Source organism: Lolium rigidum, chromosome 6, assembly GCF_022539505.1.
Source record: "Lolium rigidum isolate FL_2022 chromosome 6, APGP_CSIRO_Lrig_0.1, whole genome shotgun sequence".
In the NCBI taxonomy this organism is placed as follows: Eukaryota; Viridiplantae; Streptophyta; class Magnoliopsida; order Poales; family Poaceae; genus Lolium; species Lolium rigidum.
Window position 1 is genome coordinate 228,221,942 of NC_061513.1, and position 71,177 is coordinate 228,293,118.

General features: G+C 42.2%; 1 protein-coding gene across 1 annotated transcript; it reads right to left on the reverse strand.

Annotated features, from left to right (window-relative positions):
* Positions 1 to 46,485: 46,485 nt before the first annotated feature.
* Positions 46,486 to 49,778, reverse strand: LOC124663549 (protein FAR1-RELATED SEQUENCE 7-like). Its single transcript, XM_047201238.1, has 4 exons — positions 49,462 to 49,778; positions 48,957 to 49,041; positions 48,782 to 48,856; positions 46,486 to 48,709 (listed from the first exon to the last, which is right to left on the reverse strand). The coding sequence occupies exons 2-4, from the start codon at positions 48,996 to 48,998 to the stop codon at positions 46,730 to 46,732; spliced, it is 2,097 nt and encodes a 698-aa protein (XP_047057194.1). The 5' UTR covers positions 48,999 to 49,041; positions 49,462 to 49,778; the 3' UTR covers positions 46,486 to 46,729.
* Between the last annotated feature and the right edge of the window lie 21,399 nt (positions 49,779 to 71,177).

Here is a 71,177-nt window from a genome sequence, read left to right on the forward strand (position 1 = left end):
GTTATGCCTAATAGGGATATTGAAATAAAATTGTTACTACAACAAATGCCATCCAAGTTAGAATTAATGAGAATATAAGATTAATGGCTGAACTGCGTGCTAGGTGGGATAGAGAAGAAAATGAAAAACTAGCTAGAAAGAGTAATGTAGCTAAAGTTTGGAAAATTACCACCACTAGCAATGCTAAAGATTCCAATGTTGTTGCACCTCCTACTATCAATGGTAAAATAATTGGTGTTGGCAATGCTTCTACTCCTAGTGCAAAGCGCGCAAAATTACCTGAAACTGCCTGTGATAAAACTGCTGAAATTTTTTCCAACCTTGGGGATGATAATCCCATTGCTTTAGATTGTAATGATTTAGATTTTGATGATTGCCACATCTCTGAAGTTATAAAGTTCTTACAAAAACTTGCTAAAAGTCCCAATGCTAGTGCTATAAACTTGGCTTTCACAAAACATATTACAAATGCTCTCATAAAAGCTAGAGAAGAGAAACTAAAACTTGAAACTTCTATTCCTAGAAAGCTAGAGGATGGTTGGGAGCCCATCATTAAAATGAGAGTCAAAGATTTTGATTGTAATGCTTTATATTATCTTGGTGCAAGTATTTCTGTTATGCCTAAAAAAGTCTATGATATGCTTGACTTGCCACCATTGAAAAATTGTTATTTGGATGTTAATCTCGCTGATAATGCTAAAAATAAACCTTTGGGGAGAGTTGATAATGTTCATATTATGGTTAACAATAACCTTGTCCCCGTTGATTTTGTTGTCTTGGATATTGAATGCAATGCATCTTGCCCCATTATATTGGGAAGACCTTTTCTTCGAACCGTTGGTGCTACTATTGATATGAAGGAAGGTAATATTAAATATCAATTTTCTCTCAAGAAAGGTATGGAACACTTCCCTAGAAAGAGAATGAAGTTACCTTATGATTCTATTATTAGAACAAATTATGATGTTGATGCTTCGTCTCTTGATGTTACTTGAGATACACTTTCTGCGCCTAGCTGAAAGGCGTTAAAGAAAAGCGCTTATGGGAGACAACCCATGTTTTACTACAGTATTTTTGTTTTATATTTGTGTCTTGGAAGTTGTTTACTACTGTAGCAACCTCTCCTTATCTTAGTTTTATGTTTTGTTGTGCCAAGTAAAGTCTTTGATAGAAAAGTAAGTACTAGATTTGGATTACTGCGCGAGTTCTGATTTCTTTGCTTGTCACGAATCTGGGTCTATCTCCCTGTAGGTAGCTCAGAAAATTATGCCAATTTACGAGCATGATCCTCAGATATGTACGCAACTTTCATTCAATTTGGGCATTTTCGTTTGAGCAAGTCTGGTGGCCTAATAAAATCCATCTTTACGGACTGTTCTGTTTTGACAGATTCTGTCTTTTATTTCGCATTGCCTCTTTTGCTATGTTGGATGAATTTCTTTGATCCATTAATGTCCAGTAGCTTTATGCAATGTCCAGAAGTGTTAAGAATGATTGTGTCACCTCTGAACATGTGAATTTTTATTATGCACTAACCCTCTAATGAGTTGTTTCGAGTTTGGTGTGGAGGAAGTTTTCAAGGATCAAGAGAGGAGTGTGATGCAATATGATCAAGGAGAGTGAAAGCTCTAAGCTTGGGGATGCCCCGGTGGTTCACCCCTGCATATTCTAAGAAGACTCAAGCGTCTAAGCTTGGGGATGCCCAAGGCATCCCCTTCTTCATCGACAACATTATCGGGTTCCTCCCCTGAAACTATATTTTTATTCCGTCACATCTTATGTACTTTGCTTGGAGCGTCGGTTTGTTTTTGTTTTTGTTTTGTTTGAATAAAATGGATCCTAGCATTCACTTTATGGGAGAGAGACACGCTCCGCTGTAGCATATGGACAAATATGTCCTTAGGCTCTACTCATAGTATTCATGGCGAAGTTTCTTCTTCGTTAATTTGTTATATGGTTGGAATTGGAAAATGCTACATGTAGTAACTCTAAAATTTCTTGGATAATTTGATACTTGGCAATTGTTGTGCTCATGTTTAAGCTCTTGCATCATATACTTTGCACCCATTAATGAAGAAATACTTAGAGCTTGCTAATTTGGTTAGCATATTTGGTTTCTCTAGAGTCTAGATAACATCTAGTATTGAGTTTTGAACAACAAGGAAGACGGTATGGAGTCTTATAATGTTTACCATATGTCTTTTATGTGAGTTTTGCTGTACCGTTCATCCTTGTGTTTGTTTCAAATAACCTTGCTAGCCTAAAACCTTGTATCGAGAGGGAATACTTCTCATGCATCCAAAATACTTGAGCCAACCACTATGCCATTTGTGTCCACCATACCTACCTACTACATGGTATTTATCCGCCATTCCAAAGTAAATTGCTTGAGTGCTACCTTTAAAATTCCATCATTCACCTTTGCAATATATAGCTCATGGGACAAATAGCTTAAAAACTATTGTGGTATTGAATATGTACTTATGCACTTTATCTCTTATTAAGTTGCTTGTTGTGCGATAACCATGTTTACGGGGACGCCATCAACTATTCTTTGTTGAATATCATGTGAGTTGCTATGCATGTCCGTCTTGTCACGAAGTAAGAGAGATCTACCACCTTTATGGTTGGAGCATGCATATTGTTAGAGAAGAACATCTGGGCCGCTAACTAAAACCATGATTCATGGTGGAAGTTTCGGTTTTGGACATATATCCTCAATCTCATATGAGAATAATAATTGTTGCCACATGCTTATGCATTAAAGAGGAGTCCATTATCTGTTGTCCATGTTGTCCCGGTATGGATGTCTAAGTTGAGAATAATCAAAAGCGAGAAATCCAAAATGCGAGCTTTCTCCTTAGACCTTTGTACGAGGCGGCATGGAGGTACCCCATTGTGACACTTGGTTAAAACATGTGCATTGCAAAGATCCGGTAGTCCAAGTTAATTAGGACAAGGTGCGGGCACTATTAGTATACTATGCATGAGGCTTGCAACTTGTAAGATATAATTTTCATAACTCATATGCTTTATTACTACCGTTGACAAAATTGTTTCATGTTTTCAAAATAAAAGCTCTAGCACAAATATAGCATTCGATGCTTTCCTCTTTGAAGGACCATTCTCTTTACTTTTATGTTGAGTCAGTTCACCTATCTCTCTCCACCTCAAGAAACAAACACTTGTGTGAACTGTGCATTGATTCCTACATACTTGCATATTGTACTTGTTATATTACTCTATGTTGACTATTATCCATGAGATATACATGTTACAAGTTGAAAGCAACCGCTGAAACTTAATCTTCCTTTGTGTTGCTTCAATACCTTTACTTTGATTTATTGCTTTATGAGTTAACTCTTATGCAAGACTTATTCATACTTGTCTTGAAGTACTATTCATGAAAAGTCTTTGCTTTATGATTCACTTGTTTACTCATGTCATTACCATTGTTTTGATCGCTGCATTCACTACATATGTTTACAAATAGTATGATCAAGGTTATGATGGCATATCACTTCAGAAATTATCTTTGTTATCGTTTTACCTGCTCGGGACGAGCAGAACTAAGCTTGGGGATGCTTGATACGTCTCCGACGTATCGATAATTTCTTATGTTCTATGCCATATTATTGATGATACCTACATGTTTTATGCACACTTTATGTCATATTTGTGCATTTTCCGGAACTAACCTATTAACAAGATGCCGAAGTGCCGGTTCACGTTTTACTGCTGTTTTTGGTTTCGAAATCCTAGTAACGAAATATTCTCGGAATTGGACGAAACAAAGACCCAGGGGCCTATTTTGCCACGAACCTTCCGGAAGACCGAAGAGCATACGAAGTGGGGCCACGAGGTGGCCAAACCACATGGCGGCGCGGCCAAGGGGGCCCGCGCCGCCCTGTGGTGTGGGCCCCTCGTCGGCCCCGACTCGCCCTTCCGCCTACTTAAAGCCTCCGTCGCGAAACCCCCGAGGCGAAAAACCATGATACGGAAAACCTTACCGAGACGCCGCCGCCGCCGATCCCATCTCGGGGGATTCCGGAGATCTCCTCCGGCACCCTGCCGGAGAGGGATTCATCTCCCGGAGGACTCTACACCGCCATGGTCGCCTCCGGAGTGATGAGTGAGTAGTTCACCCCTGGACTATGGGTCCATAGCGGTAGCTAGATGGTTGTCTTCTCCTCATTGTGCTTCATTGTTGGATCTTGTGAGATGCCTAACATGATCAAGATCATCTATCTGTAATACTATATGTTGTGTTTGTCGGGATCCGATGGATAGAGAATACCATGTCATGTTAATTATCAAGTTATTACATATGTGTTGTTTATGATCTTGCATGCTCTCCGTTAATAGTAGAGGCTCTGGCCAAGTTTTTGCTTTTAACTCCAAGAGGGAGTATTTATGCTCGATAGTGGGTTCATGCCTGCATTGACACACGGGACAGTGATGTGAAAGTTCTAAGGTTGTGTTGTGCTGTTGCCACTAGGGATAAAACATTGGCGCTATGTCCGAGGATGTAGTTGTTGATTACATTACGCACCATACTTAATGCAATTGTATGTTGCTTTGCAACTTAATACTGGAGGGGGTTCGGATGATAACCTGAAGGTGGACTTTTTAGGCATAGATGCAGTTGGATGGCGGTCTATGTACTTTGTCGTAATGCCCAATTAAATCTCACTATACTTATCATGTCATGTATGTGCATTGTTATGCCCTCTCTATTTGTCAATTGCCCGACTGTAATTTGTTCACACAACATGCTTTTATCTTATGGGAGAGACACCTCTAGTGAACTGTGGACCCCGGTCCATTCTTTAATACTGAAATACAAATCTGCTGCAATACTTGTTTTTACTATTTTCTCTCGCAAACAATCATCTTCCACACAATACGGTTAATCCTTTGTTACAGCAAGCCGGTGAGATTGACAACCTCACTTGTTTCGTTGGGGCAAAGTACTTTGGTTGTGTTGTGCGGGTTCCACGTTGGCGCCGGAATCCCTGGTGTTGCGCCGCACTACATCCCGCCGCCATCAACCTTCAACGTGCTTCTTGGCTCCTCCTGGTTCGATAAACCTTGGTTTCTTTCGAGGGAAAACTTGCTGCTGTGCGCATCATACCTTCCTCTTGGGGTTGCCCAACGAACGTGTGAAATACACGCCATCAAGCTCTTTTCAAGGCGCCGTTGCCGGGGAGATCAAGACACGTCTGCAAGGGAGTTTCCACTTCTCAATCTCTTTACTTTGTTTTTGTCTTGCTTTATTTTATTTACTACTTTGTTTGCTGCATTATATCAAAACACAAAAAAATTAGTTGCTAGTTTTACTTTATTCTTGTCTTGCACTGCTATATCAAAAACACAAAAAATTAGTTTACTTGCATTTACTTTATCTAGTTTGCTTTATTTACTATTGCTAAAATGGCCAACCACTGAAAATACTAAGTTGTGTGACTTCACTAGCACAAATAATAATGATTTCATATGCACACCTATTGCTCCACTTGCTACTACAGCAGAATTCTTTGAAATTAAACCTGCTTTATTAAATCTTGTTATGCGAGAGCAATTTTACAGTGTTAGTTACGATGATCTTGCTGCCCATCTCAATAATTTTGTTGAACTATGTGAAATGCAAAAATATAAAGATGTAGATGGTGATATTATAAAATTAAAATTGTTCCCTTTCTCATTAAGAGGAAGAGCTAAAGATTGGTTGCTATCTCTCGCCTAAGAATAGTATTGATTCATGGACTAAATGCAAGGATGCTTTTATTGGTAGATATTATCCCCCTGCTAAAATTATATCTTTGAGGAGTAGCATAATGAATTTTAAACAATTGGATAATGAACATGTTGCTCAAGCTTGGGAAAGAATGAAATCTCTGGTTAAAAATTGCCCAACCCATGGATCGACTACTTGGATGATCATCCAAACCTTCTATGCGAGGACTAAATTTTTCTTCGCGGAATTTATTGGATTCAGCTGCTGGAGGTACCTTTATGTCCATCACTCTTGGTGAAGCAACAAAGCTTCTTGATAATATGATGGTTAATTACTCTGAATGGCACACGGAAAGAGCTCCACAAGGTAAGAAGGTAAATTCTGTTGAAGAATCCTCTTCCTTGAATGATAAGGTTGATGCTATTATGTCTATGCTTGCGAATGATAGGACTAATGTTGATCCTAATAATGTTCCATTAGCTTCATTGGTTGCCCAAGAAGAACATGTTGATGTAAACTTCATTAAAAATAATAATTTCAACAACAATGCTTATCGGAACAATTCTAGTAATAACTATAGGCCATATCCTTATAATAATGGTAACGGTTATGCTAATTCTTATGGGAATTCTTACAACAATAATAGGAATACACCCCTGGACTTGAAGCCATGCTTAAAGAATTTATTAGTACACAAGCTGCCTTTAACAAATGCTGTTGAGGAAAAGCTCAATAAAATTGATATTCTTGTTTCTAGAGTTGATAGTCTTGCCTCCGATGTTGATCTTTTGAAATCGAAAGTTATGCCTAATAGGGATATTGAAAATAAAATTGTTACTACAGCAAATGCCATCCAAGTTAGAATTAATGAGAATATAAGATTAATGGCTGAAGCTGCGTGCTAGGTGGGATAGAGAAGAAAATGAAAAACTAGCTAAAAAGGAAAATGTAGCTAAAGTTTGGACTATTACCACCACTAGCAATGCTAATGATTCATATGTTGCTGCACCTCCTACTATCAATGGTAAAATAATTGGTGTTAGCAATGCTTCTACTCCTAGTGCAAAGCGCGCAAAATTATCTAAAGCTGCTAAAGCTAGCTGAAGCTGCTTGTGATAAAGCTGCTGAAATTTTTTCCAACCTTGGGGATGATAATCCCATTGCTTTAGATTGTAATGATTTAGATTTTGATGATTGCCATATCTCTGAAGTTATAAAGTTCTTGCAAAAACTTGCTAAAAGTCCCAATGCTAGTGCTATAAATTTGGCTTTCACAAAACATATTACAAATGCTCTCATAAAAGCTAGAGAAGAGAAACTAAAACTTGAAACTTCTATTCCTAGAAAGCTAGAGGATGGTTGGGAGCCCATCATTAAAATGAGAGTCAAAGATTTTGATTGTAATGCCTTATGTGATCTTGGTGCAAGTATTTACTGTTATGCCTAAAAAAGTCTATGATATGCTTGACTTGCCACCATTGAAGAATTGTTATTTGGATGTTAATCTCGTTGATAATGCTAAAAAGAAACCTTTGGGGAAAGTTGATAATGTTCATATTATGGTTAACAATAACCTTGTCCCCGTTGATTTTGTTGTCTTGGATATTGAATGCAATGCATCTTGCCCCATTATATTGGGAAGACCTTTTCTTCGAACCGTTGGTGCTACTATTGATATGAAGGAAGGTAATATTAAATATCAATTTCCTCTCAAGAAAGGTATGGAACACTTCCCTAGAAAGAGAATGAAGTTACCTTATGATTCTATTATTAGAACAAATTATGATGTTGATGCTTCATCTCTCGATGTTACTTGAGTTACACTTTACGCGCCTAGGCGAAGGCGTTAAGAAAAGCGCTTATGGGAGACAACCCATGTTTTTACTCCAGTATTTTTGTTTTATATTTGTGTCTTGGAAGTTGTTTACTACTGTAGCAACCTCTCCTTATCTTAGTTTTATGTTTTGTTGTGCCAAGTAAAGTCTTTGATAGAAAAGTAAGTACTAGATTTGGATTACTGCGCAGTTCCAGATTTCTTTCTTTGTCACGAATCTGGGTCTATCTCCCTGTAGGTAGCTCAGAAAATTACGCCAATTTACGAGCATGATCCTCAGATATGTACGCAACTTTCATTCAATTTGAGCATTTTCGTTTGAGCAAGTCTGGTGGCCTAATAAAATCCATCTTTACGGACTGTTCTGTTTTGACAGATTCTGTCTTTTATTTCGCATTGCCTCTTTTGCTATGTTGGATGAATTTCTTTGATCCATTAATGTCCAGTAGCTTTATGCAATGTCCAGAAGTGTTAAGAATGATTGTGTCACCTCTGAACATGTGAATTTTTATTATGCACTAACCCTCTAATGAGTTGTTTCGAGTTTGGTGTGGAGGAAGTTTTCAAGGATCAAGAGAGGAGTATGATGCAATATGATCAAGGAGAGTGAAAGCTCTAAGCTTGGGGATGCCCGGTGGTTCACCCTGCATATTCTAAGAAGACTCAAGCGTCTAAGCTTGGGGATGCCCAAGGCATCCCCTTCTTCATCGACAACATTATCGGGTTCCTCCCCTGAAACTATATTTTTATTCCGTCACATCTTATGCACTTTGCTTGGAGCGTCGGTTTGTTTTTGTTTTTTGTTTTGTTTGAATAAAATGGATCCTAGCATTCACTTTATGGGAGAGAGACACGCTCCGCTGTAGCATATGGACAAATATGTCCTTAGGCTCTACTCATAGTATTCATGGCGAAGTTTCTTCTTCGTTAAATTGTTATATGGTTGGAATTGGAAAATGCTACATGTAGTAACTCTAAAATGTCTTGGATAATTTGATACTTGGCAATTGTTGTGCTCATGTTTAAGCTCTTGCATCATATACTTTGCACCCATTAATGAAGAAATACTTAGAGCTTGCTAATTTGGTTTGCATATTTGGTTTCTCTAGAGTCTAGATAACATCTAGTATTGAGTTTTGAACAACAAGGAAGACGGTATGGAGTCTTATAATGTTTACCATATGTCTTTTATGTGAGTTTTGCTGTACCGTTCATCCTTGTGTTTGTTTCAAATAACCTTGCTAGCCTAAACCTTGTATCGAGAGGGAATACTTCTCATGCATCCAAAATACTTGAGCCAACCACTATGCCATTTGTGTCCACCATACCTACCTACTACATGGTATTTATCCGCCATTCCAAAGTAAATTGCTTGAGTGCTACCTTTAAAATTCCATCATTCACCTTTGCAATATATAGCTCATGGGACAAATAGCTTAAAAACTATTGTGGTATTGAATATGTACTTATGCACTTTATCTCTTATTAAGTTGCTTGTTGTGCGATAACCATGTTTACGGGGACGCCATCAACTATTCTTTGTTGAATATCATGTGAGTTGCTATGCATGTCCGTCTTGTACGAAGCAAGAGAGATCTACCACCTTCATGGTTGGAGCATGCATATTGTTAGAGAAGAACTTTGGGCCGCTAACTAAAGCCATGATTCATGGTGGAAGTTTCGAGTTTGGACATATATCCTCAATCTCATATGAGAATAATAATTGTTGCCACATGCTTATGCATTAAAGAGGAGTCCATTATCTGTTGTCCATGTTGTCCCGGTATGGATGTCTAAGTTGAGAATAATCAAAGCGAGAAATCCAAAATGCGAGCTTTCTCCTTAGACCTTTGTACAGGCGGCATGGAGGTACCCCATTGTGACACTTGGTCAAAACATGTGCATTGCAAAGATCCGGTAGTCCAAGTTAATTAGGACAAGGTGCGGGCACTATTAGTATACTATGCATGAGACTTGCAACTTGTAAGATATAATGTACATAACTCATATGCTTTATTACTACCGTTGACAAAATTGTTTCATGTTTTCAAAATAAAAGCTCTAGCACAAATATAGCAATCGATGCTTTCCTCTTTGAAGGACCATTCTCTTTACTTTTATGTTGAGTCAGTTCACCTATCTCTCTCCACCTCAAGAAGCAAACACTTGTGTGAACTGTGCATTGATTCCTACATACTTGCATATTGTACTTGTTATATTACTCTATGATTGACAATTATCCATGAGATATACATGTTACAAGTTGAAAGCAACCGCTGAAACTTAATCTTCCTTTGTGTTGCTTCAATACCTTTACTTTGATTTATTGCTTTATGAGTTAACTCTTATGCAAGACTTATTAATGCTTGTCTTGAAGTACTATTCATGAAAAGTCTTTGCTTTATGATTCACTTGTTTACTCATGTCATTACCATTGTTTTGATCGCTGCATTCACTACATATGTTTACAAATAGTATGATCAAGGTTATGATGGCATATCACTTCGAAATTATCTTTGTTATCGTTTTACCGGCTCGGGACGAAGCGAGAACTAAGCTTAGGGATGCTTGATACGTCTCCGAGCGTATCGATAATTTCTTATGTTCTATGCCATATTATTGATGATACCTACATGTTTTATGCACACTTTATGTCATATTCGTGCATTTTACGGAACTAACCTATTAACGAGATGCCGAAGTGCCGAGTTCTCGTTTTACGCTGATTTTGGTTTCGAAATCCTAGTAACGAAATATTCTCGGAATTGGACGAAACAAAGACCCGGGGGCCTATTTTTCCACGGAGCTTCCGGAAGACCGAAGAACATACGAAGTGGGGCCACGAGGTGGCGACACCACGTGGCGGCGCGGCCCGGGGGGCCCGCGCCGCCTATGGTGTGGCCCCCTCGTCGGCCCCCGACTCGCCCTTCCGCCTACTTAAAGCCTCCGTCGCGAAACCCCCGAGGCGAAAAACCACGATACGGAAAACCTTCACGAGACGCCGCCGCCGCCGATCCCATCTCGGGGGATTCCGGAGATCTCCTCCGGCACCCTGCTGGGAGGGGATTCATCTCCCGGAGGACTCTACACCGCCATGGTCGCCTCCGGAGTGATGAGTGAGTAGTTCACCCCTGGACTATGGGTCCATAGCGGTAGCTAGATGGTTGTCTTCTCCTCATTGTGCTTCATTGTTGGATCTTGTGAGCTGCCTAACATGATCAAGATCATCTATCTGTAATTCTATATGTTGTGTTTGTCGGGATCCGATGGATAGAGAATACCATGTCATGTTAATTATCAAGTTATTACATATGTGTTGTTTATGATCTTGCATGCTCTCCGTTACTAGTAGAGGCTCTGGCCAAGTTTTTACTTTTAACTCCAAGAGGGAGTATTTATGCTCGATAGTGGGTTCATGCCTGCATTGACACTGGGACGATGTGAGAAAGTTCTAAGGTTGTGTTGTCTTGTTGCCACTAGGGATAAAACATTGGCGCTATGTCCGAGGATGTAGTTGTTGATTACATTACGCACCATACTTAATGCAATTGTCTGTTGTTAGCAACTTAATACTTGGAGGGGTTCGGATGATAACCTGAAGGTGGACTTTTTAGGCATAGATGCGATTGGATGGCGGTCTATGTACTTTGTCGTAATGCCCAATTAAATCTCACTATACTTATCATGTCATGTATGTGCATTGTTATGCCCTCTCTATTTGTCAATTGCCCGACTGTAATTTGTTCACCCAACATGCTTTTATCTTATGGGAGAGACACCTCTAGTGAGCTGTGGACCCCGGTCCATTCTTTAATACTTGAAATACAAATCTGTTGCAATACTTGTTTTTACTGTTTTCTGCTGCAAACAATCATCTTCCACACAATACGGTTAATCCTTTGTTCTGACAAGCCGGTGAGATTGACAACCTCACTTTGTTTCGTTGGGGCAAAGTATTTTGGTTGTGTTGTGCGGGTTCCACGTTGGCGCCGGAATCTCCGGTGTTGCGCCGCACTACATCCCGCCGCCATCAACCTTCAACGTGCTTCTTGGCTCCTCCTGGTTCGATAAACCTTGGTTTCTTTCTGAGGGAAAACTTGCTGCTGTGCGCATCATACCTTCCTCTTGGGGTTGCCCAACGAACGTGTGAAATACACGCCATCAACTGTGGCCTACATTTGATGAAAAGTATTGAACTCTTCAATCCAAGAACTAGTTTGATGGGCAAATTCTCGTACAAAGATATGCCAAACTTTCGAATTCAATTAGCAAATGACATGATGTTCCGTGAACACAACGAGATGCATGAAATCCAAGAAGCTGTCATGACCTTTAAACCACATGTAAGATATAATGTGCCTAATTATTTGTTTAAACTTCAATTTTCATATTTGTTACATTGTCTTACATATGTGATGTAGCTGATAATTCAATAAATCTTTTCGACAGTTCACTGAAATCTTTTGTACTGTTTTTTATTTTTCAAGTGCAATAACTTGATTCATGTGGCTTTCTTTTTCCGCAGGTTCATGGAAAATATGCAAGAATGGGGTGATCAAGAAGTCAAGTGGTCCTGTGTCTTGTAGATATGAAAGAAAAACGCATTAGTAGTTCCAAGTTTGTTTTCCTTTTGTGTAAACAGAGTTTTGCGTCAAAGTTAGATTTTGGGAGCCAAATGGAAGATAACAGTTAGGCTCAATGGAAAATCTGTTTGTGTTCTAGTATTTTTCTAGGTATATATGTTGGTATTTTGTGTCTGTCTACAGATTGTTATCTAGAGAATCGAACAATCGTTCGTTTTTCCAGTTGCATCTTGTTGCAGAGTTAAGTTGGACGGTTGTTGTGGTATATATGTTTGATATTATATATATAGAGTTTTCATTTATATGTAATTATATATGTTTGTATATATGCTTCTTTTTCATTGTTAAGCGACAAATCCAAGTATTCAAATTTTTGTCTTTTTGCAATTTGCCAATCTAGTTTTAACTGCACTTGTTCAAAAAAGAGAAGCACAAGATCAAGATTTTACGGTATGCATATCATTCAGCATAAAGTAGACATATGATACTTTCTTTTGCAGATACTAGTTTTTGTACAAGCAAGCATAAATTCTGGGAAAATAAACACGAGGTAAATATTACAAATATCAATTCAAATTAAGCATAGTTCAAATATCTATTTTATTACAACTTATATCGCTTATTCTAACTCTTCCTTTTTTCAAAATCTGAATTTTGCAGCATAACACTAAACCATGCAGAGCAATCATCCTGACAATCTGATGTAAGTCTTCTATCACTTCTCTTTTGCCTTCTTTGTCTTTTTGCTAGTTTCATCTGTAGTCTTTTTCTTCCCTAAAATATAATGAATTGACAACTAGGTAAGAAAAGTACGAATAAATACAACATGACTAAATAAGCTTCTTCATGCACATAGTATATACCTCTAGGGTTATTTTTCGCTTTCTTGTTGTTTGCAAACAATGACTCATCCAAGTGCAAACTTTGACATGTTTGAATATTATGGTAATGTGACCCACAGTGGCTGCATGTAATCTGTTGCTTGCCCAAAAACTGTTCTGCAAATGTCATGTATCTTCTGTCTAACTTGTTCTTTCCCAAAACAGTTGGCCTTCCCTTGGACTTTACAACCTTGGGGTCATTTAAGTAACCATATTCAGTTTCGACAACTTGCTCCTTACTTTTCTCTTTTGGATCAACTTCTTTTGCTTTGTCCTTAGCTAATGTCATTGCATCTAGTTTCTCTGCAATCTTCTTAACCTCTTGAGTGACAAACAAATATTTCTCATTACTTTTTGATCCATCAGATGCTACATTGATGCAAACTTTGGATAGCACATTGAATCTCATTTGGCTGCACTCTCCAGTCATCTCCAAAGGTACATTGTATCTCAAATCCCTTATATCTTTCTTCTCTCTAGGCATCCATCTAGCTATGAAATACTTATCTGGAATGTGCACAATGTTTAGATGGATGATGCGTGTAGTTGACACGTCCGTTGGGAACCCCAAGAGGAAGGTGTGATGCGCACAGCGGCAAGTTTCCCTCAGTAAGAAACCAAGGTTTAATCGAACCAGTAGGAGTCAAGAAGCACGTTGAAGGTTGATGGCGGCGGGATGTAGTGCGGCGCAACACCGGAGATTCCGGCGCCAACGTGGAACCTGCACAACACAACCAAAGTACTTTGCCCCAACGAAACGGTGAGGTTGTCAATCTCACCGGCTTGCTGTAACAAAGGGTTAACCGTATTGTGTGGAAGATGATTGTTTGCAAGAAAACGAGTAAAACAAGTATTGCAGCAGATTTGTATTTCCAGTATAAAAGAATGGACCGGGGTCCACAGTTCACTAGAGGTGTCTCTCCCATAAGATAAAAGCATGTTGGGTGAACAAATTACAGTCGGGCAATTGACAAATAGAGAGTGCATAACAATGCACATACATGTCATGATAAATATAGTGAGATTTAATTGGGCATTACGACAAAGTACATAGACCGCCATCCAGCTGCATCTATGCCTAAAAAGTCCACCTTCGGGTTATCATCCGAACCCCTCCCGGTATTAAGTTGCTAACAACGGACAATTGCATTAAGTATTGCGTGTAATGTAATCAATAACTACATCCTCGGACATAGCATCAATGTTTTATCCCTAGTGGCAACAGCACATCCATAACCTTAGGGGTTTACTGTCACTCCCCGGATTCACGGAGACATGAACCCACTATCGAGCATAAATACTCCCTCTTGGAGTTACTAGCATCAACTTGGCCGAGCCTCTACTAATAACGGAGAGCATGCAAGATCATAAACAACACATAGGTAATAACTTGATAATTAACATAACATAGTATTCTCTATCCATCGGATCCCGACAAACACAACATATAACATTACGGATAGATGATCTTGATCATGTTAGGCAGCTCACAAGATCCAACAATGAAGCACAATGAGGAGAAGACAACCATCTAGCTACTGCTATGGACCCATAGTCCAGGGGTGAACTACTCACTCATCACTCCGGAGGCGACCATGGCGGTGAAGAGTCCTCCGGGAGATGAATCCCCTCTCCGGCGGGGTGCCGGAGGAGATCTCCGAGAATCCCCGAGATGGGATTGGCGGCGGCGGCGTCTACGGAAGGTTTTCCGTATCGTGGTTCTCGGTACTGGGGGTTTTGCGACGGAGGCTTTAAGTAGGCGGAAGGGCAACGCGAGGGGCCACACGAGGGCCCCACACCCTAGGTCGGCGCGGCCAGGGCCTGGGCCGCGCCGCCCTAGTGTGGCGGCGCCTCGTGGCCCCACTTCGGTCTTCTGGAAGCTTCGTGGCAAAATAGGACCCTGGGCGTTGATTTCGTCCAATTCCGAGAATATTTCGTTACTAGGATTTCTGAAACCAAAAACAGCAGAAAACAACAACTGGCTCTTCGGCATCTTGTTAATAGGTTAGTTCCAGAAAATGCACGAATATGACATAAAGTGTGCATAAAACATGTAGATATCATCAATAATGTGGCATGGAACATAAGAAATTAACGATACGTCGGAGACGTATCAGCATCCCCAAGCTTAGTTCTGCTCGTCCCGAGCAGGTAAAACGATAACAAAGATAATTTCGAAGTGACATGCCATCATAACCTTGATCATACTATTTGTAAACATATGTAATGAATGCAGCGATCAAAACAATGGTAATGACATGAGTAAACAAGTGAATCATAAAGCAAAGACTTTTCATGAATAGTACTTCAAGACAAGCATCAATAAGTCTTGCATAAGAGTTAACTCATAAAGCAATAAATCAAAGTAAAGGTATTGAAGCAACACAAAGGAAGATTAAGTTTCAGCGGTTGCTTTCAACTTGTAACATATATATCTCATGGATAATTGTCAACATAGAGTAATATAACAAGTGCAATATGCAAGTATGTAGGAATCAATGCACAGTTCACACAAGTGTTTGCTTCTTGAGGTGGAGAGAGATAGGTGAACTGACTCAACATAAAAGTAAAAAAGAATGGTCCTTCAAAGAGGAAAGCATCGATTGCTATATTTGTGCTAGAGCTTTTATTTTGAAATCATGAAACAATTTTGTCAACGGTAGTAATAAAGCATATGAGTTATGTAAATTATATCCTACAAGTTGCAAGCCTCATGCATAGTATACTAATAGTGCCCGCACCTTGTCCTAATTAGCTTGGACTACCGGATCATCGCAATACACATGTTTTAACCAAGTGTCACAATGGGGTACCTCCATGCCGCACTGTACAAAGGTCTAAGGAGAAAGCTCGCATTTTGGATTTCTCGCTTTTGATTATTCTCAACTTAGACATCCATACCGGGACAACATGGACAACAGATAATGGACTCCTCTTTAATGCATAAGCATGTGGCAACAATTATTATTCTCATATGAGATTGAGGATATATGTCCAAAACTGAAACTTCCACCATGAATCATGGCTTTAGTTAGCGGCCCAATGTTCTTCTCTAACAATATGCATGCTCCAACCATTAAGGTGGTAGATCTCTCTTACTTCAGACAAGACGGACATGCATAGCAACTCACATGATATTCAACGAAGAATAGTTGATGGCGTCCCCAGAAACATGGTTATCGCACAACAAGCAACTTAATAAGAGATAAAGTGCATAAGTACATATTCAATACCACAATAGTTTTTTAAGCTATTTGTCCCATGAGCTATATATTGTAAAGGTGAATGATGGAATTTTAAAGGTAGCACTCAAGCAATTTACTTTGGAATGGCGGAGAAATACCATGTAGTAGGTAGGTATGGTGGACACAAATGGCATAGTGGTTGGCTCAAGTATTTTGGATGCATGAGAAGTATTCCCTCTCGATACAAGGTTTAGGCTAGCAAGGTTATTTGAAACAAACACAAGGATGAACGGTGCAGCAAAACTCACATAAAAGACATATTGTAAACATTATAAGACTCTACACCGTCTTCCTTGTTGTTCAAAACTCAATACTAGATATTATCTAGACTCTAGAGAAACCAAATATGCAAACCAAATTAGCAAGCTCTAAGTGTTTCTTCATTAATGGGTGCAAAGTATATGATGCAAGAGCTTAAACATGAGCACAACAATTGCCAAGTATCAAATTATTCAAGACATTTTAGAATCACTACATGTAGCATTTTCCAATTCCAACCATATAACAATTTAACGAAGAAGAAACTTCGCCATGAATACTATGAGTAAAGCCTAAGGACATACTTGTCCATATGCTACAGCGGAGCGTGTCTCTCTCCCACAAAGTGAATGTTAGGATCCATTTTATTCAAACAAAACAAAAACAAAAACAAACCGACGCTCCAAGCAAAGTACATAAGATGTGACGGAATAAAAATATAGTTTCGGGGGAGGAACCCGATAATGTTGTCGATGAAGAAGGGGATGCCTTGGGCATCCCCAAGCTTAGACGCTTGAGTCTTCTTAGAATATGCAGGGGTGAACCACCGGGGCATCCCCAAGCTTAGAGCTTTCACTCTCCTTGATCATATTGCATCATACTCCTCTTTTGATCCTTGAAAACTTCCTCCACACCAAACTCGAAACAACTCATTAGAGGGTTAGTGCACAATAAAAATTAACATGTTCAGAGGTGACACAATCATTCTTAACGCTTCTGGACATTTCATAAAGCTACTGGACATTAATGGATCAAAGAAATTCATCCAACATAGCAAAAGAAGCAATGCGAAATAAAAGGCAGAATCTGTCAAAACGAACGAGTCCGTAAAGATGGATTTAATTGAGGCACCAGACTTGCTCAAATGAAAATGCCCAAATTTAATGAAAGTTGCGTACATATCTGAGGATCACTCACGTAAATTGGCTTAATTTTCGGAGTTACCTACAGATAATTAGACCCAGATTCGTGACAGCAAAGAAATCTGTTTCTGCGCAGTAATCCAAATCTAGTATTCACTTTACTATCAAAGACTTTACTTGGCACAACAAAATATAAAACTAAGATAAGGAGAGGTTGCTACAGTAGTAAACAACTTCCAAGACTCAAATATAAAACAAAAATACTGTAGTAAAAACATGGGTTGTCTCCCATAAGCGCTTTTCTTTAACGCCTTTCAGCTAGGCGCAGAAAGTGTAACTCAAGTAACATCAAGAGATGAAGCATCAACATCATAATTTGTTCTAATAATAGAATCATAAGGTAACTTCATTCTCTTTCTAGGGAAGTGTTCCATACCTTTCTTGAGAGGAAATTGATATTTAATATTACCTTCCTTCATATCAATAGTAGCACCAACGGTTCGAAGAAAAGGTCTTCCCAATATAATGGGACAAGATGCATTGCATTCAATATCCAAGACAACAAAATCAACGGGGACAAGGTTATTGTTAACCATAATATGAACATTATCAATTCTCCCCAAAGGTTTCTTTCTAGCATTATCAACGAGATTAACATCCGGATAACGAGTTTTTCAATGGTGGCAAGTCAAGCATATCATAGACTTTCTTAGGCATAACAGAAATACTTGCACCAAGATCACATAAAGCATTACAATCAAAATCTTTGACCCTCATTTTAATGATGGGATCCCAACCATCCTCTAGTTTTCTAGGAATAGAAGTTTCAAGTTTTAGTTTCTCTTCTCTAGCTTTTATGAGAGCATTTGTAATATGTTTTGTGAAAGCCAAATTTACAGCGCTAGCATTAGGACTTTTAGCAAGTTTTTGTAAGAACTTTATAACTTCAGAGATGTGGCAATCATCAAAATCTAAATCATTACAATTTAAAGCAATGGGATTATCATCCCCAAGGTTGGAAAAAATTTCAGCGAGTTTTATCACGAGCGAGTTTCAGCGAGCTTTAGCAGTTTCGAGTACTTTTGCGCGCTTTGCACTAGGAGTAGAAACATTGCCAACACCAATTATTTTATCATTAATAGTAGGAGGTGCAGCAACATGTGAATCATTAGCATTTCTAGTGGTGGTAATAGTCCAAACTTTAGCTACATTTTTCTCTTTAGCTAGTTTTTCATTTTCTTCTCTATCCCACCTAGCACGCAGTGCAGCCATTAATCTTATATTCTCATTAATTCTAACTTGGATGGAATTTGCTGTAGTAACAATTTTATTTTCAATATCCCTATTAGGCATAACTTTCGATTTTAAAAGATCAACATCAGAGGCAAGACTATCAACCTTAGAAGCAAGAATATCAATTTTATTGAGCCTTTCCTCAACAGATTTGTTAAAGGCAGTTTGTGTACTAATAAATTCTTTAAGCATAGCTTCAAGTCCAGGGGTGTATTCCTATTATTGTTGTAAGAATTCCCATAAGAATTAGCATAACCGTTACCATTATTATAAGGATATGGCCTATAGTTATTACTAGAATTGTTCCGATAAGCATTGTTGTTGAAGTTATTATTTTTAATGAAGTTTACATCAACGTGTTCTTCTTGGGCAACCAATGAAGCTAACGGAACATTATTAGGATCAACATTAGTCCTATCATTCACAAGCATAGACATAATAGCATCAACCTTATAATTCAAGGAAGAGGATTCTTCAACAGAATTTACCTTCTTACCTTGTGGAGCTCTTTCCGTGTGCCATTCGGAGTAATTAATCATCATATCATCAAGAAGCTTTGTAGCCGCCCCCAAGGTGATGGACATAAAGGTACCTCCAGTAGCTGAATCCAATAAATTCCGCGAAGAAAAATTTAGTCCTGCATAGAAGGTTTGGATGATCATCCAAGTAGTCAGTCCATGGGTTGGGCAATTTTTAACCAAAGATTTCATTCTTTCCCAAGCTTGAGCAACATGTTCATTATCCAATTGTTTAAAATTCATTATGCTACTTCTCAAAGATATAATTTTAGCAGGGGGATAATATCTACCAATAAAAGCATCCTTGCATTTAGTCCAGGAATCAATACTATTCTTAGGCAGAGATAGCAACCAATCTTTAGCTCTTCCTGTTAATGAGAAAGGAAACAATTTCAATTTAATAATATCACCATCTACATCCTTATACTTTTGCATTTCACATAGTTCAACAAAATTATTGAGATGGGCAGCAGCATCATCAAAACTAACACCAGAAAATTGCTCTCGCATAACAAGATTAAGTAAAGCAGGTTTAATTTCAAAGAATTCTGCTGTGGTAGCAGGTGGAGCGATAGGTGTGCATAAGAAATCATTATTATTTGTGCTAGTGAAGTCACACAACTTAGTATTTTCAGGGGTAGCCATTTTAGCAGTAGTAAATAAAACAAACTAGATAAAGTAAATGCAAGTAACTAATTTTTGTGTGTTTTTGATATAGAGTGAGAGACAGTAAAGTAAAGCTAGCAACTAATTTTTTTGTGTTTTGATATAATGCAGCAAACAAAGTAGTAAATAAAATAAAGCAAGACAAAAACAAAGTAAAGAGATTGGGAAGTGGAGACTCCCCTTGCAGCGTGTCTTGATCTCCCCGGCAACGGCGCCGGAAATTTGCTTGATGCGTGTAGTTGACACGTCCGTTGGGAACCCCAAGAGGAAGGTGTGATGCGCACGGCGGCAAGTTTCCCTCGATAAGAAACCAAGGTTTAATCGAACTAGTAGGAGTCAAGAAGCACGTTGAAGGTTGATGGCGGCGGGATGTAGTGCGGCGCAACACCGGAGATTCCGGCGCCAACGTGGAACCTGCACAACACAACCAAAGTACTTTGCCCCAACGAAACAGTGAGGTTGTCAATCTCACCGGCTTGCTGTAACAAAGGGTTAACCGTATTGTGTGGAAGATGATTGTTTGCAAGAAAACAGTAAAACAAGTATTGCAACAGATTTGTATTTCAGTATAAAAGAATGGACCGGGGTCCACAGTTCACTAGAGGTGTCTCTCCCATAAGATAAAAGCATGTTGGGTGAACAAATTACGGTCGGGCAATTGACAAATAGAGAGGGCATAACAATGCACATACATGTCATGATAAATATAGTGATATTTAATTGGGCATTACGACAAAGTACATAGACCGCCATCCAGACTGCATCTATGCCTAAAAAGTCCACCTTCAGGTTATCATCCGAACCCCTCCGGTATTAAGTTGCTAACAACGAGACAATTGCATTAAGTATTGCGCGTAATGTAATAAATAACTACATCCTCGGACATAGCATCAATGTTTTATCCCTAGTGGCAACGAGCACATCCATAACCTTAGGGGTTTACGTCACTCCCCAGATTCACGGAGACATGAACCCACTATCGAGCATAAATACTCCCTCTTGGAGTTACTAGCATCAACTTGGCCAGAGCCTCTACTAATAACGGAGAGCATGCAAGATCATAAACAACACATAGGTAATAACTTGATAATTAACATAACATAGTATTCTCTATCCATCGGATCCCGACAAACACAACATATAGCATTACGGATAGATGATCTTGATCATGTTAGGCAGCTCACAAGATCCAACAATGAAGCACAATGAGGAGAAGACAACCATCTAGCTACTGCTATGGACCCATAGTCCGAGGGTGAACTACTCACTCATCCATCCGGAGGCGACCATGGCGGTGAAGAGTCCTCCGGGAGATGAATCCCCTCTCCGGCGAGGGTGCCGGAGGAGATCTCCGAGAATCCCCGAGATGGGATTGGCGGCGGCGGCGTCTCTGGAAGGTTTTCCGTATCGTGGTTCTCGGTACTGGGGGTTTCGCGACGGAGGCTTTAAGTAGGCGGAAGGGCAACACGAGGGGCCACACGAGGGCCCCACACCCTAGGTCGGCGCGGCCAGGGCCTGGGCCGCGCCGCCCTAGTTTGGCGGCGCCTCGTGGCCCCACTTCGACTCCTCTTCGGTCTTCTGGAAGCTTCGTGGCAAAATAGGACCACGGGCGTTGATTTCGTCCAATTCCGAGAATATTTCGTTACTAGAATTTCTGAAACCAAAAACAGCAGAAAACAACAAGCTGGCTCTTCGGCATCTTGTTAATAGGTTAGTTCCAGAAAATGCACGAATATGACATAAAGTGTGCATAAAACATGTAGATATCATCAATAATGTGGCATGGAACATAAGAAATTATCGATACGTCGGAGACGTATCAATGGACAAGAACCTTGAGAACATGAGAACATAAAATTCCATCCTTGTTGAACTTGGAACAAATGCATTTGAAATCATCACTTGTTAAATCAACAATAACTAAGTATCTCCTTGTCATGTAATCTCTAGCTGCAGCCAGGCCAGATTTGTACACTTCATATTTTTTGTTTGGATCAACCTCTTGAACATGTAGATAAGCAGTAAATTTCAGCTGCTTCTGAAACCTGTAAAATATCTTACGATTGTACTTTTTTCCAGCATGCACTTGCATATCATTTCCACACCAATAGCTAGGTGTTGTTGTCCTAGTGATCGAATCTTCATGTTTCTCATTTTCTTCTATATTTTCTGCTATTTTGTCATACTCACTCAAGAAGTCATCGACAATTCGTATGTAGAGAAAACATTGTCTTTGAAAATAGCATTGGTGCCTTCACTCCTAGCTGTACTGTGAATGAAGGGGAAGAAGTTATTCTTGAAGAATACAGGTACAAACTTTGCCCTATTCTCCCACATAGTTTTCAAGTACTTGAGGTTGCTCACTTCATATTTCTCTATCATTTCTTGCCATGAAGATTCAAACTCACTCTATCGTCAATGAAAAATGAATAGTGTCCTTGAATTCATTGTGTAGATTAGGTATGTTTCCAAAGCTTCTTGGATGTTTCTCTTCAGCTTTCTTTACAACATGGAAAAGACAATTCCTGTGTATAGCATCTAGGAAAACTGCAGGAATTGCTTTGGCCATAGCTGCATCTTGATCAGTAATTATTGTCTTCGGACACTTTCCACCCATGCATTTCAAGAAAGTTCGAAATAACCACCCAAAAGTTTCGGCACTTTCATTCTGAAGGATCACACAACCAAATAGACAGTTGTCGCCATGTCCCGTTACTCCAACAAAAGGAGCAAACGGCATGTTATATCTGTTTGTCTTGAATGTGGTGTCGAAACTGATACAATCACCATATAGCTCATACATTCTTCTAGATGTAGCATCACACCAGAAAATGTTCTCCACTGTATTTGTTTTCTTGTCGACTTTGAAATCAAAGTAGAACATTGGATCATCAGTTTGCTTCTTCTTAAAATATTCAAGAGATTGCATCATGTCATTCAGCCTGCTTTCCTTTCTCATTGCAGTTCTTAAGTTGCTTACATGTTTTTTGGTATATGTAACAGCCTTTGAACAACCACCTCTCAAATAAGTTAGAATTGCCATGATCTTTCTTGTGGGAAGCTTCACTGAATTGAATGTCCTTATGAAAAGTTTTTCTTCATTTGTCATGTGCTTGTGTGACCTCAAAAATCTGGATTCTTCGGGGGGGCTCAACTCATGGTTGTGTTCCATATTCAAACTAGTTACTGTCCATTTATCTCCTTTTAGTGTAACAATCATTTCAGCTAGACAACCTGTAATTTCCACATTGTTACTCTTCCTCTTTTTAGGTTGATCCTTAGGTTTATCTGCTTCGGGTTCCAGAGGTTGCTGAGGTTGCAAAGGTATAGTCTCTCCTTTCTCTAGCATCTTTTTTCTCTTTGTCTCCTGCCTCTTGAGATCTCTTTTCTTCTTCCTTTCTTCTTTTGTTTTCTCATCTAGTACTTTTCCAGAACGATTGCATTTGAAAGTACACCTAGTAACTTTATTATCCTTTCTGCAGTGATAATTTCCAGCTATTTTTGCTGAAAAGCCGATAATATCTGAATATGAGTTGTAGAACTCAAATGCATCCTCTTTTGTATCGAAAACTTGATTTATATGGGGTACATGATGACTACGGACCTCCTGACTGCATGTTTGAGTGGCTTTAACACTTTCATTCTCAAGGTATATCTCTATATCTTCCTGACACAGTTCTTGTACACCTCCATCTTCTTCTACTGACCTTACTTCACATTCACTTGCATCTGCTGCTAAATCTGCGCTGCCAACATTTTGATCATTTGTACTGTCAGGTTTATCTGGCTGAGAACATTCTTGTTCATCACATGAACTTTTTTCTGAAATATGATCTGACTGCTCTGTATTGACCCATGTATCCTTGTACTTGTATGCACTATCTCCATTAGCATCTGAATTCTCTTCTGGTTCAAACATATTTCCGCAGGTGTCGTTGTCTCTTTGAGGATAATCTTCCTCACTATTATGAACATATTCACTTCTGCCTGTTATCATGAACATTCTGTTCTGCAAATTTGAAAAGAACATAACAACATGAGTGAAACAGTGATATTTTATTTTTGTAGTCATATTTTTAAGCTTTTATAATTTTACCTCATCTCCCATTGGCCCAGTTAGCAAATCCATATAACTGCAATTACCTTGCTGAAATAATAAACATATCAGTACAATTCCTTTCTTTTTCATGCATTTTTCCTGAATAAGTGTAGGAATTAAAAATGTTTGTCTGAATTTAACCTGTGAAAAATGCATTGCATCCATGCTCTGCATCATTTGAGAATATGACATGCCACTGCCTTGTGATAAATTAACCTGCATTTTTAAAAGTTTTTTCAATCAGTTCATATTTTCATTATTTAAAATGTACCGTATCATTTGTTAAAGCATGGAAATTCCAAACTAACCGCAAATTCATCCATGTGTATGCTTGCAGGCTCTAGGTCTAAGTGTGAGGGCGGAGGAGCCTGTACATATATAAATATCAATTTTTATCAACTCTTTCTCATTACATCAGAAACTACAAGACAACAAGGTAAGCAAACTCATTTTTTATACTGTCTTACTGTTTGCTGTTGTCCTGATCCACCATAGTTTTCCATGCTGTACAATATTGCATCATCTTTCCTAACCTATTAGATGGATAATTTAACGAGAATACATATTAGGTGGTTTTTACCAATTTTTGTATAATATATCAATTTTTGCACACTCACCTGTGTACATTGTACATTCTGCATGCCTTCAAAGAATTCAAACTGCATTACGAAGACATGTTCAACATCAGTACTAGCAAAGAAAGAAATCCAAAATAAACCATGTGCTGTAGGTTATTACACATTTTATCTGAATTTTATCTCAATTTTATCTGTAAGAATGTAAGAAATCCAACATCATCAGCTTTTTCTTATCACAAGCATGAGATGTTCATCGCTCTTTTTTAACTTTTCTTTCTTACCTGTGAACTAGATGAAGATCCCATAATAGGATTGATGAATGCAATGTTCTCTGAATTTCTTGTTGAAACATCATTTTCTTGAGGCTGCCCATTCGGAGGTATGTAATATGGAACCTGCATTGACAAGTAATCATTGAATATAGGTCATGCTATTCCATTCTGAATTTCTAACAAGCATTAAGTTTAAGAAATATCACCCGACTTCTATCTTTTAATTGTGAACTGTATGATCCATATATTATTGCTTCCTCTTGATATCTGTCCTTGCCTGTAAATTTAAAGTCAATTTCATTTTATTTATTCAACTGAAAAAGTGACTCATCCAACATAGTTTCAGCACAACTAGACTTGGCAGATTGTCCTTGTCAATTTCTCTGCCTTTTTTACATGCAATGTTTTTTGATCAAAATGTAAGTGCAAAATGCATTACAAGCTGCTATAAATTCCATGTGAACTAACAGAAAGATCTTATATATATATAACATGCAGGCATGTACTGTATGATGGTGATACAAAAGCTGGGATCTACAATGACCAGATTAGGTAGAGCACAAGCTCCCCTTTTTTTTCTTTCTTTTTGAAACCTGATTTTTGTTCTTGTTTTTGATCAAGACCTTTACGAATGCGACCTGATGCAACTTTTGTTGCCAAATTTAGAAGGCAGAACTGGAATCACCAAGCAAAGGCACAGCACAGCATAGCAAGCACAAGCGCAGGTGTTTTTTCCGATGTCATCACCGTAACCCGTCAAACAGAGCCTGTGATCTACCACATATGCCTTATCTCTAATTTGTCCTGGTACTTGTGCTCTGTTTTTAATCAGTTTTGAGTATACAATCATGAGTTTTTGGTTCATTTTTTTCTACATGCATGTGTTTGTATGATGATGATGGTACTGTTGAATATAATGCAATTATATGCTGGTAAAGCACAGCCTCTGAGAGAATGATGTTGCTCATATATCTTTTCTTTACTACATTGATGCTTTTGCTGCTTTAAGAGAATTCTCTTCTCTAATTCATTTTTTTTTCGTCCAGCTATCATGAAGTGAAACTAAAGTGCTGGTCATGGATGACAGTGCTGGTCATGGATGGAAGAGTAAGACAAGAATAGATGTTCAATTTCTGGGAAGAACTGATCTGAGAGAATGCTATTGTCTGATTCAAAAGAAATTTCACAGAGAAGATCTGGGAGGAGCAGAAATTTCATACCAAGGTAAGATCCTGATCCATACTCCATGTTCAGCAAGATTCCTATCGAGGGAGGGGGAGAGGGAGGGGGAGAACAGAGCCGATCTTCCTCTTTCTATCTTTTTCTGGGATTTTTTTCGTGGGAGATGCTGTTTTCCTCTTAGGGTTTGCTCCACTCTCTTTCCCCCATGGCTACGATGGTGAGGACGATGAATGGGGAAGAACTGATCACAAGATGCTCATGTCTTTTACTTGCAGAAGGGGTTTCTGCTGGAGTTGGTAGACAGCCCACGTACAGGACCAGATGACGGGAAGCCCAGATGAAGCCCACATTAAATGTCACGTGACAGCCCACATTAAATGTTAGGTGACAACCCACATAATGACAGGACATGGACAGCTCACATGTGAAAACGACAGGAAGCCCAGACAGAGTCAAAGAAAACGTTCGTGGACTTTCTGCTGATAAATCGACTGAGACATAGAGTTGTTCTCAGTCGACTGTGACCCAGGCACTCACTTTTCCTTTTCCGTTGACCTCTAATACCTAATTTGTTTTCTTGAATCATCGAGTATATGTTAACTACAGTACATGCTTTTGTGGCCAAGTCAATGGCAACCAAAAGTGTACTCTCGTCGTGGGCGTTGCGTCAATTTAGAGCTCGCATCCGTGACAACGCTGAATTCATGAACTTAGATGCCTGTCACTATTAAGCTGTTCCGGCCGTCCACGGACGACCCAAACAGCGACAGCTCGAACAAGGCATGCATGAACACCGGCGTGATGTGTTGTGCAATCTGCAGTCGTACTACCGGAACACGATAAGCTAACAGTTGAAGGTCGTAGCTTGGTGGGTATGTGTCGCCCATGGCACGGCGTTGCAGTTTTCCTCTGACACGACGGTGCGGTCAACGCACGGTTAGCGGCGTGACCGATGACGATGCCTAGTGGACTCTTCTTCTCCCAGGTTCAAATCTTTCACATAAAAGAAGAAGAGCATTGCCCGATAACTACGGAAAAAAGAATCAGAAATCAGATACAGAGGCCATGGAGTCCTTGTAGTAGTGTTTGGCTCACTACAATCGCTACTTTAACACACCAATAATAAATAATAAGTTGGAGAATAATTAAAAATGAAGCTTTCTCTCTTTTTGACAACTTCGCATTACATCATACACAGCAAGCTAGCCAGATTGTTGATTTATATGAGCATCCAGCCCATCAATAGTATTTGATGGGTGCATATATGCAAAATTGAGTCACACGAAGATTCGAGATGCATGAGCAAGGTCAACTATAAATTGAAACACCATGAGTGCATAAGAAAATAGTGTTATCTCCCAACACATAAAGATATATTTAATTAATATATTCCTTGCATAATGTTAAGTACAGTAACATAAGCTTAGGAACAAAATTCTAATACCCAACTACAAACAATTATAATACCCAATATGAGGTGTTTTTGATTCGCTTGGTCAGAAAGTAGAGTCTAGGCTTTTCTAGCTATGACAGACTATGGATGTGCCACATTGGAACTCACTGAATTGATGGAAAAACTAAATACTTTGTACCAGGAACATTTTTTTGTAGGAGATTGCATCCGTCCCAGAAGCATTTTTTGTACGGGAGAATACATAGACATGGACTTGAGAATTGAGATGCATGAGCAAGATCAAGTCCCAGAAGATTTTTTTGTATGGGAGAACACATAGACATGGACCCGAGATGCATGAGCAAGATCAAGTGTAAACTGAAACACCGCGAGTGCATTCATTTCTTATTTCTTTGCAGGGTAAAGCATGCATGGACGCTTGACGCTACATGGGAGAACAAATAGTGTACTGTACTGGCCTAAACAACCGAATTCTCTAGCATAAAGAGTGTGTATGATCCTTGCGGATTTGCCATCAATAGTAGGGAGTGGGTCTCGCTCCAAGGATTCTTCATCATCAATAGAGATGCAACCATGCAATTATGGCACTGCACTAGACTAATCAAGAGACCGCTAACCATCATATTCCTGTGTGGAGCGGACCACGCAAAAGTAGATAAAATGAAATAAAAAGTATCCCCACAGTTTTCTAAAATTGGGATGCCCATGCTTCAGATTGTTTTGGCAAAAGTAGGCTGCTGGTCACCAGCTCAGCGGGGTCATGCTACTATATGGCAATGCTAAAAATGAAATACAATCTCCTGCCGTGGCATCTCCAGCGGCGCGACGCATTTTAATGTCCGCGAGCGTCCGTTTGCGTCGCGATGCGGACGCAAAAATGATCGTCTTTGTCCGCGCGTCCGTTTGCGTCTGGGGTCTGCTCCAGCGGGCGACGCATTTTTTTTTTCCTTTTTTCCCTCTTCTCCATTTAAACATAGTTTCAAATATAACATTTTGAAACATGATTTTACACAAACTAACACATAGTTTGGAACATGGTTTACACATACTAACACATATTTTGAACCATGGTTGACACAAATATAAAATTTTAAAAAAAGAAGCCAGTTGTGTTGATTTCCGTATGTTCGCTGCCAAGAAAGAACATTCAAGGGCACCCAATCACCCAAACTGGAAAATCCAGCGGGAGGAGATGGTGCCCTTGTTGGTTCTACCGATGAGGCGAACATCCAGAAACCTCGACTACTGGCTTCGTCTGGCCCGTAGCCAGATTCGCTGCAAAGAAAGAACACTCAACGTTCTAACTATCGGTGTCGGAGCCGGAGTCGTCGGTGTGGTAGTGCCTGCGGCAGGCTGTGTCGTCGAACACCTTGACGATCATCTCGCCGTCCCCCTTGTAGAGGAAGGTGAGCTGGCAGCCGGACTCGAGGTCGAGGTCACGGGCGAACTTGTCCCACCCCGTGTGCAGGTACATCTTTCCCTGCCCGTCGAACAGGACCTCCACGGTCCAGCGGAAGAAGTTGCAGCTGGCCTGATGTGGCCTAAGGCCACCTGGGTTGCCCGATCTCACGAATTGACCGAGGGAAAGGCGGGGGAGAGGAAGAACACGAAGAACACGGCGATGAACACGATGAACACACGCAAACGCACACCAACCCGATACAATTCCGGTTTACTCCCGATAGCCCGAACCACTATCCCGGTAGAATCTCTCAAGGGAGAGACACGCGGTAGAATCCCCGAGAGAAAGATCGGCATACGATCGGTGGAATCACACGAGTGAGAGACCGGTGGTAGAATCACAAGTGTGAGAGACTAATCATATAAGGAGTGCCTTGTACAATAGATTATGGTAATCTAAGGAGGGGTTTCCCTAATCCCAAAGGGATGGTGGAGGCATGAGCCTAATTCTCTCAAGTTCATTCCTAACCTAATGAAGGGGGAGGTGGGAGCCTATATATAGGGAGCCACTAAGGAGGGGTAGTTTAGGGAAACAAGGGGGTACATGGGCCTTGGCCCGAATTGACTTGTGGAAGGCGCCTTCTCTTCTTGGCTACCTCGGACGCTCTTCTTCCTTCTTCTCTTCCATGCCTCCGTGACCTCGGCCTTGAGTGTGGTTCTTGACGTTGACGCACATGATGAAGCGAAGACCGTAGGTCGGGCTACATCATCTCCCCCCACTTGAAAAAGAGTCGTCCTCGACGATGAGTCTTCATGAAGGTGTAGAGGAGGTAGATGAAACCAACGCTTGAATGTCCCTTCACTTGTCAAGAGCCCTATGAATAGCACAAGAAAAGCAAAGGAGCAATCAAAGCGTAGCCAAAGTTCAATGTATTTAGGAAGAGGGCGCAAGTAGAAGGAGGTCACCTTATCAAAGTGTCGGTGTGCTCTCATTGAGAGATCTTGTGTAGTGGAAGTGTGCGGGCAAAACCACTCATTGGAGCTCACTTGTATCATGCTCTCAAGAGCTCTTTTTGTCAACTCGTGCTCAATCGAGGTTGACATTGAATTTTGGGTACCTACACACACCATAGGCAAAACAAAGAACGTGTGTGCATGGTATATGAACACATCATCCATCATGATGTTCCATTTCTTTTGCACATCACCATTAGCGTTAAGCCAAGCATCATAATAGATATGGTGAATATGCGGAGTAAACATGGGAACATGATCAACATGGATATATGCAAAGTCTCCAAAATTTGAGAGAGCTATGGGGGCAATCTCATTTACAAGCATATTAACACTATTGCAAGCCAAGCATTGGAAAGAGAAATTGTTCATCATTTTGGTTGCATTAATGGGAGAATATTGCAAGCATGTAGCACAAAACATGTTCAACATTTGATCATTGTTGTCGACAAACCTAGGGAAAGAGCAATTGTTCGGCAAGGTTGTCACAACACAAGCATCATTATCAACATTGCAAGCAATACATGGGAAAGAGAAATTGTTCGACATATTGCAAGCAATAGGATAGAAATCGAAACACTCATAGCATGGCATGGTCATGTTATCACAAGCAATCAAGTCCACATGATCAACAATGTTGGTATCAAGCAAAGCGTCACATGGGAAAATGAAAGAAGCATATGACATAGCATTTGTATCATCAAGATCATGCATGCACTCATCAATCTTCATGTCCACTAGTGGGATCATGGCATCATCAACACCCATATAGGTACCTTTGTAGTCCCGCTCATATGAGGTAGGTGTTGTGGAAGTGGTAGGCTCGATGTGGCCTCCATGTTCATCTTCAAGCAACAAGCATGGTGTGATATCATCATCTTCATGCGCCATGTACATCTTCTCCATGATCGGCGTCTCGTCATCCATGGCACCTAGTGAGACACAAGGAAACACACTAGAGGTAGAGGGTAAGTTGTTAGAATTCGAAATGGCCTCACATGACCTATCAACTACCACTCTCATCTCACTTGGTGTATCACTCATGCCCTCGAAGTGGAGGCACTCATCAAGCTCACATATAGTGGAGTCACTCGTCTCACATATAGTGGAGTCGCTCATCTCACATATAGTGGAGTCCCTCATCTCCATGGCAATGGCGTCGTCGATGTCCGAGCAACCTAGCAAAGAGGAAGACAACACAAGCGGAGTAGAGGTTAAGTTGTTAGAAATCGGAACATCCTCACTCGACTCATGGTGTGTATCACTCTTGCTCTCAAGGTGTTTGAAGTATGCGTTGCACTCGGCTTTTTCTTTGGGTGTCATTTGGGCTTCTCGAGCATCTAGCTCGGCAAAGTATGCTCTCATCTCGGCTTGTTCTTGTGGGGTCATCATGTATATCTCACTAGGATAGGTGTATATGTATGGTGGAAGGAAAACTACACAAGTATCCCACCTTTTCAAGAAAGTATCGGAAAAATGGTTCAAGTCAAGAGCAAAGTCGAAATGTATCGGGGTTACTCACATACACACTCAAAGCACACGCAAAAGGCTAAGAAACACTATATGTGGTGGGTAAGGGGTGGATAGCAAATGAAAAAGATCAACGGAAAAGTCTATTGTCAAATGTGGGTAAGATCCAAAGTCAAATGTCAAGCGTGGTGATCTATGTCAAGGAAACACGGAAACACACACAAGAAGATCAATGGGGTTAGCGCGACCAAGGAAGTGAGCTAAGTAAAAAGATGGTCCTAACGAAGACTATAAGCTCGGTGTCACGCCAACACAAGAGAGACGGTAGCTCGGTTGCATAAGAGGGAAGCAACAAGATTTGCACAAATGCCACTCTTCTCTTTTCTCTCTTAGTGCGCACAAGCTTTGCACTTCTCTGTATCGGTGGACACACACTCTTTTCTATTTTTTTTTATTTTTTTTATGCTTAGAAGCTTTATTTTTCTGTATGTATATGTCACACTTTTTCTTCTTTTGTGTATCTTTCTCACCGAGCTTGCTTCGGAGCTTTGCTCAACTCAACGCACACACACACCCTCTCACGGTCATGACACTTGTGCAATGCTTTGCAACACTCGGAAAGCCACTCTCAATGGGATAGGTACACAAAGAAAGAAACATGGCTACAAGGGGTGAGGGGTGCAAGATATACCTAGATGAAAAGGTTAGGCGGTGTCAAGCACACGAACTTGCGATGACGAAGGGGTGTCGATGATGGTGGCGAAATTGCGCCGGAATCCGGGGTGCCAACGGTGTCGTCGCGGTGTTGATGTAGGCACGGAAGCGGAATAGACAACCGATGCACTCCAAATCGGAAACCGAGCAAATTAAGTCAATGCCCGAAAATTTGGGTCAAAACGAGCGGTCGAAAGTTGGGCTCCAAAAATCGTCAAAAATTAGAGATGGGCTATGTAGAGTATTTGGGGGATGCTGTTAAAATTTGAAGTCAAACGGGCTCCGGAAAGTTGTCAAAATTTGGGGCAAAAAGTGGAGTCAAAATTGGACGAAAATTGGGTCAAAATTGTGAAATCCGGTTGAGGGGCCGGTTTGACCGGATCCTGGGCCGGACCATCCGGTTGCCGCCCGGTTTTGCTCCGGTCCGAGCTGATTTTCCCGGCGTGCCGCCCGGTTGGCGCCCGGTTTGGGTCCGGTTGACCGGGAAAAAAAATTTTGCGCGGAAGTGGAGCAGGATGGCCAGCGGCGGCTCGTGGGGCGCTGCGCGGGCAGGTCAAGCGGCGGCTTGTGGGTTGCGGGCTCGCGCGCGCGGTGGTGTAGCTACGCGGTGGTAGGCGGCGGTTGCTTGGCGCGAGCTAGCGGCGCGAGGTCGGGATCGAGGGAGGACGAGCGCAAGCGGCTTGGGCCGGTGGCGGGTGGTCCAGGTGGATGAGGAGCAGCACGGGGCGGGCCAGTGGTGGTTGGCAGCGGGGCTTGGAGCGAGGAAGGGCGGGGCGGCCTGGTGGAGGCGAGCTGCAGCTGCGCGTGCAGCGAGAAATCGTGAGCGGCTCAGGCAGGGGCGGGGCGAGGCGCGCGCTGCGCCGTGAGGAGCAGGAGGTGTTGGAGATATGCCCAAGAGGCAATAATAAAATGGTTATTAAAATATATCTTTATGTTTATGATAATGTTTACATACCATGCTATAATTGTATTAACCGAAACATTGATACATGTGTGTTATGTAAACAACAAGGAGTCCCTAGTAAGCCTCTTGTATAACTAGCTTGTTGATTAATAGATGGTCATGGTTTCGTGATCATGAACATTGGATGTTATTAATAACAAGGTTATGTCATTAATGAATGATGTAATGGACACACCCAATTAAGCGTAGCATAAGATCACGTCATTAAGTTATTTGCTATAAGCTTTTCGATACATAGTTACCTAGTCCTTTCGACCATGAGATCATGTAAATCACTTATACCGGAAAGGTACTTTGATTACATCAAACGCCACTTGCGTAAATGGGTGGTTATAAAGGTGGGATTAAGTATCCGGAAAGTATGAGTTGAGGCATATGGATCAACGAGTGGGATTTGTCCATCCCGATGAGGGATAGATATACTCCGGGCCCTCTCGGTGGAATGTCGTCTAAATAGCTTGCAAGCATATGAATGGTTCATAAGAGACCACATACCACGGTACGAGTAAAGAGTACTTGTCATGAGACGAGGTTGAACGAGGTATAGAGATACCGATGATCAAACCTCGGACAAGTAAAATATCGCGTGACAAAGGGAATCGGTATCGTATGTGAATGGTTCGATCGATCACTAAAGTCATCGTTGAATATGTGGGAGCCATTATGGATCTCCAGATCCCGCTATTGGTTATTGGTCAGTGAGAGGTCTCAACCATGTCTGCATAGTTCGCGAACCGTAGGGTGACACACTTAAGGTTTGATGTCGTTTAAGTAGATATGGAATAAGGAATGGAGTTCGAAGTTTTGTTCGGAGTCTCGGATGGGATCCAGGACATCACGAGGAGGTCCGGAATGGTCCGGAGAATAAGATTCATATATAGGAAGTCATATTCCAAGTTTGGAAATGATCCGGTGCATTTATGGCAGGTTCTAGAAGTTTCTAGAAAAGTCCGGAAGAAATCATCATGGAAAGTGGAGTCCCGGAGGGACTCCACCTTGCATGGCCAGCCAAATTGTAAGGGTATATTGCCCCTATGTGTGGTTTTGGTAATTAATGACAACTCCTATGGACTAATGTTTTCATTGACTTTATATGAAGGAATATTCCATATGTACTACTTGTATTCCATGTTTTGGATTCAAGTATGAATTCCATGAAGATAAAGGTATACCTTGTGTATTGGCATCAAGATCATCGGTATGAAGATATATATGTGATATGATCAAGAAGAAGAAACGAAGATGGAGTTCTTATGTGGAACTCAATATTAGCCATGCTCTATCTTATGTGAGTATGAGAAGATACAAGGTTGAGTTGGGCAAGTTCAAGATGAGCATCTCAAGTGAATCACATGCTTGAAGCTTGCCATCCATTTGGTGATAATGGACTAGTGAAGATGTGCATCAATGGAGCTTTCCCATCATAGTGTATGGGGGAGCATTTGTGAGTCTTCACGAAGCAACATTGGTCAAGTGTGGCATTCCGGCTTGTGTAGAGCTTGAAGTGTTATCATCAAGATCAAGCGGGATGCGCAAGGCAAAGGTATGACCTTGATAGGTTTTCCTTTTACCGGTCTCGAGGTGGTTGATGGGAGACCGGATTATAGGATAGATAGCCGCACTATCAAGAGGGGCTTTCGGTTGGGTAACTTGATCACATCGTCTTAGGGAGCTCAATCCTTTGCATACTTTGCATATCCCTATTGCTTCTTGGTGTTTCTCGTGTGAGGTTCTTGAGCTTGTTGCTAGCTTTACAACAAGCCCAAGTTCATCGAAAACGGAATCCGCATGCATCTTCTATTGCGTTTTCGAGTTTGGACGTCTTTACCGTTTCTTGACGGTGGGAGACTCCCTCTCTAAAATCATCTAAAAATGTTATGTGAGGAGTTTCTATTCGTCGTTATCTTTCCAACAAAATTGGTTTCATGTCAATCGGAGTTTGGGAGCATTAGTTATTAAAGAAAAAGGAAAAGGAGAAAAGAATAAAAGGAAAAAGAAAAAGAAGGGGCCAGCCGACCGGCCGGTCTGACCGGACCGGCCACCGGCCCACCCGGTCCGCGACCGGACTTGGCACTGGTGCCATCCGGGCTGTGTCCAGTGGCCTTTGGGCCCGTGACCGGTCGCAGGCCCGGTGGCCGACCGGCCCACCCGGTGCCCTCCCCGGTCCGACCGGATTCCTCGCTGGGCCGCCTCCGCCCCGGCTGGGCCTCACGGCCTGCCCTCCCAGCCGCCCGCGCCTTACTGGGCCGCCCGCGCCCACGCGGCCTGCTCGCCCGAGCACCGCGTCGCCCAGCCTGGGCCGCCTCCCCCGCGCGCCCTTGCTCGCCCGCCGCCCTGCGCGCTATCTTGCCCGCCGGGCTGGTGGGCCGGACCGACCGGGCTGCCGACCGGCCTGGCCGGTTGCTTGCTCCGGTCGACCGGCCTGGCAGCCGGCCGGGGCGACTTTCAGCCTGTTTTTATGCGTTTTTCACATGGTTTTCTCCCCAACGGTTATTTCTTCCTCCCTTGCTATAAATACCTTTCTCCCACCTTGAGACAAGAAGTTCTTCCCATTCTCTCACCTCCATTGTTGCATTTGAAGAACTTGCTCTCCCCTTTGATTCCTCCAACCATTCTTGCTCATTCTTGAGGGATCTAAGAGAGGAGATCTAGATCTACACTTCCACCAATCCATTTCTTCTCTAAGTGAGGGAATCTCTTGGGATCTAGATCTTGGAGTCTTTGGTTGACTTTCCCCCTTGTTCTTCCTCTCCAATCTCATCCTAGCATTCGTTGCTTTGGTGGGATTTGAGTGTGAAGGACTTGAACACCTCCGGTGTTCTTGCTTTGCATCATTGCATAGTGTTGAGCTCTCCACCACGATTTGTTCGAGTGAGAGACCGTGAGCTTGTTACTCTTGGAGGGTGACCTCCTAGTTGGCTTGGTTGGTGTCCCGGTGATCTCTTCGTGGAAGATTGTGAAGGGGCCCGGGCTTCTCCATCGTGGAGCTTGTGAAGTGGTTGTGGAGCTTGCCATCTCCGGAGCGGAGAAAAAGCTAACCATAAGGAAAGGGCCATTATCCTTCGTGGGTGTGGTTCAGAGAATAGGGTGAGCCTTCGTGGCGCGGGGAATCCTTCGTGGGACCTCCACTCCTCCAAACGTGACGTACCTTGTTGCAAAGCAAGGGAACACGGGAATACATCCTCGTCTCCGCGTGCCTCGGTTATTTCTATACCCGAGCTCTCTTTCCTTGTGATAGCCATCGTGCTTGAAGTACATATATCTTGCTATCACTTGTGCTACATATATCTTGTGCCTATCTTGCTTAGCTCTAGTTGCTATTGTTACACTTAGTTGAGCTTAGCATACTTAGGGTTTGTGCTTGTAAACTAAACGTTAGTTTAATTCCGCATTATTACAAGACAAATCCGTAAGAGTTTTTAATTGCCTATTCACCCCCCTCTAGGCGACATCTCGATCTTTCACAAACCCTAAGGGGTGGAGTCCCAAGTGGACTCCACCATAGGTGGCCGGCCACCCCACCTAAGGGAAAGGTGGGAGTCCCACCTTGGGTAGGACTCCCCCCTTGAGTAGGTTTCCCACCTATGGGAGGTTTTGTTGTTGGGGTCTTATTCGAAGACTTGGACTACAACTCTTGGGGATTTCCACCTATATAATGAGGAGGAGAGGGAGGGGCAGCCACTCTTGGCCGCACCACCTAGGGCTGCCCATGGCCGGCGCCCTAGCCACCCCTCTCCCCAAACCCTAGCCTCTCCTCCTCCACATAATACTCCCGCAGCGCATAGGCGAAGCCCTGCCGGAGTTCTCCACCACCACCGCCACCACGCCGTCGTGCTGCCGGGATTTTGAGGAGGATCTACTACTTCCGCTGCCCGCTGGAACGGGGAGAAGGACGTCGTCTTCATCAACACCGAACCTGTGACCGAGTACGGAGGTGCTGCCGGATTGTGGCACCGTCAAGATCTTCTACGCGCTTTTGCAAGCGGCAAGTGATCGTCTACCGCAGCAACGAGAGCCTACTCTCGTAGGCTTTGGAAATCTTCAAGGGTTAGTCTCGTTCATCCCCTCGTTGCTCCCATCTTCTAGATTGCATCTTGGCTTGGATTGCGTTCTCGCGGTAGGAAATTTTTTGTTTTCTATGCTACGAATCCCAACAGTGGTATCATAGCCGTGTCTATGCATAGATGGTTGCACGAGTAGAACACGGTTGTTTTGTGGGAGTTGATGCTTTGTTGTCTTTAGTTCGAGTACTTTGCATCTTTGTGGCATGGTGGGATGAAGCGGCTCGGGCTAACTTTACATGACCGCGTTCATGAGACTTGCTCCACGTTCGACATGCAACTTGTATTGCATAAGTGGCTTTGCGGGTGTCTGTCTCTCCCACCATAGTGAAGATTCAATTTACTCTTTCTATTGACAACACTAGTATCACCGTTGTGGTTCATGTTCGTAGGTAGATTGGATCTTACTCGAAAACCCTAAACAACGTAAAATATGCAAACCAAATTAGAGACGTCTAACTTGTTTTTGCAGGGTTTGGTGATGTGATATGGCCATGATGTGATGATGAATATGTATGAGATGATCATTATTGTATTGTGGCAACCGGCAGGAGCCTTATGGTTGTCTTTAAATTTCATGTTGAGTACTATTTCAAAGTAGTTGTAATAGTTGCTACATGAGGTGAACAACTATGAAGACAGCGCCATGGACCTTGACGCTACACCGACGATGATGGAGATCATGCCCGTTGATGATGGAGATCATGTCCGTGCTTTGGAGATGAAGATCGAAGGCGCAAAGACTATAGGGCCATATCATATCACATATGAATTGCATGTGATGTTAATCCTTTATGCATCTTATTTTGCTTAGAACGCGACGGTAGCATTATAAGATGATCTCTCACATTAATATCAAGATAATAAAGTGTTCTCCCCTCGTATGCACCGTTGCAAAGTTGGTCGTTTCGAAGCATCTCGTGATGATCGGATGTGATAGACTCAACGTTCACATACAACGGGTGTAAGCCATGTTGCACACGCGGAATACTTGGGTTTGCTTGACGAGCCTAGCATGTACAGACATGGCCTCGGGACAACGGAAACCGAAAGGTTGAACACGAGTCATATGGATGATATGATCAACATGTTGATGTTCACCATTGAAGCTACATCATCTCACGTGATGATCGGTTTTGGTGTAGTCGATTTGGATCGTGTACCACTTAACAACTATGAGGGATGTTGTATTAAGTGGGAGTTCATTAGTAATTAGATTAAAACATGAACTAATTATCATGAACATAGTCTGAGTAGTATTTTGAATTAATTTTGTAGTATTAGCATCCGTTTTCTTCCATGCCCTAGTCTTGTAATTGAGATTGAAATACTGTTAAAATCTGACAAGAAACTTTACGGACTGGTACCGTATTGTTAAAGTATCAAGAAATGATTAAGTCCCATTGCAAACTTTTAGTAAACCTATGGTTTCAATTAGTACCTAAAGTCATCTTGTCTCCGTGAAACTTGAAGTTCAAACCAGTTTGAAATATAAGGAGCTGGAAATTTTGTTTTCAGAAATAAGCAAGGTATGAGATATATGTGATATCTAAGACCTTATTGCAAGATGATAGAATATAATCTAGTGAGACTACATAAACTCATAAGTTTTATGGGAATGTACGAAGGTTGAAAGACGCCAGACGTCCCAATCCTCCAACTAAGTTGGGCACTAACGATATTCGCATATCCATGAAGTGATCTTCCTTAGTATGCACCGTTGCTAAAACTCGTCGTTTCGAATACTGAGGTATAGATTCTATGTGTGCATACAACGGGTGCAAGCCAGATTTGCACATGCGAATACTGAGGTTAAACTTTACGAGCCTAGCATGTACAGACATGGTCTCTGAAAGTGATGGATAAAATTATGAGTGAAACTGTTCATCATATTACAAAGTTACTAAAAGTGAAATCTGGAACACTTGTCATATGATGATCAACTTCAAAGTAAGAACCTCATGGTTATTGGTATTTGACCAATGGACCTAGAAGTTATTGAAGGTGAAGTGTTTTCTGAGAATGAGGAAAGCTAAAAGAGAAACTACAAAAGATATTTTGGCAGAAAGAAATAAAATACTAGAAGGTCTAGTTCATGTGTATATAAATGATATACATGTTATGGATGTATTCCTTGTTTGGTCACATAATGAAATTCTTGGGTATTTGTACCATATTGGTTAATATGAGATATCATACAGTACAACGCAATACAAGAATACGATGGCCTAAGTGACTGATAAGGAATATGGTAATAATGCACGTACGGAACATAATAAAGTGTTATTATGTTTGTCGTTGGCATTCTACCTAGCCCTTAGAATTTATAATAAAGAACTTAATAATTGTTATTTTGCTCTGGTCAAATGAAAACAATGAGTTGTTCAAATTATGACCTTACTCCATGTACGATGGATAAGTTATTATAAATATTAATGGTGAAACACACATACATAACACTGACGCTAATATGCCGTAAGGCAAATGATTTGAATTCCACTTATTTGTGGAACCGCCATTTAGGTCATGTTGGAAAGGAACGCATGAAGAAACTCCATGCAAATGGATTATTGGAGTCATTTGATTTTTGAATCATTTGGCGCTTGCAAATCTTTTCTAAAAAGAATGACTGAAATACCGTTCATAGGCCAAGATTTGAACGGGCAACTAACTTAGTGGAAACATACATGATGATGTATATGGTTCACTGGGCATAGTTGTGTGCGGGAGATTCTTCTACTTCATGAAAACTTCCAACAATGAATTGAGTATATATATGTATATATTTGATAAGGAAGAAGTTTGAAACATTTGAATGGATTCAAATAAATTTCAGCATGAAGTGGAAATCATCGTAATAGAAAAGTCAAATATCTATGATTGGATCATAGTGGAAATATTTGAATTACTAGTTTTAGCGAACATCTAAGAGAGTTATGAAATTTTTCTACAACTCACGTTTCTTGGAGTATCATAGTGATGATGGAGTATCCGAGAGATGTATCCAAACCATGTTGGGTCAATGATGAGATAAAATATTGATGCCATTATATTTTTGTGGATTATGCTTTAGAGACTACCGCTTTTACACTAAATAGAGCATCATCATGATCCGTTGAAATGACACCATACAAGTTATGGCATGGGTATAAACCCTAATAGTCCTTTCTTTAAATTTTGGTCTAAGAGTTTACAACCAAAATCGGATGAATGTCTTTGTTGGTTATCCCAAAGAATTGATAGGGAATTCTTCCCACTATGAAGTAAAAGACAAAAGTGTTTGTTAATGTTACTTGCTTATTTCCAAGAAATTGTTTTCTAGCGAAGTATTTGAGTGGGAGAACAATAGAACTTGATAAGGTTTATGAACCTGAGCATAATGATCAGAGTAGCGCAGCATCGGAAATTTGTTCCGGAAGCGGCCACAACGATCATGGCTCCCATGACTGCAAAGTGTTTTAGCCATGGAGATCGAAGTACTTATTGAACCTTGTAGTTATGGTTTACTTTGTGATCAAATAAATGATTTTTGGACAAAGGATTGATTTGGAATAATGATAAACCAACTACATACAAAGAAGTTATGATGGGCCCTGACTCCGTTAAAATGGCTTTGCGCCATGAAATCCAAGATAGATGAATATTTTTTGAAAGTAAATGGATCTATAAAATTGATGGACTTGGATGGAATATCCTTGATGAAGCTTGACTTGTCGAAAAATTGTTTACGACAAATTTCAAAAAAATTGACTACGATAAGATTAGATCTTCTGTAGCAATGCTTATAGTCTATGTGGATTATTCTAGTAATCACTACATATTTCTTTTATAAGATATGCTAGTAGGATGGCAAAATACATTACTTAACAGAAGTGGGTATTAAAGGTGTATACAAGATACAAACCAAGAGTTTTGCTAGTCCGTGAAATACTAGATAGGTATACGAACTTCAATTGGATGAAGTGAGTATCGCGGAGTTGGAATCTTCACCGGATGAAATAGTCAAAGAGTTTTTGATTTCATCAGAGACGATGAAGAGGCTTGCATTTGCAAGAAATTAAGTGGGAGCGTTGAGACATATTTATAATACTTTATGTAGATGACATATAGTTGGTTATAAATAATGTAATTATATACTTGATTATAAAAGGTTTCATTGAGAATTAACTTCAATAAAAGGATATGGACTGAAACAAATTTAGTGTCAAGATCTATAAAGATAGATTGAAACACATAATAAGTTTAAGTCAAAGTACATAGAATGGATATTGAAGTAGTTCAATATAGAAATATTAAGAAGGTGTTCTTTTCATGCGAAGGTTTACCAAGACTTAAGTGTAATTGACACTCAATGAGTAAAAACACATGGGTGATTATAGATCACGAATAATATGTACACAATCAGATGTCATGTGCTCTTAAAAGTGTTATGAGTATGTACCAGAATGATTCATGTGATGATCATTGAAAAACAGTAAGAATATTCTTGAGTACTTAAGAAGAACCAATGATATATAAATATAATTTTGTATGAAGAAATGACAAACAAATCGCTGTAAGATGTTACACCGATATTGGTTTTGTCACATATAAAAATGAAATTCAAATCTCAATTAGGCTAAGTGTTGTTTAAAAGGTAGCACAATGCTAGATTTAGAAGAGTTCTAAATATTGTGATGGATTCTACAAACGAAGGCATAGTATGTCATTGTTTTGACAATGACTAAGGATGTTTAAGTCGAAGAGTTCTTTCAGAACTTGGTGTAGTTCCGATAGTGTCAGAACTTTGAAGCTATATTGTGTATGACAATATTAGTGACATATTTCAGACCGCGGAATTAAGGTTCCACCAGAGGACTGAACATATAAGATTAATGCCGACTCATTTGGAAAATGAGTGATGCGTTGAGACGCAAATGAATTGCAAAATACATACGTTTCTGAGCGTGTCAGATCCGTTGACTAAAACCTCTCCCGTGAGCAATACATGATAAAGCACCGGAAGGCCAAGGTGTTATATCTTTACAAATGTAAACTAGATTATTGACTCTAGTGCAAGTGGGAGAACTGTTGGAGATATGCCCAAGAGGCAATAATAAAATGGTTATTATAATATATCTTTATGTTTATGATAATGTTTACATACCATGCTATAATTGTATTAACCGAAACATTGATACATGTGTGTTATGTAAACAACAAGGAGTCCCTAGTAAGCCTCTTGTATAACTAGCTTGTTGATTAATAGATGGTCATGGTTTCGTGATCATGAACATTGGATGTTATTAATAACAAGGTTATGTCATTAATGAATGATGTAATGGACACACCCAATTAAGCGTAGCATAAGATCACGTCATTAAGTTATTTGCTATAAGCTTTTCGATACATAGTTACCTAGTCCTTTCGACCATGAGATCATGTAAATCACTTATACCGGAAAGGTACTTTGATTACATAAAACGCCACTGCGTAAATGGGTGGTTATAAAGGTGGGATTAAGTATCCGGAAAGTATGAGTTGAGGCATATGGATCAACAGTGGGATTTGTCCATCCCGATGAGGGATAGATATACTCTGGGCCCTCTCGGTGGAATGTCGTCTAAATAGCTTGCAAGCATATGAATGGTTCATAAGAAACCACATACCACGGTACGAGTAAAGAGTACTTGTCATGAGACGAGGTTGAACGAGGTATAGAGATACCGATGATCAAACCTCGGACAAGTAAAATATCGCGTGACAAAGGGAATCGGTATCGTATGTGAATGGTTCGGTCGATCACTAAAGTCATCGTTGAATATGTGGGAGCCATTATGGATCTCCAGATCCCGCTATTGGTTATTGGTCAGAGAGAGGTCTCAACCATGTCTGCATAGTTCGCGAACCGTAGGGTGACACACTTAAGGTTTGATGTCGTTTAAGTAGATATGGAATAAGGAATGGAGTTCGAAGTTTTGTTCGGAGTCTCGGATGGGATCCAGGACATCACGAGGAGGTCCGGAATGGTCCGGAGAATAAGATTCATATATAGGAAGTCATATTCCAAGTTTGGAAATGATCCGGTGCATTTATGGCAGGTTCTAGAAGGTTCTAGAAAAGTCCGGAAGAAATCATCATGGAAAGTGGAGTCCCGGAGGGACTCCACCTTGCATGGCCAGCCAAACCCTAAGGGGTGGAGTCCCGGGTGGACTCCACCATAGGTGGCCGGCCACCCCACCTAAGGGAAAGGTGGGAGTCCCACCTTGGGTAGGACTCCCCCTTGAGTAGGTTTCCCACCTATGGGAGGTTTTGTTGTTGGGGTCTTATTCGAAGACTTGGACTACAACTCTTGGGGATTTCCACCTATATAATGAGGAGGAGAGGGAGGGGGCAGCCACTCTTGGCCGCACCACCTAGGGCTGCCCATGGCCGGCGCCCTAGCCACCCCCTCTCACCAAACCCTAGCCTCTCCTCCTCCACATAATACTCCCGCAGCGCATAGGCGAAGCCCTGCCGGAGTTCTCCACCACCACCGCCACCACGTCGTCGTGCTGCCGGGATTCCGAGGAGGATCTACTACTTCCGCTGCCTGCCGGAACGGGGAGAAGGACGTCGTCTTCATCAACACCGAACGTGTGACCGAGTACGGAGGTGCTCGCCGGATTGTGGCACCGTCAAGATCTTCTACGCGCTTTTGCAAGCGGCAAGTGATCGTCTACCGCAGCAACGAGAGCCTACTCTCGTAGGCTTTGGAAATCTTCAAGGGTTAGTCTCGTTCATCCCCTCGTTGCTCCCATCTTCTAGATTGCATCTTGGCTTGGATTGCGTTCTCGCGGTAGGAATTTTTTTGTTTTCTATGCTACGAATCCCAATAGGAGGGTGGCGCGGCTTGGGCCGGCGGTGGGTGCAGCGCAGAGGTGGCGGCGGATGCGCGATCGGAGCTGCGCGGCGGCGTTGGATGTTCAGCGGCGGCAACAGTGCCGGGCAGCCAAGAACACGAGTTCTTCCTCGCGAACAGCAGCGGAAAAGGCACAAAATCCGTCGATTTCGAGCAGAATAGGAAGAATTGGATCACGAAAATTTGAGAGATTGTAGATCAACCACTATAACATCAGATCCGTGGATCAAAACCACAAAAAACGCAACAAAATCGAAGATCAAATTTCGAGCTATTTTTTGGGGCAATTTTTTTGGAAAATTTTTGGGCGAAAATTGGAGAGATTTGGGGTCAAATTCGTGGCAACCTTTGCTCTGATACCATATGATGCGGCCTAAGGCCACGTGGGTTGCCCGATCTCACGAATTGACCGAGGGAAAGGCGGGGGAGAGGAAGAACACGAAGAACACGGCGATGAACACGATGAACACACGCAAACGCACACCAACCCGATACAATTCCGGTTTACTCCCGATAGCCCGAACCACTATCCCGACAGAATCTCTCAAGGGAGAGACACGCGGTAGAATCCCCGAGAGGAAGATCGGCATACGATCGGTGGAATCACACGAGTGAGAGACCGGTGGTAGAATCACAAGTGTGAGAGACTAATCATATAAGGAGTGCCTTGTACAATAGATTATGGTAATCTAAGGAGGGGGTTTCGCTAATCCCAAAGGGATGGTGGAGGCATGAGCCTAATTCTCTCAAGTTCATTCCTAACCTAATGAAGGGGGAGGTGGGAGCCTATATATAGGGAGCCACTAAGGAGGGGTAGTTTAGGGAAACAAGGGGGTACATGGGCCTTGGCCCGAATTGACTTGTGGAAGGCGCCTTCTCTTCTTGGCTACCTCGGACGCTCTTCTTCCTTCTTCTCTTCCATGCCTCCGTGACCTCGGCCTTGAGTGTGGTTCTTGACGTTGACGCACATGATGAAGCGAAGACCGTAGGTCGGGCTACATCAGTCCCGTAGCTGCAAGTGCGCCGGCTCGACGCCGTCGACGAACTAGGCGAACTTGTCCGGTAGCCGCTTGATGGCGAGTGGGTCGTCGTCGATGCGGAGGAGGAACTCGAAGCAGCGCTCCTCCTGCGAGGACGAGGAGGGCGCAGGCGACGGCGAGCGTGGGGCCGTAGCTGCTCCACCACGGCGGCCCTCGCCCGGCCACGGGGCGCCCAGGGCCGCGGCCTCGACCGCCTCGCCGGCCACCAGGACCGGCCATGGACTTCCTCGCGGGCTTGGCTTCATCGCATGAACACCTAGGCGGCGCTACGGTCGAACTTTGTGGCGGCTAGGGTTTCTTTGGAGGAGTGGATGAGGAAGAAGAACGCGCGCCCCCTTTATATAGGCCGGCGGCATGCGGTGGCCGCGGGACGCGTGGCGTCGCCATTAACGTGGTTGGCGGAGGTGGGTGGCCGCTCGGCAGCCGAGGCATCGTCGCCATTAACGTGGCGCAGAGTACCGAAGCGACGCAGCTTTGCAGTCGCTGGCGCGTTTGAGAAGACGCATCGACGCAGGGTCGCTGCCAGGCGGGCCCGCCGAAACGTCCGCCAGACGCGAGCGGACGTTTCCGGACGTCCGCAGAGACGCATCCGAGGCGCATATTTGGGCCAGGTTTGCGTCTCCGCGGACGGCCCGATCACTTTGCGTCGTCCCGCTGGAACAGACCCCAGACACATTTCCGGTCACGGCGGACGAAAATGGTCGCTCAGCAGCCGTTTGCGAGATCGCAATTTCGCTGAAACCTCTAATGATTTCACTGATTATTCTGGGAACAAGGGTCACTGGTGGCTCAGCAATTCTCTGACAGTGCCTGTCAGATTGACCCAAGATGGATGATCGGACCAACAAAAGTCGCCAGAGATTGTCTTGAGTCGCCGAGATAGCCAACGGTCCGGAAATGAATCAGTGAATAGAGGACAGAAGGGCTCAACAAGCCGAGCAAAGGCACCTTGGGGTGATCGAGGGGAGCAGAAGCTGAGAGGGGTCGCTGGGCAAAAGCGGGTATCGTTTGCACAGATGGTCAGATGGATCATGGCCTGGTCGACTGCAAAGTCATATTTCTTAACTTTGCCAGAAAGGATGCGCGCAACTGTCAACGGTTGGTGATTGCCAGCATATAACTTTTCAAAACAAAGTACACTACACTCTACAGCCAAACTTCTCAGAGTTCCTGGAAACCATAAGCAACAGACTGTTTTTCTGTAAGCAAATTGGTTCTCCATGTCCTAATGCCTCATTGGCAAACCCCTTACCGCGGAACGCACTTTTTTCTTCTAGACAACGAAAACCCACAGAACACCTTGCCTGTGATCTCCTTTTACTTCGCGTTGCAGAACGATGGAGGCCTTTGTCGTTCCAAGCTATACATAGCTAAGCAAAATGTCAAACATACAAGCAACCGAGAACCGGGAGTTACAGGAAACAGCATCAGAACAGTGGCTACAAAACAGAACGATGGAGGCCTTTGTCGTTCCAAGCTATACATAGCTAAGCAAAATGTCAAACATACAAGCAACCGAGAACCGGGAGTTACAGGAAACAGCATCAGAACAGTGGCTACAAAACTTTTGGACACAAGTACTCACTACTCAGTATTGACAGCGATCAAGTAGCGCAACCACTTCTGCAAAATGAGCCTTGTTCCAGGTCTCCTGGCTACTTATCCGCCTTCTTGGTGCTCTTTAACCTACATAGACACGCGATTGCATCAAAGTTATGCCTGAAAATCAACAGCACAACTTCCTTTACTGGGTGGTTGACTTCTACAAACCCCACCAAAGCCTACTGTCATTTTGCTGTGTGCCCGCTGTATCAGGTGGATGAACGTTGATATCTTCTGAAAATGTTATTCCAGCAAATGACTCAACCTCCTGAACCTTACTATGATCACTGGCTTGTCCCATTTTAACCACATGGTCAACAGCATCATCAACAGCCCTGTGCAGATATTTCATTTTCTCCTCACACTGTCTAGCGGCGATCAAGCCTGTATTGAACTTGGAGCAGGTCTCGGAGCATAACTGATTGATGGCAGGTGGAAGGTATGTACGCGGCCCTTCTAGGACATGGCCATTGGCATTGAGGACTGCCTTTCGTGTAGCCAGTTTAGTCCACCTTTCCAGTACATAATGTGCAGGAATTTCACTGAATTTTTCCCTCTTAAGAACAATGACGATGTGAGAACACGGAATTCCCACAGATTCAAACAATTTGCATGAACATTCTGCGACTTTAGTACATCTGTTGTAGGTCACTTCTCTAATCTTGCCACTTCCATCACTAATACTCGTGGTTCTTACTTCACCAGTTAGCTCTATATTTTGTACATCACACTCGTCCCTAGCAGAAATCACCTCAGCTTGAAACAGGTTAAATATTGCATGAGTATAGACATCCCTAGCATTCATCTCAATGCTCCAACTTGTCTCAAATACAGGGAGCGTATGAAGTGTGGTGTTATCATCCTGCAACTCTTTTAGACGCTGTTCCCCTAAATCAGTTTCCAATCTTATCCAAAGCTCTAGCATAGGGAGCCGTCGGTTGCTAATGTGACCAAAGAAAGTGCCCTCACCCTCAGGTCTCGATGCAATCTTAGATATTCCACTAAGGTATGTGCCTAGAAAGTACGCAGGTACCCATGATTGACGAATCTCAAACCTACTAGTCAACCATGCGTTATTTTCTAGGCCAAAAATTGAAACTACTGAAGACCACTTTCTGTCAAACTCATCTGCAGTCTCCGACCTCTCCACACATGCTCTGAGCTGACTCTGAAGATCCTCATTGCTGTTTTCAACGCAACCAACTTTCACTGGTAGCTCATTCAGGATATGCCACATACAGAGCCTATGTACAGTATTCGGACATGCATCTCTAATTGCAGATTTCACGTATAGGTCCTCATTGGTAATGATTAGTTTAGGTGCAACCCCTCCCATTGCTTCCAGAAATGTTCTGAACAACCATGTGTATGACTCAATCTTCTCATTTGCAATAAATGCAGCACCAAATGTAACAGAAGAATTGTGGTGGTTCACTCCAGTGAAAGGGGCAAATACTAGGTCATCACGATTGGTACGGTATGTTGAATCAAAGAAAACTACATCCCCAAATAGTGCATAGTTCTTTCTAGAGGTACTATCCGCCCAGAAAATATGTGCCAGCTTGTTCTTGTCATCTATTTGGTAATCAAAGAAGAAAGATGGATCGATCCTTTGCTTACTTCTCATAGTATCAATAATTGTTTGTGCATCCGTATCTTCAACTATTACCTTGAACTCATGGTAGTTGCTTCGCAAATCTCGCTTCGTCGATGCATTTTGACGCCTCCTCCTCGTATCAACTTCTACATTTGATTTTAAGAATTGTTTCTTCCTTGGGGAGACCAGAAGATGTTTGTGTGCCTCAACAAACCGGGCAACCTCATACTTGCCGTCATCTCTTCTCTTGAACCCAATCATGGCCTCACAACCACACCTAGTAAGCTTGACATTCCTTTTAGGCTTCTTAACTTGACCATTTACAATAATATCTTTCTTTTTCCTCCAGCCTTCCCTTGCACAAACGAAACGCTTCCACACCGGTACACCACCTTCCCCTTTGTGTTGTGTGTATGTTCGAACCGAAAAACCCACCTCATGAGCATACTGTTCATAGAATGCCTTACCATCCTCCCAGCTATCAAATTCCATGCCAATTCTTGGTTGTGAACTTTCTGCGCACTTAAGCTCATAAGTCGACTCCTAGACAAGCACAATAAGTTATGAGCTGTAAGGTACAACGTTGATGTTCAGGTAACAATATGAAATACTTACACAAAATGCCAGGCTACTCTTTCTCTTTGGTGTAATGCAACAATCTCCATCCTGTGCGCCTTGCACTGTGACACCCTAGCAGAATGGTATGATGCAAAAAACAAGTTATCTTTTTTTTTTCTTTGCGAGGAAGAAAAGCACATGGATGCAAATGAACGCAATGCAAGGAAATTACCTTGAAAGTGCTGTTGGTGCCGGGGTCAAGTGCCAATGCCATTCTAGACCAACAGTATAAGCAAACACTGCCCTTCACAATCTACCTGTTTTAGGTAAAGGAAATTACCAAAGATTACTTGCAGTTCCAAATAGGGCAATGCAACAGATAATAATATTTCCATAGCACTTCAACTTCAACAATTGCATGGGAAAAGTGGATTATACGGTACAATATAGGGGCATTTGCAGAATACACTTGTTTCATTCATCTTCACTGTTGGAATTGAATTGTTCTAAAAACAATGTTGCAATTGATTAGTCACTGACACTAGGTAAGCAGACGAAACTGGGACAACTGAATGTCCAATCGAAAGAACAAACCAAAACTAAACAGATCAACTTTATCAGGTACTGTATAATTTAACATGAATGGGCAAGACTCCACTGGCAATAACCAAGAGCTTCGGTACCCAGTGCCCACCATACATTCGCATGGAAGAAGAAAATTCTTCAGGTAAACAAACCTGATCTTAGCGTTCTGCCCCGGCTGATCGGCAGATGGGCGACGAAGGCGTCCACCTTCCCCGAAGCTGCAAAACCGCGGCCGTCGCTCCCGATCCTCCGTCGCAATGGCGCCGCCGCGCACAAAGACTTCAAAGCGCACGCCAATTTCAGCTTGTCGCGGGAGCTCCTACGGCGGAGAGCACCTCTTCGCCGGTCTGTGCATCTTGCTGGCGTAATAGGCCCGTGAGACTTGCTAACCCTAGCTAAGCTTTCAACATCAAGGACGATGGATTTGGGGGCGATGCACAGTTCACACGAATTTCCATTTCTGTTTTCTTTTTCCCGACTGGAAGGCAGCTCAGTTGATCATTGTAAATTCACAGGGTGTTATCTGAAGTTTTACACCTGAGGTGGCCTTCCCTCAAAAATTGTCTCTCTGAACTCTCAAGTCTGAACGTGCCTGCAATATTTGGAATGAAGCAATGACTATATACGCGGAATGAAGCAATGACTATATACGCGGACATAGTCACATAGGCAGGGTATATTGAAAATGTCGAGTTCAAAAAGTGTGGGAGGGATATGAATAAAGTTGCACATGAGATAGCTAGGGAGTGTTTTTCTACTCGTTTATCATGTAATTGGGTCGATGAACACCCTAGTTTCTTAGCTCAAATCCTCCTAGATGATGTAACAATTGTGTGATTTTTGGAGCAGCAAGTTTCAGACGCACTTTTTTTCTTACCAGGGTACCTAAGGGGACTGTAAGGTTTTTAATGAGGCGGCTTGCTAGCTTAACATATTATGTTTTTACCTAAAAAAAAAGCTAGATTTTGTGGTAAAAGGAGTTAAAGCTCGAATATTTTAGCAGTGATGAATATTTGCTACCTCTCTCCGTAAAAGTATGAATTTATCTATATTTAGATATATCTAGACATTTTTTTGTGTATAGATATATTCAAATTTAGATAAATTTTTCACTTTTTTTATGGACGGAGAGAGTACTACATAAGAAAGAGACATCTTTTATTTCACTGCAACCGTGGAAGACTCACTTATATACAGGTAGAACAGATGTGTTGAGGATACACCTTTTTCTCAACATACACCTCCACCTCCTCGGAGACATCCTCCCATATAATTGATCACATGTTTTATTTCTCAACACTCACTGTTGATCAATTCGGCATCTGTATATTGCAATCTAAAAACTACTAAAAAATCCTATGGAAAAAATTAAGGAGAAATATTATAACGATATGTTACCGAAAATTCCTTTAAAAAACCCACTGAAAAAAATGTAAGGTGAAGCCATATAACATCCGTCCACACTTGTATTTATATTGGTTCGTTAAAAGCTTGTATGAGAAACCTTTGGAAAAATCATAAAAAATAAATACAATATTAGTGATCGAAAGATCATCAACGAGTTATAACTCCCCCTAAATAGTGCAAACACAAAGGCTATCTCACACAATTCCAAAAACTTAATTATATAATATAACTGTTGTTAGGGGTACTGTGAATATCATAGTATTTTGTTTGCAAATTAATCTCTTACATTTTTGTAATTCACGAGGATAAATAAAACTCGAGCAATACAAGTGACATTATCTTTAATCTCTACATGAACTCACAGGGGGCCACTCATTTTGTAGAGTCATACATATCTTGTGATGCTTCATATAATTACTGCAAAATAATCACACCGGAAGGACCCAATAGAGTCTATTCTAAATAATTTCTTCTGGATACTCTAGTCTTGGACTCTTGGATAAGATACTATTGAGATCACATAATTAGCCACTATCATATATGACATCTTGGCTCCATCTTGATTTTCATACTAGAATTAATCAAGACTTTTGTGCCTTGGATATATCTAAGAATATTTCATACACAAACCTTATAGCTTTCGGGGGTTGCACTCTCAATAAATTGCCAACAAACATAATTTCTTGCCTGGCGTATTTTGCAAGATATTTGGGTGCTCCAATTGTTGATATGGAACTTTGGCTCCATATATCACTTTACCATCTTTCCTACCTTTGAAAGGATTTTTATCCTAAATTAGGTATAATATGACCATATAAATCTTTGATATTGAACTTATTCAATACTTCTACATATATGAAGGCTAAATTACATTCATTCCTGGGGGAACAAGATCAAGTTAAAAACTTAAGCACAGTTTGGTTTGACCCTATCAAGTTAAAAACTTAAGCACAATTTGGTTTGACCCAAATATCCATCTTAAAATGATTGTGTATATCTCAAATGTCTCGCATAAGAACATCGATCATAAGATCATCAACACCACTTAGGTGACATGAAATCTAATTAAGGATTTATCCATGAGTATACATCAACAATCATTGATATTATAATTATCTTTTTCGCGGAAGAACTCACACAGTCGGTTGTACCGCACAATTTTCTCCGACTACTTCAAGTCATAGATGACTTCAGAAGTTTCACACACACATGTTGCAATTTACCTTTATATTCAGAATATTAAGTTCTTCAACGATTTTAATATATAAATCCAAACTGAGTGACATGGAGTATGTAGTCACTACATACATCAACCAAATGAATATATACCGCCAATGACATTCAGCATCGAAACATTATTCCACTTATACCGAGAAGGTATGCCACATCATCACAGATGTCGAGTTTCTTCGAAAAACCTTGGTGCTATGTCACCACCTCATTTAGTTTTTATTTCCAAATGAAACAATCACTTATATTCGCAATACTTATGAGGAGAAGGTTTTAGTATCGTAAATACCTCTCTTATGAGAGAGCACTACGCTTCCTCAATCGCTTCCTTTTATTTGAACCAATATAAGTGCAAGCAACACTCTCCATGGATTTTGGTTCAGGGCCCAAACAGATTTTATCAATTCCCAGGAATAATTATATGTTGACATATGTAGAGTTTCTAATATACGATTCTGAATCAGTGCCATTTGTGGAATTCCCACTATGCCTCTCAATTTAAAGGGCATGGATGTCGCCTAGAGGGGGGGGGGGGTAAATAGGCGGTTTAAAACTTTTACGAGATGGATTAACAAATGTGGAATAAAACTAGTGTTTACTCTGTCAAGTTTAAAACCTATATACTATGGTTCACCTGTGTGCACCAACAACTTATGCTAAGCAATAAAAGCAACTATGTGATAGCAAGATATATAACTTCAAGCACGATCGCTATCACAAAATAAAGTTCATAAGTAAAGATCTCGGATTTAGAGATAACCGAGGCACACGGGAGATCGACGATGATTTATCCTGAAGTTTCACACTCTTGTGAGTGCTAATCTCCATTGGAGAGGTGCGGTGGCTTAGTGCTCCCGAACGCCACAAGAGGCCTCACCTTGAGGTGTGGTTACTTGATGCACACCAACAACACAAAGGCCTCACCCCAAGGTTTGGTGGTCACAACACACACCGAGCGCCACAAAGGTCTCACCTTATTCTCTGGTGACCCTTGCCACAAAGGTCTAGGTCACGGTTCCACTAAGGGATTTCCTTCGAGGCGAAAATTGGGCCTTACACAAAGCTTGGGGCAAGCATCCACAACTTAATTGGAGGCTCTCAAAAATCGCCACAAAGACCTCAAAACCGTCTAGGGTTTCAAGAACCTAAGATCAGTAACAAATTTCTTGCTTTCACTTCCACGAATATCACCGTGGAGAAAACAAACCGATGAACCAAATGCAATGGCAAGAAGACCACTAAGATGCTCAAGTCCTTCTCTCTCAAATTCCAACAAAGTTACAAAAGCTATTGGTGGAATAAGAGAGGAAGAACGAATAAGAGGAGGAACACAAAATTTCTCTAAGATCTAGATCTAGTGGATTCCCCTCACAAAGAGAGAGAGATTTGATTGGTCAAGATGTAGATCTAGATCTCCTCTCTCTTTTCCCTTAAATAGTTGCAAGAAAATCATGGAGGGATTAGAGGGAGAGACAACTTCTCAAGGTCAACAATGGAGTAGAGAGAGATTAGGAGAAGCAACCCGTCCAAGGATGAAGAAGGGGGGTCTTATATACCCCTCCCAATTGAATATGACCGCCTGGGACCTCCCGGGCCGGAATATCTGCCCCCGGGCTAAAATATCCCAACCCCCCCCCCCGAGGCTTCGAAAAACGTCTAAGAACTTAAGGAACTGCTCGTAGTAAGGGGTGGATATTTGGCCGGGAATTTTGTATCCGGGCCGGAATATCCGCCCTCTCCGAAAACTGCAGAAACGTCAAAACAAGAATGACCATAACTTGGGCATTCGGACTCCGATTTTGATGATCTTGGGCTCATTTTGAAGCTAGTAATAGGATCTACAAGATCATGCCGGGAAACATGATATTCCAACAAGGGAGGATAGAAACAAATTGGGAAAGGTTTAACCTATCTATAAGAGACAACCCGGTAACACCTCCAATATGGAAAATGCAACAACTTGAGTTAGGAAACTCAGATATAGGTGAAACCAATTTTGTTGTAAAAAGAATGAAAATATATACCCCAGAAAGATTGAAAATCTTAAGAACAAGTTGGGTAGATTTTTTCAAGAATTTAGAGGTGAAACCTCTCAATACAAAGAACCGGGAAAAACTCCAATATCGAAAACGCAACAAGTATCATGCGAAATCCGTTTTCGATGAACTAGAGCTTGTCATAAGAATAATCACAAGCTCTAAAACACCACATGGATAAGATCCAAATAACTAACAAGAAATATGATCCAAGGATGCAACGGTTTGAGCTCTCTCTGAATGATACGATCGAGTTACTCACTGGAAAGCCCTCTTGATAGTACGTCAACTAAACTCGGTCTCCAACTACACCATGAGACCGGTAAGAAAGAAATCCTACCAAGAGCAAACCTTAACTTGCATGTTCCACTTGAGCTCGATGATTACGATCTTGACTGCAACAAGATGGAACACCTCAAGAGCAAACCTTAACTTGCATGTTCCACTTGAGCTCGATGATTACGATCTTGACTGCAACAAGATGGAACACCTTTCTATATTGTGCTTGCTTAATGAAGTCTTGTGGATTTCTCCCCCATAATCCACCATGGGAGAGCTTTTTCTTCGGCGCATCTTCACATATCCATCATCACCGTATAGATGGAAAGATTCAAGCATATGATCTCTTCGAGTTGGCTCATCTTGAACTTGCACTTCATTTGTTCATTCTTCGTCATGTTGATGTCTTAAAGTTAAACTTGAGGGCTCACTTCATGTTCATCTTCAAGACATACTTGGCACTTGATATTCTTCATAAATTTCTTCTTATTGGAACCTTAAAGCAACATATGGTTCAAGCATTGCCTATGGACAACTCTTACAAATATAACTCAATGCAAACATTAGTCCATAGGAATTGTCATCAATTACCAAAACCACACATGGGGGCTCCATGCATTTTCAGCAATTCCTTGTGATTTCCCATAGCAACGGAGTCAAGGTGTTTCGATGTCCCAGTGTACACAATAATGTGTGCACATCTGTGTTGGGTCCTGGATGATACACATTCTTTAGGTGTCATTCAATGTGAGGTTGAACCACATTTAGTGATCTTTTGTTCTAAAACAACAAGAACTTAGTCTCATATGACCACAATACTCCCCCTCTTGCCTTCATCGATGGACTGCAGAGAGGAGGACTGCTCCGGCACAAGCTCACTTGCCTGATCAATGAAAACAATCTTACTTTGGACGACATGATCGGCATCGCAAGTAATCACACCGCCGCTGACGACGACGCTGGAGGAGAACTTGCCGCTACAGCCATACCCCTTCATCAGCAGAAGAAAAACCGCGATAATGGCGGCACCAGCAATAGCAATAAGCGGAAGAATCCCCCCGACGACCAGAAGAGCGGCGGATCCGACATGGTCACCATGGCGTTCCAACGCGGAGATAAAGGAGGCGGAAGAGGTCGCGAACGTGGGGGCGGAGCCGGCAGGGCCAGCAGCGCGCTGACGAGGTCACATCAGCTGGGTTCCGCGCTCCCCAAACCTACGAAGAGTACAGAGACATGTCGTGCCTGGCCCATATGGATCCGGCCACCGGCAAATCCTCCCACACTAACCGCAAATGCAAATGGGTCAACGACCTGAAGGTCGACCCGGAAGCAGGCTACAAGCGAGCCCGGAAGCACCGCCCACGCGGAAAGGAGGCAAGGGCAAGAACAAAGAAAAGGACGAGGATAGTTCCGAGGCGATGGACGAGGATGACGCTTCGCCAGATCCCAAGGAGGGTTCTGATACGTCCCAAACGTATCTATAATTTCTTATGTTCCATGCTACTTTTATGATGATACTCACATGTTTTATACACATTATATGTCATTATTATGCATTTTCCGGCACTAACCTATTGACGAGATGCCGAAGAGCCGATTCGTTGTTTTCTGCTGTTTTGGTTTCGAAATCCTAGTAAGGAAATATTCTCGGAATTGGACGAAATCAACGCCCAGGGTCCTATTTTTGCACGAAGCTTCCAGAAGTCCGAAGAGGAAACGAAGTGGGACCACGAGGTGGCGACACACCAGGGCGGCGCAGCCTAGGCCCTAGCCTCGCGGCCCTGTTGTGTGGGCCCCTCGTGACGCCCCTTGACCTGCCCTTCCGCCTACTTAAAGTCTTCGTCGCGAAACCCCCAGTACCGAGAGCCACGATACGGAAAACCTTCCAGAGACGCCACCGCCGCCAATCCCATCTTTGGGGATTCAGGAGATCGCCTCCGGCACCCTGCCGGAGAGGGGAATCATCTCCCGGAGGTCTCTTCATCGCCATGATCGCCTCCGGATCGATGTGTGAGTAGTTCACCCCTGGACTATGGGTCCATAGCAGTAGCTAGATGGTTGTCTTCTCCTCATTGTGCTATCATGTTAGATCTTGTGAGCTGCCTATCATGATCAAGATCATCTATCCGTAATGCTACATGTTGTGTTTGTTGGGATCCGATGAATATTGAATACTATGTCAAGTTGATTATCAATCTATCATATATGTTGTTTATGTTCTTGCATGCTCTCCGTTGCTAGTAGAGGCTCTAGCCAAGTTGATACTTGTAACTCCAAGAGGGAGTATTTATGCTCGATAGTGGGTTCATGCCTCCATTGAATCTGGGGAGTGACAGCAACCTCTAAGGTTGTGGATGTGTTGTTGCCACTAGGGATAAAACATCGATGCTTTGTCTAAGGATATTTGTGTTGATTACATTACGCACCATACTTAATGCAATTGTCTGTTGTTTGCAACTTAATACTGGAAGGGGTTCGGATGATAACCTGAAGGTGGACTTTTTAGGCATAGATGCATGCTTGATAGCGGTCTATGTACTTTGTCGTAATGCCCTGATTAAATCGCATAGTACTCATCATGATATATGTATGTGCATTGTTATGCCTTCTTTATTTGCCAATTGCCCAACTGTAATTTGTTCACCCAACATGCTATTTATCTTATGGGAGAGACACCACTAGTGAACTGAGGACCCCGGTCCATTCTTTACATCTGAAATACAATCTACTGTAATTATTCTTTACTGTTCTTCGCAAACAATCATCATCTTCCACACAATACGTTTAATCCTTTGTTTACAGCAAGCCGGTGAGATTGAAAACCTCACTGTTACGTTGGGGCAAAGTACTTTGATTGTGTTGTGCAGGTTCCACGTTGGCGCCGAAATCCCTGGTGTTGCGCCGCACTACACTCCGCCACCAACAACCTTCACGTGTTCCTTGACTCCTACTGGTTCGATAACCTTGGTTTCTTACTGAGGGAAAACTTGCTGCTGTGCGCATCACACCTTCCTCTTGGGGTTCCCAACGGACGTGTGTCAATTACGCACATCAAGACTGTTTTCTGGCGCCGTTGCCGGGGAGATCAAGACACGCTGCAAGGGGAGTCTCCCACTTCCAATCTCTTTACTTTGTTTTTGTCTTGCTTTGTTTTACTTTATTTACTGTCTTGTTCTCTATATCAAAAACACAAAAAAATTAGTTACTTGCATTTACTTTTTTAGTTTTCTTTATTTACTACTGCTAAAAATGAGTAATCCGGAAGTTGAAGTTCGTTCCTTTAAGCAACAAGGGGGAGAAAGTTTTAAAGATGCTTGGTATAGAATTAGCGATGTTCATCATAGGTGCATTAAGAAACACTCCACTATTATACTACTTAGGAACTTTTCTGTTGGTATCTCTAGTTGGAATAGATATGTTCTTGATACTCTGGCGGGAGGTAATTTCCTAGGCACTCCTGATTTAGAAGCTAGTTGCATTATTGAGAGTCTAGTTGGAATACCACCTGTTAATGAAACTAAAATTGAAATCTCTCTTGAAGATGTCATGAAAAAGTTGGAGGGTATAGAGAAAGATCTTCCAAGTATTGAGACTAAATTGGGAATATTACTTAATAGCACTGATAAACTTGATAAATCTCTAGGTGGAATTAATGAGAGAATTGTCGTTTTAGAAACTTGTGCTACTCATGATAATCGAACCCATAGGATTAGTGAACTTGAAGAAGCTATGGGAACCTTGGGTTCAACTTTTTCTTCTCTTAAGTTTAAGGAGAAAGCTTATGTGGGTAAGGAGCAAAAATTCATGTATGCCTCTAAAGTGCCTAAGCCAAAAAGCTATTATAGGCCTAAAATTGACAAAGCCCTTAGCACCACTATGGATGGGGGAGCATCTAAGATACCTATTGATGTTGATGCTTCGTCTCTTGATAATACTTGATTCACACTTTCTGCACCTAGCTGAAAGGCGTTAAAGAAAAGCGCTTATGGGAGACAACCCATTATTTTACTTCTGCACTTTGTTTTATATTTGAGTCTTGGAAGTTGTTATTACTGTAGCAATCTCTCCTTATATTTATTTTATTGCATTGTTGTGCCAAGTAAAGTCTTTGATAGTAAAGCCAATACTAGATTTGGATTACTGCGCAGAAACAGATTTCTTGCTTGTCACGAATTTGAGCAGTAGTCTCTGTAGAAAATTTAAAAAAATCTGCCAATTTATGTGCGTGATCCTCAGATATATACGCAACTTTCATTCAATTTGGAAATTTTCATCTGAGCAAGTATGGTGCCTCTTTAAAATTCGTATTTATGGACTGTTCTGTTTTGACAGATTCTGCCTTTTATTTCGCATTGCCTGTTTTGCTATGTTTGATGGATTTCTTTGTTCCATTAACTTTCAGTAACTTTGTGCAATGTACAGAAGTGTTAAGAATGATTATGCCACCTCTGAATATATGAATTATGCACTGACCCTCTAATGAGTTTGTTTCGAGTTTGGTGTGGAGGAAGTTTTCAAGGGTCAAGAGAGGAGGATGATACAATATGATCAAGAAGAGTGAAAAGTCAAAGCTTGGGGATGCCCCCGTGGTTCATCCCCGCATATTTTAAGAAGACTCAAGCGTCTAAGCTTGGGGATGCCCAAGGCATCCCTTCTTCATCGACAACTTATCAGGTCACCTCTAGTGAAACTATATTTTTATTCCGTCACATCTTATGTGCTTTACTTGGAGCGTCTGTTTGTTTTTGTTTTTGTTTTTGTTTTTGTTTGAATAAATTCGGATCCTAGCATTCTTTGTTTGGGAGAGAGACACGCTCCGCTGTTTCGTATGAACACATATGTTGTTAGCTTTATCTTTAATGTTCATTGCGAAATCTGAACTACTTCATTCATTGCTATATGGTTGGAAACAGAAAATGCCGCATGTGGTAAATGGTTTAATGTCTTGAATATTGTGATACTTGGCAATTGTTGTGCTCATATAGATCATGTTTAAGCTCTTGCATCATGTACCTTGTACTCATTAATGAATAACTACATAGAGCTTGTTAAAATTTGGTTTGCATGATTGATCTCTAGAGTCTAGATATTTTCTGGTTGAGGTGTTTGAACAACAAGGATACAATGTAATGTCTTATAATAGTTACAATATGTTCATATGTGAGATTTGCTGCATCTTTTATACTTGAGTTTGCTTCAAACAACCTTGCTAGCCTAGCCTTGTATTGAGAGGAATTCTTCTCGTGCATCCAAATCCTTGAGCCAAATACTATGCCATTTGTGTCCACCATACCTACCTACCACATGGTATTTCTCCGCCATTTCAAAGTACATTACTTGAGTGCTACCTTTAAAATTCTATTCTTTGCCTTTGCAATATATAGCTCATGGGAAAAATAGCCTTAAAAACTATTGTGGTGAAGAATATGTACTTATGTGTCTTATTTCTTAATAAGTTGCTTGTTGAGCGGTAACCATGTTTCTGGGGATGCCATCAACTTTTACCTTTGTTGAATATCATGTGAGTTGCTATGCATGTTCGTCTTGTCTGAAGTAAGGGCGATTTTCATGATCAAATGGTTTGAGTATGCATACTTGTTAGAGAAGAACATTGGGCCGCTAACTAAAGCCATGATTCATGGTGGAAGTTTCGAGTGTGGACAACTAATTCTCAATCTCTTATGAGAATATTAATCGTTGTTGAATGCTTATGCATTAAAGAGGAGTCCATTATCTCGTTGTCTATGTTGTCCCGATATGGATGTCTAAGTTGAGAATAATCAAAAGCGAGAAATCCAATGCGAGTTTTCTCCTTAGACCTTTGTACGAGCGGCATAGAGGTACCCCTTTGTGACACTTGGTTGAAACATATGCTATGCAATGATAATCCGTGTTAATCCGAGCTAATTAGGACAAGGTGCGAGCACTATTGGTATACTATGCATGAGGCTTGCAACTTATAGGATATCTTATACATAACACATATGCTTTATTACTACCGTTGACAAAATTGTTTCTTGTTTTCAAAATGAAAAGCTCTAGCACAAATATAGTAATCAATGCTTCCTCTCGCGAAGGGCCTATCTTCTACTTTATTGTTGAGTCAGTTTGCCAATTCTTTCTATCCTCGAAGCAAACACTTGTATCAACTCGTGTGCATTGATTCTTACATGTTTACCTATTGCACTTGTTATATTGCTTTGTGTTGACAATTATCCATGAGATATACATGTTGAAGTTGAAAGCAACCGCTGAAACTTATATATTCCTTTGTGTTGCTTCAATACCTTTACTTTGAATTTATTGCTTTATGAGTAACTCTTGTGCAAGTCTTATTGATGCTTGTCTTGAAAGTATTATTCATGAAAAGTCTTTGCTATATGATTCATTTGTTTACTCATTATCTTCATCATTGCTTCGAATCGCTGCATTCATCTCATATGCTTTTACAATAGTATGATCAAGATTATGATAGCATGTCACTTCAGAAATTATCTTTGTTATCGTTTACCTACTCGAGGGCGAGTAGGAACTAAGCTTGGGATGCTTGATACGTCCCAAACGTATCTATAATTTCTTATGTTCCATGCTACTTTTATGATGATATTCACATGTTTTATACACATTATATGTCATAATTATGCATTTTCCGGCACTAACCTATTGACGAGATGCCGAAGAGCCGGCTTGCTATTTTCTCGCTGTTTTTGGTTTCGTAAATCCTAGTAAGGAAATATTCTCGGAATTGGACGAAATCAACGCCCGGGGTCCTATTTTTGCACGAAGCTTCCGAAGTCCGAAGAGGAAACGAAGTGGGGCCACGAGGTGGCGACACACCAGGGCGGCGCGGCTCGGGCCCCGGCCTCGCGGCCCTGTTGTGTGGGCCCTCGTGACGCCCCTTGACCTGCCCTTCCGCCTACTTAAAGTCTTCGTCGCGAAACCCCCGGCACCCGAGGCCACGATACGGAAAACCTTCCGGAGACGCCGCCGCCAATCCCATCTCGGGGGATTCGGGAGATCGCCTCCGGCACCCCGCGGAGAGGGGAATCATCTCCCGGAGGTCTCTTCATCGCCATGATCGCCTCCGGATCGATGTGTGAGTAGTTCACCCCTGGACTATGGGTCCATAGCGGTAGCTAGATGGTTGTCTTCTCCTCATTGTGCTATCATGTTAGATCTTGTGAGCTGCCTATCATGATCAAGATCATCTATCCGTAATGCTACATGTTGTGTTTGTTGGGATCCGATGAATATTGAATACTATGTCAAGTTGATTATCAATCTATCATATATGTTATTTATGTTCTTGCATGCTCTCCGTTGCTAGTAGAGGCTCTGGCCAAGTTGATACTTGTAACTCCAAGAGGGAGTATTTATGCTCGATAGTGGGTTCATGCCTCCATTGAATGCTGGGGAGTGACAGACAACCTCTAAGGTTGTGGATGTCTCGTTGCCACTAGGGATAAAACATCGATGCTTTGTCTAAGGATATTTGTGTTGATTACATTACGCACCATACTTAATGCAATTGTCTGTTGTTTGCAACTTAATGCTGGAAGGGGTTCGGATGATAACTCGAAGGTGGACTTTTTAGGCATAGATGCATGCTTGGATAGCGGTCTATGTACTTTGTCGTAATGCCCCGATTAAATATCATAGTACTCATCATGATATATGTATGTGCATTGTTATGCCTTCTTTATTTGTCAATTGCCCAACTGTAATTTGTTCACCCAACATGCTATTTATCTTATGGGAGAGACACCACTAGTGAGCTGTGGACCCCGATCCATTCTTTACATCTGAAATACAATCTACCGCAATTGTTCTTTCTTGTTCTTCGCAAACAATCATCATCTTCCACACAATACGTTTAATCCTTTGTTTACGACAAGCGGTGAGATTGACAACCTCACCGTTACGTTGGGGCAAAGTACTTTGATTGTGTTGTGCAGGTTCCACGTTGGCGCCGGAATCCTCGGTGTTGCGCCGCACTACACTCCGCCACCAACAACCTTCACGTGTTCCTTGACTCCTACTGGTTCGATAACCTTGGTTTCTTACTGAGGGAAAACTTGCTGCTGTGCGCATCACACCTTCCTCTTGGGGTTCCCAACGGACGTGTGTCTTACACGCCATCAGGTTCCGCAGCTAACAAATCCAATCCCTTCGTCAAAAAGAGTGCTGGTGCATACCACACCTTCCTCGGAACCCCGACAGTCCGCGCCAGCAAATCAGCGCTCCGGATCCTGAACGCCGCAGTTCCGGCTGTGCCGCAGTATGTCAGGTGGTCGGAAACTCCGTGTACGTTTGATAGGGAGGATCACCCCACCATCATTCAGAAGGAGTGCTACGCCTTGGTTGTAAGTCCCCGCATTGACGGGTATGATTTCTCCAAGTGCATTATGGATGGCGGAGCCAGCTTGAACATCATGTACCTGGAGACTCTGGACAAAATGGAGCTTACCAAGAACAGCTCAAGCACAACAATACTGAGTTCCACGGAGTGGTTCCGGGTAAAAAAAAGCAAACTCTCTGGACAGCATCAGACTTCGCGTGGCCTTCGGCGATGTTGATAATTACCGCGAAGAGATGATCACGTTTGAGGTCGTGCCCTTCAAGAGCTCCTACCACGTCATCTTCGGCAGGCCCACCTATCACAAGTTCCACGCAAGAGCATGCTACATCTACAACAAGCTCAAGATTCCGAGACCGAACGGTATGATCACCGTATCCGAAGATTACAAGAAAGCTCGAGAGTGCGAGATAGGCGAAGCCGCCTTCGCAGAATCTGTGATATCTGGAGAGGAGCTGCAAGGCTACAGAGCCATGGTGGATCCGAAAGAGATGCATACCACCAAGAAGCAGATCTCCGAATAGAAAACTTCGTTCAAGGCCGCGATAGACACCAAGAAGGTCAACCTGAAGATAGGAGATAGCTCTAAGCAGGTGTCGGTCGGAGCCAGCATGGACCCCAAATAGGAAGACGCGCTCGTCGAGTTCCTCCTCGCTAACATGGATATCTTCGCATGGCAACCTTCTGACGGAGTACCAAGGGAACTCGTCGAGCACTACCTCAACATAAATCCGGGGGCTAAACGGGTGAAGCAAGCTATGCGACGCTTTGGAGATAAAGAAGCGCCGCGCCATAGGGATGGAAATAGCAAAGTTACTAGAGGCAGGTTTTATAGTAGAAGTTATCCATACTGATTGGGTCGCAAACGCCGTCCTTGTACCCAAAAAGAATTCTGAAATACTAAGAATGTGCATCGATTACTCCGGCTTGAATAAGCACTGTCCGAAGGATCCGTTCCCTTTGCCGCGCATTGACCAAGTCATTGATTCGACGGCAGGGGCGGAACTTCTGTATTTTCTTGACGCATATTCTGGGTATCACCAGATCCGGATGAAGAAGTCCGACCCAAAGGCGACCTCGTTCATCACCCCGTTTGGCACTTACTGCTACGTCACCATGCCTTTTGGTTTGAAAAATGCAGGTGCCACCTACCAACGTACGATGCAGCGGTGCTTGAAGGACCAGATTGGCCGGAACGTACACGCTTACGTCGACGATATCGCGGTCACGACCCGGAAAGGATCCTACTTGATCAGCGACCTCACAGAAACCTTTGAGAATCTCCGACGGTACAAGATGATGTTGAATCCGCTGAAGTGCGTCTTTGGCGTGCCAGCCGGAAAACTCCTTGGCTTCATCATCTCTCATGGCGGCATTGAAGTTAACCCGGAAAAAATCAAGGCAATCATGTGCATCAAAAGGCTAATCTGTCTCAAAGATGTGCAGCGACTAACTGGTTGTGTCGCAGCAATGAGTAGGTTTGTTAGCCGTCTTGGCGAGAAGGCACTACCTTTATACAAACTGCTGAAGAAAACATACAAATTTGTCTGGGACGACGCAACAGATGCAGCGCTTTAGGGATTGAAGAAAATACTCATATCCCCACCTATTCTAGCATCTACGGAAGAGTCAGAGCCTATGCTCCTCTACCTGGCAGCTTCCAACAAGGTCATCAGCCTCGTCATCTTGGTGGAGCGAAAGGAAGAAGGTCTCGAATATGGAGTCCAGAGGCCAGTCAATTATATTAGTGAGGTACTGACGGAATCCAAACAAAGATATCCTCACTTTCAGAAGCTAGCCTACGACGTGTTCCTAGGTAGCCGGAAGCTAAGACACTACTTTCAAGAGCACCCCATGACAGTTGTGAGCAAGGCTCCATTGTGGACGATTCTTAACAACGCTGATGCAACAGGACGCATAGCAAAATGGGGCATAGAGTTATCCGTCTTCGACATCACCTACAAGGCCAGGACCGCAATCAAGTCCAGATTTTGGCGGATTTCATCGCTGATTGGACAGAAGCTCCGGATGCCGAACTGGAGCCGGAACCTGAAACTTGGGTCATGCACTTCGATGGATCCAAACAGCCTCAAGGCTCAGGAGCCGGAGTCACCCTAAAGTCCCCAACCGGAGAAGAACTGCAGTACGTTCTGCAGATTCACTTCGAAACAACAAACAACATGGCGGAATACGAGGCTCTACTACACGTCTGCGCATCACTAAGGAAATTGGGATCAAGCACATCATATGCTGTGGAGATTCTGACCTGGTGGCACAACAAGTAGCCGGAACCTGGAACTCCAGAAACTCTGTTATGGCGGCTTACAGAGACAAAGTTGATGAGATCGCCAAGTGCTTCCTCGGATACGAAGTCAAGTACGTTAGGAGAGACGATAACACAGCGGCAGATATGCTATCCAAGCTCGGATTCGGCAGGAAACCCATTCCTCCCGGAATTTTCCTGGAGCACTTACGGATACCCTCGGTTAAGGGCGCTAACCCAGAAAACCCAGATGTGGCAGTATCTCCGGCTAAAGAGGTGATGGTCGTCACTCAGGCCTGGACTAAGCCTTTCCTGGACTACCTTATGGACCGCAATAAGTTTCCAGAGGACGAAGTCCTCGCAAGACAGGTCGTCAGACGAGCAAGGTCCTACACAATAGTTGATGGACAGCTCTATAAAACGAGCGCAAACGAGGTATTTATGAAATGCGTCTCAAATCAGGATGGCATTGAAATCCTCAGAGAGATCCATGCTGGTGATTGCGGGCATCACGCCGCTCCCAGATTCCTCGTTGCAAAAGCTTTTCGGCAAGGATTTTACTGGCTCACAGCTAAAGAAGATGCTGAGAAACTAGTGAAGACCTGTCGAGGCTGTCAGTATTACGCTACTCAATCAAATGCTCCAGCTCAGGAGCTCAAGACCATCCCTATCACATGGCCGTTCGTGGTCTGGGGGCTTGATATGGTTGGGAAGCTAAAAAAATCATCTCCTGGCGGTTTTGAGTACCTCTTGGTCGCTATTGACAAGTTCAGTAAGTGGATCGAGGCAAAGCCAGTGAGAAAAGCCGATGGTGCTACGGCACTAAAATTCATCTGTAGCCTCGTAGTGAGATACGACATCCCACACAGCATAATCACAGATAATGGCACGAACTTTGCTCAAGGAGAACTGAAGGATTATTGTCATGACGTAGGGATCCGGCTTGACCTAGCATCTGTGGCACACCCATAGTCCAATGGGCAGGTCAAGCGAGCCAATGGCCTCATACTAGCCGGAGTCAAACCTCGCCTTGAAGAACCACTGCGTCGCGCAACTGGAGCCTGGGCGGAGGAGTTAGATTCTGTTCTGTGGAGTTTACGAACTACCCCTAACAGATCAACAGGGTTTAGCCCCTTCTTCCTAGTATACGGATCTGAAGCAGTGCTTCCCTCCGACATCATCCACGACTCCCCGCGAGTTTCCGCCTACAACGAAAATACAGCTGACGAGGCTAGACAACTATCTGTGGACCTGATCGAAGAAGCTCGGAATTTAGCTGACCAACGTTCCATCATTTACCAGCAGAAACTCCGACGCTACCACACGCCGTCGAGTTCGGAATCGCTCGTTCAGGGTAGGTGACCTGGTCCTCCACCTTCGACAGGTGAAAGAGCATAAGTTGCAATCTCCATGGGAAGGACCATTTGTCATCAGCAAAGCGCTACATAACGGATCTTACTACCTCGTTGATTTCCACGAAAAAAAGGATAGACCTGCAAATTGGTACCAGAAACGAAAGCGAGAGGATCCGGATGACATCTATGATGAGACAGATCGTCCCTGGAATATAGCACAGCTCAGTGTCATGGACAGAAACAATAAAATTGCAGAAACGTGGAATTACAATGATCTTGGTTCAGTGTCATGGAGGATATATTACTGAACAACTCTAATGTCAGCTCTAACCTGTAGAGGCATTTTATCAAACCCACACCGACTAAGTGGCAATATGTGGACATGCCCATAGAGGATTGGTTTAAAAATACTGCACTGCATTACTTGCACTAAGAAATGAATTGAGTGACTAGAGGCATTTTATCAAACCCACACTGACTAAGTGACTATATGTGGACATGCACACAAAGGATTGGTTAGAAAAACTGCACAACATTACTTGCACAAAGAAATGAATCCAGAGACCACTATGGATAGATTTTTTTGCCGCTGCTAATACTGAAGCCCCTTTGATAAAAACTGAATCAACTTCCATAAGGGTATATGTCAAGAGCATATGCAGGGGCAACACTATTTATTTTACTGTAGTTGGTAAGTTCATAACCGTGGTGTAATTTGTAGCTAAGATATAATTTACACAATAAAAGCAAGGAAGGCTAGAAGATGCTCTTAGACAACACTGTGTCATTCTTCGTCACGAGGTGGAGGAGGTGGAGCTGCTCGGACAGGGCCAGTAATGAAGTTCGTGTGCAGGAAAGACATGAACATTTGGAATGCCTTATCAGCAATCTCTTGTAGACAATCATGAGAAGGCACGATCTACAAAATACAGAATTCAGCACCTATGCATCATTGTATTGTAGGAATGTAGAGTAGTAATCAATTAGTCACACAAAAATCGAACCATCGGATCATTGGACACACGGGGTTTGTACCACTGAACCTGGGAGGTTGGCGATGGCGTTGGAGATGGAGATGGCGAGCGCAGTGTAGACGCCCTTGCTGCTCACGGATATGTCCTCATCCTCACCGAGGAGGAGCTTCGCGACCGCCAGCGGTCAGAAAAGGAGGCGACGGGAGGGAGATTGGGAGAAGGCCAGGCGGTCTCCACTCCATCTCGAGGTCGTCCGGAGGAAGGCGGAGGAGCGGGAAACCGGCAAACCGCAGAGACGCGTGAGGAGGAGGCTGGTCGTGAAACTCGGGTGGCGCACGGCCTGATCCAGGTCGACGGTAGGGTACAGGTCCGGGATCCATGGCGGTGAAGAGATGGAATCCATGGCGGCGAAGAATTGGGATCCATGGCGGCGGGGAGCTCGGCCCGGATCCATGGCGGTAGGCGACGCTGGGCTGCTAGGGGGAAGCGGCGGCTTGCGGGGGTTCGAGGAAGCCTGCGCTGTGCGAGGAGAGAGAGAGGAGACTCGGAGAGCGTTGATTACGGACGGAGAGCCGAAAAATTAGCGGACGAAATGGAACGTCGGAGGGACTGCGGCGCTGTTGGTTTAGCGAAAGAAATAGTCCCACCTCGGAACATTGCAGGCATTCTCACCGATTTATATAGCAAAGTTTGGCGAAACCTATCGCCGGGTTCGGTGGCGCGAACCTGTAACCCAGATGTTGAGGGGGCAAATCTGCTGGGCCTGGTCGTGTGGGCTCTTTACCCAATTACATGTGGGGAGCGGATGCACAGCTGCCGTCTAGGCCTGGTCGTGTGGGCCATCAACTCAATTACATGTGGGGGGATGCCAGCTGATTTTTTTATCTGCTTTTTATTTTGAGCATAAACACGTCTGCCTTCTAGGTCTGGTATTCATATTGCATATGGTGTCCAGTCAGGCCTGTCATATTTTGAAGTTCTTTCATTTTGCAAATAAGAATATTATTATTCTTGCAAATAAATTCTCATCAATTATTGTTGTTGGAGAAAGATTATTTTCCTTGCTTTGTCTTGAAAGGGTAAATATTTTTCGGTCGTTTCGTGCAAGTTAGATAATCTTTTCTTTATATACGCGCGTAGTAGATAGGAGTAAGCACACCAGAGTTAAATTGGATACCAAAACTATTAAACATTTGATGCCCTCACATTTGTATTAGTTTTGGCCAAAATGCTAGTTTCACATTCTCTATTGAATGGTCAACTCCAAGGTGTATCATCTATTTGTGAGGACAACTTGTAGTATTCTCATGCACTCAAATATCTTTGATGTTGATCAATCAATTTGGTATGACAGTAAAACACTTTAAACTGGTTCATACTTCCCAAGAAGATCTAAGTATGTAGACATACATTGTATGACTTCATTTTGTACGAAGATATATTATATATGTTGGTGTATTATACCGAAACTTGTATAGATATCTTGCAATCTTTTCTCGTAACTCTCTCTCTCTCATATATGATTAGGGTTCGCGGACCTTTGCAGCGCACACAGTTCTTATCAGCAGGGCGACTTGGAGATCAACGACGATACATGGCCTCGTCCGATCAAGGCAAGGGGGAGGAGAAGGACACCATGTTGCCTAGGGATTGATACGTCCAAAACATGGAACCTGCACACAACACAACCAAAGTACTTTGCCCCAACTTGCAGTGAGGTTGTCAATTTTACCGGTTTGCTGAACACAAAGGATTAGAGGTATCGAGTGGAAAGAGATGTTTGCAGAAAGTAAACGGAACAAGATTGTAGTAGATGAATTTATCAGTGTAAAGAAAACAGACGTGGGTCCACAGTTCACTAGAGGTGTCTCCCCATAAAGATAAATAGCATGTTGGGTGAACAAATTATAGCTGGGCAATTGATAGAATATCGACCATACATGATAAAATGATTACTATGATATTTGATTGGGCATTACAACATAATACATAGACCGTAATCCAACTACGTCTATGACTAATAATCCACCTTCCGGTTATCGTCCGAACCCCTTTTAGTATTAAGTTGCAAGCAACAAATTATCGCATTAAGCAATGTGTGTAAAGTAAACAATAGATTTACCCTCGGATAAAACATTGTTGTTTTCTCCCTAGTAGCAACAACACATCTACAATCTTAGAAGTTATTGTCACTCTCCCAGAAAACTAGAGGCATGAACCAACTATCGAGCATAAATACCCCCTCTTGGAGTCACAAGTATCTACTTGGCCAGAGTATCCACTAGCAACGGAGAGCATGCAAGATCACAAATAACATATGACATGAATATATAATCGACCTCAACATAGTATACAATATTCATCGGATCCAGCAAACACAAAATGTAGGATTACATAAAGATGATCTTGATCGTGTAGGGTAGCTCACAAGATCTATACATGAGGCACAAATTGGAGAAGACAACCATCTAGCTACTGCTATGAACCCATAGTCCAGGGATGAACTACTCACGCATCACTTCGGAGGCGGGCATGGCGATGTAGATGCCTCCGACGATCATTTTCACCTCCGGTAGGGTGCCGAGAAGAGTTTCAGAACCCCCGGAGATGGATTCTGCGATGGCGGCCTCGACGGAACTTTTCGTGGATGGAGGCTCGGGTATCCAGGGTTTTCCCGAGAATATGTAGAAATAGGCGGAGGATTTAGGTCGGTGGGGTGCATGGGGGGCCCACACCACCCCTAGGTGCGGGCCACACCCAGGCCGCGCCGGGGGTGGTCTGGCCGCCCTGTGGCGCCTCTTCGACCCCCCTCTGAACTCTGTCTTCGTTTCGGTAAAATATTGACTTCGGCTTTTGTTTCGTCCAATTCCGAGAATATTTCCTATACAACTTTTATGAAATACAAAAACAACAGAAAACAGGGAACTGGCACTGTGGCACCTTGTTAATAGTTAGTGCCGGAAATCATATAAAAGTGCAACGAAGTGTAAGCAAAACATATATGAATTGGTGTAAAACAAGCATGGAGCATTAAAAATTATAGATACATTTGAGACGTATCAAGCATCGCCAAGCTGAACTTCTGCTCGTCCTCGAGTAGGTAAGTGATAACAAAATAATTTTTGAGGTGACATGAAGCCAGCACAATCTTGATCAAGAATGTAAAGCATTGTGAGCTGGGATCTAAGTACTCTAACATAGGCATGATATATATAATTCAATCGAACTTAGCAACTACGTTATAACATGAAGAGTAACTCAAACAAAGAATCAGGAATAATAGTGCATTGAAAGCAACTGTTTGTTTATAAGCATAGAGTAAACATAAAAAAATGGTACTCAACATGTCCTTTATGGAATAGCAAAACATAAATGCTAGGACACCTTTAAAGTTCAGACGGTGACTAAATACAAGTAATTTGAGCACAAGAAATAGCACAATCATGAATCAATCAATAATAATTTTGGGACTATGCACATTGCACTAAGAATGACAACTATGCTCTCTTAATTGGTGCATAAAGCAGAAGATGAAAACTCAACATAAGGTAAAAGAGAGACTCTTTGCAGAGTAAGCAAGATAAACAATTTTTATAAACCTTCCAAAAAGTATGGTACTTATTAGCTTTGAGCTCTCATTGCCCCTATCATAAGCATCTTGAATGGTTAAAGTTAATGTGAGTCAAAAATGAGCTATATGCTTGCAAATCACAAGTTAAAAATCTCATGCTCCTTGAATGCGAGTACCTAAACCTCCTGCTACTCAACTTAGGTCCCAAATAAGTTCTTGTCATTGTAATACATGTATCATCGAGAACCGCCAACGGGGTACCTCTTGCCCGATGATATGGAGGTACTCTTGTAAGAGCAATCCCATGCCAAAATGACAAGACAAACAGACAATGAGCATCTCAGCAAAAATAAATTTTACTATGGGTATAGCTTTTTATTGCAAATGCTTCATAGAA

Bases quoted from the DNA above. Each gene is read 5' to 3' on its own strand.
- LOC124663549 (XM_047201238.1), bottom strand. From the start codon at position 48,998: ATGGCATTGGCACTTGACCCCGGCACCAACAGCACTTTCAAG. The intron at 48,857-48,956 runs GTAATTTCCTTG...CCATTCTGCTAG, and splicing joins GCACCAACAGCACTTTCAAG to GGTGTCACAGTGCAAGGCGC. The intron at 48,710-48,781 runs GTAAGTATTTCA...GTGCTTGTCTAG, and splicing joins AGAGTAGCCTGGCATTTTGT to GAGTCGACTTATGAGCTTAA.